Source organism: Rhinatrema bivittatum, chromosome 6 (genome assembly GCF_901001135.1).
Source record: "Rhinatrema bivittatum chromosome 6, aRhiBiv1.1, whole genome shotgun sequence".
NCBI classification, from domain to species: domain Eukaryota; kingdom Metazoa; phylum Chordata; class Amphibia; order Gymnophiona; family Rhinatrematidae; genus Rhinatrema; species Rhinatrema bivittatum.
The window spans coordinates 297,366,646-297,438,734 of NC_042620.1; the positions used below are offsets into that span (position 1 = coordinate 297,366,646).

At 45.9% G+C, this 72,089-nt stretch overlaps 1 long non-coding RNA gene across 1 annotated transcript; it reads right to left on the reverse strand.

Moving 5' to 3' along the window:
- Positions 1–21,836: 21,836 nt before the first annotated feature.
- LOC115093302 lies at positions 21,837–55,729 on the reverse strand. Its single transcript, XR_003857273.1, has 3 exons — positions 55,633–55,729; positions 54,704–54,961; positions 21,837–22,393 (listed from the first exon to the last, which is right to left on the reverse strand). It is a non-coding gene; the product is annotated as an uncharacterized LOC115093302 (long non-coding RNA).
- Between the last annotated feature and the right edge of the window lie 16,360 nt (positions 55,730–72,089).

The following is a 72,089-nucleotide window of genomic DNA, read 5'->3' on the forward strand; positions in this document are numbered from 1 at the left end:
CTCTCCTTCTCTCACACATCCAGACTTTTGGTCTGGGGCACCGGGGTTGCAGTGGTGAGGAGGAGGAGGATCACAGCCTTCGGGGCCCACGGTGCCAGTGGTATTCTCACTCGACCTCTCACTCTTGATGACCCACACTGTACTCACTAGGGCAGCTCTCTCGTCGCTAGATACTCAATCAACAAAAAAAACTCAGGCAATAGACAAGGGGAGTGGGGTTCAAAATAGACGGATGTACTGTAATTTAAAGAAAAGCATCCGTGCGAGGACTGCAAAATTCCTCAACACGAAAAGCATAATAATCAGTCCCAAGATCACCGTCTCGTTGTCTATCCTTAGCCTAAACCAGTGTCTTCTCCCAATATTGAGCAAAGGGAAACAGCTCCTCAAAATGGACAAAAACCCCACATCAAACTCTCTTCCTGAGAACTGCTAGCCCCTTGAAGGTTAGATAGGTAGGCGGTCTCAACAGCTGCTCCTACACTGCAGGGGGGGCTTCCCTTTAAGGCTGGATAAAACTCACAGAATCAGGCCCAAGAGTCCAGTAGTCTCCTCTCGTCAACTCTGCATGCAGGGGGAAAGAAACCCTTCTGAGGGAGGGTACAAAAGTAGGATTTCTTCCTGCCGTCCCTTTGTGGTAGGCTGAGGGCCCACCCGAGATCTCCAAACTCCAGGCAAGCAACTCTGAACAACAGCAACTCAAGAACTGACCTGAGCATTCTCAACCCCGGCACATAAAGGGGAAGTACTGACCAATTCCAAAAGCAGGGGGAATGGCCATCGTCTGGGGGAAATAAAAAAAAAACCGCAAAAACCTCCCAGCAGATGAAAAAAAAAGAACTCTGCTTGGAGAGAGCTCCAAGCCACCATCACACTTTTATTTATTTTTTTACAGCTTGTGCTGTTTGCGCTTGTTTTGTTTACTGGGCTAATGCACAGAAGAATCCCAGCACGGAGAAACCCTTAAGGCCTTGAAAGAGAAACTTCTTTCTCCTCTGTGTAGGAACCCCGGGCTTCTCCATGAGCCCAGGACTGGGATTGGGACAGGATCTGAGAAAGTGCAGCTCTCTCTTCCGCTGACGAAACAGTAAAATCCTCCTGAACAATTACAGATGAGCTTCTGCTGACTCTCCGGAAGCAGATTTACAGACCTGATAGTCCTTCCTTTTGACGACAGCCTGAAACTTCCTTTCTTAGAACAGACAACGGAGTATGGGATAAACCCCCCTGTTCTACTAATCACCTCTGGTCTTCTCACTCTCAGGATCCTCTTGGACTCCAAAGACCAACTTCCAAAATCCTGCCCTTGGGGTCCAGCCACCATCGTAGGAAAGGAGGTGGAAAAGAAGAACGAGGAGTTAAAATGGGCTTATCAGTTTCATAGAAACATCTCTATTCGGAAGACTCCTCACACGGGGCAGGGTCTGATGGCCATTTTGCCTTCCTTACTATTTCATACTCATGCACTTAGTAAGGGCACTTTTGGGACACCCTTACACTTGGATTCTTCCACTAGTGATAAGAGCTGGTGCCTGATAAGGAAGACCACAATACAGTAATGATGATGATGAGACATTACTAATGGTGGTGGTGCTGCTGCTAGTATTATTCACATGATGGCATTGTTGCTGACAAGGAAAAGGCATCATATTGTCCTTTTATATAGGGCCCCACTGGGATCCCTAATAAGGAGTGACACCTGGTAGCTAGGTCATGCAGTGTTAGCATAGTACAGGACCAGTGCAGGCATAACTAGTGCCCTAGTCAAACCTTTGGCCATTCACTATCCCCCCAACTTTACTATTTGGCAGCAGCTCCAGCACAGCACTTCCTTCTACTACATAAGAACACAAGAAATGCCACACTGGGTCAGACCCAGGGTCCATCAAGCCCGGCATCTTGTATCCTGGCAGTGGATTCAGCACAGTGCTCCCTTCCATGGTGGCAATGGCTCTGGTTCAACATCACACTGGAAGGATTTTGCACCCCAAAAATCTTGGCGCTCTAGGCGATCACCTAGTTTGCCTAACAGAAGCACTGGCCATGATATATAGGAATGTACCACCTCTGCCCCAGCACCCGCACTGGAGGCTGCTGCAATGGTTTATTCCAGCTTTCATATCAGCGAGTGCCTAGCGTACAGGGGAAGTTTTAGTTTGGATTTGAGTAGGAGCTGCTCCTTTCAGTTCCCTTACATTTTTAGAATACACGCCCACAGCCTTAGCTGAGAAGTCTTAGTAAAGAGAGATTTATTTCAACTCACGTTCAGTGGTTGATAATTTGCCTTTGTCCTGTTGTTTGAGTAGTTTACTTATTGTGTTATCTTTTTTTTTTTTTTTTTTTGATTGGCTGGAAATTTTACCCACCCTTCCTAGACAGGAACGAAGAGTAGTTTTTTTTTCTTAATTGTGCTGGTGTCCCTCAGCCCAAGGACTTCCTGTGCCAATCCACAATGGGTTGCAAAAAAAGAGTGGATACCAATCTGGTGCCATACCTGAGAGAAGAAGAAAAAAGGAGCCGCCGTCCAGGTGTTCCCAGAAGGTACATGAGAGAGGAAAGGGTAGAACTGAAGAATTTAAGATTAAGGAGGGGGTCCCAAGTATTTTAGAGGACTCTTTCCTGTTTTGCCCAGGTCATCTTCACATTCCATTCAAGGAGGAAGGAGGGACACTGAGGATGAGATTAAGGGACCACAGATTCAATACCTGTCTGAGAGACTTGTCCTAAATGCCAATTTATTTACATTGAACCATATCTTCAGCAAAGTTTTATGCTGGAACACCACTGACATGCCCAGCTTCTCCCATTAGCACACAGAAGAAGTTAACACAAGTAGCACCCAGGGCCCTGGAGAATTATCCCTCTCCCCCAACGGAGGACCCTGCATTCAGGGCTGATAAGAGTGAGGCCAGGACTTTGCCTCTCCTCCCTAAGGAGATCCTAGATCAGGCTTGCACTTAATTCACTTTGCTTACTGTCCTGCACGCTTACTTCCTGCCTTGCAACGTCGATGCTGACTGCGGCCTCTCCTTCTGACGCCATTTCTTTTTCAATTAAACTTTTATCGAGGATAAATTGGATGCACTCTACGGGGGGGGGGGGGGGGGGGGGGAAGCTAACTGTGAGGAAATGTCAGTGACCAGAAATCCCAGTCCCAACTCATAAGCCAATGTGCTCGTCATCAGTTTTTGACCGCTCCAAAGGGGTAGCCAGAGGAAATCATTCTTCCCCTCTTCTCATTTATAGCCGTGGAGAAAAGAATAAGTTATCTATGCTGTTAAGTCCTGAAGGCTTTTTGCTTGCCTATTAAAGGGGCTGAACTCATAAAACATTTGCCAAATACATGCTCTTCACCAGTTCATTCCAGAATCAATCCAGAAACTTCAATTTATGATCCTATCAAAGAACCAGATCAAAAAAAATATCAAACGGATCACAAACCGCTTAGCTCAGGGTTCACAAATTCTGAAGTTTTGATTTGTCTATCTCGAGCATCGGCTTTAAATCAGCAGACAGAGACCCTGCCCACAGGCTGTAGGCTTTTGCATGGCCCTTCAGATGGTTTGATAAGGAATGGGAACCAGTGTGTTTAGAATGGGCAACTTGTCCTTTCCCTGACCTGAGTGAGACTCTTTCTTTACTAATGCTCGAGGGTCTCTTCATGCTCACTTAAGCCACACTTGAACCTTCTTTCAACACTGTTTAACTTAACAGTAGGCCCACGTAAGTGGGTTGCGCACGCTACACAACCCGAGCTATCAGGAAGCAAACACTCTTGGAGTAGTGGAGGACAATGAACAGGCAATGCTATAGGAAAGCTTGTGCTGTCACAAGAGTTGTAACTGACAATGGCAGCGAGCTGCTGTAAGGAAGCTTACATTGTGGGAGCTGTGACTTGGAAGTTACAGGACACCACTGGAAAGCATCTCATTCGTATAGCAGGAGCCCTGGCAGTATGAGACACCGCTTGCGATGGAGCTCATATCGTAGGGGGCTCTGGCTAGCAGCGATAGGACACGGCCCTATGGAAGCTCACCTTCTTGGTCATGTGGCTATCAGTGCCAAAGGGCCCTGTGGTAAGGAAGCTCATCGTGCTGGATTTGTGGCTGGCAGTGACAGGGCCCTGCTGTGTGGAAGTTCTCCATCTTGGGCCCATAGCTGGTGGGATCAGGGGGCACTGCTGCTTACCTTCCGGGATTCAAGGCTGGCAGTGGCAGGGCATTACGTGCTGCAACGCATCTTGTTGAAACCATGCTGTCAGTGACATAGCTTTAAGGAAACTCTCTGCTACAGAAACACGTATTTCTTCGTAACACAACCCCCCCCCCCCCCCCTCGCTCCAGGAGTGTCTGGCTGCTGCTAGTCACATGCAGAATCATTCAGTATTAGAAGAGGTCGGCCAGGGAAGGGGAATAAGGTTAGGCCTACGTGCAATGTCTAGAATTACCCAGTGGCAGAAACCAGCTCTGTTTATAGAACAGTATCTACCCAGCACTCAACGTGTGCACAGAATCAATGTTTTACACAGACTGACGATAACAGCTGGGTATTCTAAATATTAAGTGAACTGAATAAATAATTTGCCTTTTTATTTGGATTTACCTCATCCCAAGCTGTTGGAGATCAGCTCTCTCTCCGTTTTCCTCCCTTCTCCCCCTTTATCCTTCATGGCAGGTGTGTCATCTCTGAGCTTATTTCTTTCACGGTTCAGGAGCAGGCTCCTCCAGGTGGATGTGCATTCTCCATGCTTGTCATTGGCCAAGCAAGAGGTTACACTGAATGTGTGCCTTTTCCCCTTCCATGACCTTCTGCATTTTATATCTATATATATATATATTTTTTTTTAGGTGATTGCTAAATCATAACAGCATCACAGCATGTAAAGTGCTTTGGATTACTGTTTGTGTTAGGGTTGTCAGTCGGGTGGTAGTTGGCCATCCTGGCCAGGTTTAGTAGAGGGAAGCCAGCAGCTGACAGGGGCATAACACCAGGAATGTTAAGTGCCAGCAATCTGTCTGTTACGGGACTCTCCAAGGGCGACATTTAACCCCATCATCATCTTGCTCCCGCCCTCTTCTTGCCACATTTCCCCCTGTGGAGGGATCACCAATTGTGCTCTCATTCACGAGAGTGGTTGCAAGGAGTTTGGGTGGGGCAGACCCTGGGGGGGGTTGTGAGTTTGAAATGCTGGAAAAATAATCGCATATTGGACTGTAGTACCATTAAGTTGCCACGGAATGATTTTCAGTGTCGTATTGCGCAACTGATGTTTGTGGATTATTGAGATCTCTCCTTCCCTGGCAGGTACTAAGGGGTTAGTGAGGATTCCCCCTGCAGTGAGATGGGAAGTGATGATTGGTTGGGCGTGGCCTAGGAGGGTATAAATCCTTGGTCAATTTGACAGGACTGGCCCTTTCTGAGTACAGCGTGGAGGAAGAGAGGGACCCGCGGGATGTAGGGAGCCTGGAGTAGCCAGCCTGCGGGCTGGTGGGCCCGGAATCCCTTCCAATAGGGAGCGAGGTCCTGTAAGGGCTTTTTCCCCTCAAAGGATGTTGGAGAACAAATAATTCCTCCTCCTTTTTCCCTAGGAAATGGCCAGGGACTAGGAGGAAAGGGTTTTTCCAAAAGGAGGCGTGCCCCGGGTGGCCCAGAATGTGAAGGAGACCTGGGAGGCCTGCACACTGCTGGAAGGGTGGATTCGGGATGACAGAAGAGGGGGAATGGCGTGAGTTGCCCACAGGAGTTAGGGATATGAGCCGCATGTCTTACATTGGATTTTATTTAAAAGGAAGAGGAAACTGGAGACTGTGATTCACAAGTCTTTTGGTGAAGAGGGTACCCGTAGGATGGGGGAAATCCTTGATAACTGAGTATTAAGGGATGTAAGCTCTATATTCCATGTAACGATGTTTTGAGATAGTTATGGAAGAATAATGAAGGGAACCATGAACACTGATGAGGGAAGGGGACATTTCAAGCCCTGGGATGCAAAGTAATTACCTTTGTTACTGAAGGTTTAACTTGGCTGAGTATCCCACAAATTCTGAATAACTCACCATGTTCTGAATACCCTCCATAAGTTCTCTACCTACTTGCTGGCCGGACTTGCCAGAAAATAAAGTGTTTGGTTGGACCCGGAGTGGAGTGAAATTTGTGGGACCTCGAGGGTAGCAGGCACCTAATGAGCTACAGAGGGGGACAGAGTTCATGGGGGGAGGGGGGCAGGGAATGGATATAACCTCCCAAATCACTGCCTCTAGCTGGGTCCACTTCACCATCTGTACGTCCCCATTTGCTGAACTCACCACATAAATCAGAGAGACTGACTCTTGGTGCAAATCCGTCAAATCCTTTTGCTATTTTGTGTGCCCCGTTAGGGGGCTAAATGCATCTTTAATTGCCTTGCGCCCTCCCCTTCTTTGGTCTTACTCCCCCATCTTCCCCATCCCACCATTATGCCTCTTACCCCCATTGCCATCAGTTCTCAATCTCCCTCTTTTCATCTCTTCTCTACTTGCCAACTTTCCAACCATTATGCTTACCTCCACTCTAGCCCTTCCAAGCCCTACTGTTTTTCGCTCCTTCAATGGCCCCTTCTCGCCCTTCATCCCTCCCCAGCTCTAACCCTCTTGTGTCTAAGCCCATCAATTCCAGGGACAGTCCATTGGCTGAGTGGCGCCAGTGCACTTTTGAGTATGTATTGCGCCTAGTAGATATTGCTGTTACTTGATGGCTGGCTCTCCTTCCCCCCCACTCCCAAAGCTGTGGCTTCTGCCTCCATAGTCCCTCCATGCGACATCAGGGATAAAGAACTGACAAAGGTCTGCCCTGTACCCTGTGCGAAGGAGGTCAGAGGCCACCCTTTGCTGTACTGGAAGCCAGCATCTTCATGCTTCACTTTCTACTCTTGGACTGGAAATGACAGGGGTAGACCAGTGCAGAACTGGGGCCTAAAGGTTCCTAGAGGGGCAGAGGAGAAGAAAAGGTCTTGCTGACCTAAATATCTAAGCCCAACCCTGCAAGCTTGACAACACACAGCACTGCCACTGACTCATGGTGCTGGCTCTATTCTGAATTTAGTTATCATAATATGATGTGGGATTTTGTGAGATTCCTTGGATCGTGTTCAGCAATCAGTGATTTCAATCCATAAAACACAGCTGCATAATGGGTGGGAAATGAAATCATGATCCAGCATATTAATATGGCTGTCCAGTTCTAGACTCTTACTCTAAATACATTCAGTCCTAAGCCTTTTATCGATACTGCAAACTTAAGTGGCAGATAACATGAACATTTCATTGACATGAATACTTTTCCTGGCTACTGAATTCAGAGAACGTAATCTACTCCACCAAATGATCACAATACATTCCTGAAGTCAGTTTCTCAAGCCAGTCCTGGAGAACCCCTTAGGAAGTCTGATTGTCAGGATATCCAGAATGCATGCAATGGAAGCAGAGCATGCAAATCTATCTCATGCATTGTGTGGCTATTCTGAAACCCTGACTATTGTGGCTATCTTGAAAACCAGACTGGCTAGGGGGTTCCCCGGGATTAGCTCGAGAAACAGTGCCTAAGATCACCGTTATGGTGAATTGCACACGCTAAAATGAAGCTGCCAGAGTTCCTGAACCAGGAAATGGTTCAGTGTGCTATAGAGGGGATGCAGGAATGAGAAAGAAAAGTTTTGAAGTGAGATGAGGAAAGTGTTGTATGTAGCAGGATCACTTACCTGTCACTTTTTCAGACAAGAAATGAGGGTGAGGTTCGTTCATGGCCAACAAACTGAAGAAACAGGCATGCTGGTGGGGAACTGAGGCAGCTCTATTTCCCGACAAAGGAAACTATAAACGTTGTCTACAGTCCAGGCCCCTTCCCTTTCCAATCTGGAAGTAATTTTTCAAAACAATTTCAGCCTGACAGATTTTTTTTTGTATTATTATTGAAACCATGGGTGTTTTCAACAATGTTGCAGGTGTTCAGCTGAAATTTTCCATTTGAAGGCGTCACCCACAAGATGAGGGTGAGCTGACAGGTGTAGGGTTAGCCTGGGTAGTTCTGTAAAACATGCCAGCTAATGAGTTATCCCTCCATGCGACATCAGGGATAAAGAACTGACAAAGGTCTGCCCTGTACCCTGTGCGAAGGAGGTCAGAGGCCACCCTTTGCCGTACTGGAAGCCAGCATCTTCATGCTTCGCTTTCTACTCTTGGACTGGAAATGACAGGGGTAGACCAGTGCAGAACTGGGGCCTAAAGGTTCCTAGAGGGGCAGAGGAGAAGAAAAGTTTGCCAGCAGCTGAATGCAAGGCAAGGAAACTGAGGCCTGGGCAATAAGACATCCTTGGGGGCAATTTTCAAAGACATTCTCTGTAGGTATTTTAACATTTGCACGAGGCCCTCTGCAGGGAAATGTACTTGTGCTTCCATCAGAAGAGAGGCGGTGAAGGGGAGCTGGTCCAAACAGCAAGCACAGGGATTTCATTTTGAAATCGCCCTGCCTGCCTTGCATACTTCGCAGGTACCCGGCAAGCACCGCGCGGGGAGCCTGAAAATTGCCCTTCCCAAGTCTGCAGGTGATTGACAGCTGTCATCGCTTGCTTTCTCATTGTTTTTACCGTTCGGAAATCCTTAACTTTAGGCACTAAAATGCATTCCTGCATTTGGGACGTTGAAAACCGCTACACTGTCTTCCTGAAATCTAGGCAGCAGTATGGAGGAACGCATACGGTAGCACCGATGATGTCCCTTGGTCGCACAATAATCCCTTATTCCGCTTTTCAGTTTTGAAAGATGCTTGGCAAGTTAGAGCATCAGGAAGTTTTAAATCCCAAAGGGGATCCTAAAATCGGACAGCATGGCTGCAGGGCAGACTCTCCGCTGGGGACAAAGTGCTGAAGATCCCTTAGGGCCGTATGAAAAGCCAGCGCTAGTGCGCCCACGTGCACGCATTCAGGCACGTGACCATGCATGCGGCCAGGGAGGGTGCAGCCGTCCACTTCGCCAGAAGCGGCCGTACCGCAATACCCATGGGATGCACTTGTTATAAGGAGCACAGGGAGACGGGCCGTACTGTTTAAAAATAAACTCCAGCGAGCTTGAGATTAGTTTTCTAATCCCCTAACGGGATGCCGAAATGCTTTGAAGCAAAGAAAGGTTCTTAAAGGAGAATGTAGATGTCATTTAAGGAAAGGGCAATTGTTGTCCTGCATATATAATGTCAGGGAAGGGAGAAGGATGGCAGGAGACAGCGGGTTTCGGTCTGAATATGCTTTTTACTCATCAGAAGTATCTGAAAACAGCTAAAAGTAGACTTCCTGCTGCAAGGAATGTCCCATTCTGATAGTGAGTGATTGGATAAAATTAGGGTGCAGGGGGCTGTAAAGCAACAGAATGTTTTCATGGCATTTACTAATATATATATAAAAAAAAAAAGGCAGGTCGTGAGGAAGAATCAGACAGGGCACAGGCGGGGGGGTTATTTTACAATTTTGAGACAGATCGCAGGAACCTCTTTTGCCCAATGTAACTAATAATTAAATTTAAAGTTTAAATTCCACTTTAGCTGTTCCTCCTGAGGCCTCTCTCTTCATTACTTTCCTTCCCCCTCTGTGACCTGGTCAAGGCATTGCTGGTTCTGGACCGGTGCTTCTAACCCCTCCTCCTGCTGTCGGTTCTTCTCCTTCCCCTGTACAAGTGCCAAACATTTTTAAGGGTGAAAATTTGGCCCTCATGGTGATGCCTATGGAGGTATAGTAGCAGCTCACTTTTGTTTTATATTTATATTCTGCTTTTCGGCTCATCAAAGCGGCACTTCTTTGGCCCCTTACTACTACTGCCACTACTAAGCATTTCTATAGCACTACACGACATATGCAGCGCTGTACAAACACACAAAAAAAAATCTGTCCCTGCTCAATAGAGCTTACAATGTATAAGACAAGCATACAGGACAAGAGATTTGTGGCATTTCATAAAGCAAGACAATGGTTAAAAAAGGAAAGAAAATTAATTAATGAGGATAAAAGCAGTCAATCATCCTAAGATTTAAAAGCAGTTTCTAAGGTAAGTCTTTAGATGGGATTTAAATACGGCGAGAGAGGGAGCATGACGCACCAGTTCAGGAAGACTATGGCAAGCACCCTATGCAGCCAGCTGGAAAGCACAAGGTCAGGAATTGACAGTAGAGGAGAAGGGCACAGATAGAAGTGATTTGTCCAATGAGCAGAGTGCACAAGGAGGGGTGTAGAGAGAGATAAGAGAGGAGAGGTAGTGAGGTGCTGCAGAGTGACAGCATTTATAGGTGAGAGAGAGAAACTTGAACTGTATGCGGGTGTGGATAGGGAGCCAATGCAATGACTTTAGAAGAGGGATTACGGGAGTCTATCAACTTTAGCAAAAGATAAGTCGCGCAGCTGAATTTGGGACAGATTGCAATGGAGAGATGGCTTGCTTGGAGACCTTTGAGGAACAGGTTGCAATAGTCTAAGCGGGGAGGAGATGAGAGAGTGGATAAGGGTTCTGCTAGTGTGTTCAGAAAGGAAGGGATGGATTTTGGCAATATAACAGAGAAAGAAATGGCACATTTTAGCAGAGTTTTCAATATACCTAGCGAAGGAGAGCGAGAGGAGTCGAAGATAACTCCTAGGTTACGGGCTGAGGGGACCAGGAAAATGACTGTGTTATCCACTGTAATAGAGAAAGGAGGAAGAGGGGAGATGGAAGATAAGGAGCTCCGCCCTGACCACATTAAGTTTAAGGTGGCGGCGAGACATCCAGGCGGCAATATCAGACAAGCAGGCTGAGATCCGGGACTGGATGTCTGGTGAAATTTCTAGTGTAGAAAAGTAGATCTGGGAGTCAGCAGCATAAAAATGGTAATGAAAGCCATGGGGAGGAAATCAGAGCACCAAGGGAATTAGTATCTAGTGAGAAGGAGGGCACAGAACAGAGCCCCGAGGCTCACCAATTGATAGTGGAATGGCAGTAGAGGAGGAACCACCAGAGGAATCATTAAAAGTGCGATGGAAGAGGTAAGAAAAGAACCAAGACAGGTCAGAGTCTCAAAATCCAAGTGAGGACAGAGTATCGAGGAGCAGGTGGTGATCAACAATGTCGAAAATAGCAGGCAGGTCAAGAAGGATAAGGAGAGAGTAAAGAATTTTGGCTTTAGCCATAAACAGGTCACTGGAAACTTTGGCAAGGGCTGTTTCAGTTGAATGTGGAGGGCGAAAACCAGACTTGCATGGATCAAGAATGGCTTGAGATGTAAGGAAGTCAAGACAGCGGTGGTGAACAGTCCGTTAAAGTAGGAGTAGGCGAAAGGGAGAAGGAGAATGTCCCAAACCCCTTAGCCCACCCTGGAAAAGAGGCCACGGAGGCTCTTCTTTGGCCCTGCAGTGGATCAGCAGACAGCTTTCAGTTCTTCAGCCCCCATGAGCAGCAGTAAGAGAGCATCTTCCTCCGCCCAAGGGCTGCATCAGAGAGATTTGGGGGAAATAGACCTTCTTTTCTTGTTAATGCACAGCATTCAGTTTGTAAGGCCCAGGAGAGATGGCATATCTCTGCATGAACACCTTAGGCGGGATCTAAAAATCAATAAAGCAATAGCCGCAGATTCCTTTAAATGCATCCGCATTCCAACAGAGTAAAAGTGATTAAATACTTGAGGCGCCCCAAGCTTGAAGAATTTGAACTGTTGAGCCAAGCCAGTTTTGAGAATCACTTTGATTTGACTAAGAAATGGTAAAAGTATCACATGCATGTCAGAACCAAAATTTCAAATATCTTTTTTCTAAAAGCTGGATTGGATGGTCTCTCCATCCAATTGTAGTGATGCTTCTTCCCCTTTTTTAATTTTTTTCTCTCAATTTGGGTTGACAAGGTACAGGCTTCTTCGTGCTCCTCGGTGGCCCGCAGGGTCAGAAGGAAAGAGAGCAATTGAAACAGTTGTGGAGCCTCTAGGTCCCTATCCAAGTTGTCCCTAGCTTAAGCCCTAAGTTAGGAATTAGGTTGGGAGGAAGGCGTTGGCAGAGCATCCTTCGTAGGCCACCTCCTGTGAGGAGGCCTTGGACCGGGCAGCCGTTCTCCCTAAAAGCAGGCAGAGCAGGAGGAGCGTTTGTTTTGTGGAAGCAGGAGAGTTGAGGAAGGATTCCCCCTTCTGGGCCCACTCCTAGCACAGTATCCCATGATCTGGCGGGAGGTGTCTCGGAGATTCGAGAAGTTTGCCTTTTGGTTTAGAGCCCTGGTCCTCTCCTCAGGAGGAACTTCCCCCCCTGGCTGGATGGAGGTCAGGTGAAAAGAACTGTGATTCCCTGCCTGCACCACAAAGGAGGGACAGCGGTGTCTTTCCCATTGCAGAAGAGAGCGACTTTCGTTGAGAAGAGAATTTTGTTCCAGTTGGTTTGAGAGGAACTTTGGCCACAAGTTCCTGCCTGTGAGAGGGAGAAAAGATTTTTGGATTTGGCAATTTGTGGGACTCTTAACCCAGAGGTCCCAGTAACATCAGAAGAAGATAAAGGAGATCCCAGCGCCACACTAGGAGTCCACCTTCCACCGTCTCGGGTGTCTGGGTCATTTTCATAGTGCCTTGCCACCAAAAAGGACCCTGGCTCAACAGTGCAGGTCTGAAGCCATCAGAACGTTTTGAGGTTTTGTTTTGGGAACATTCATTTACGATTCGGTTGCTGATTGGCCTTAAAGTAGTTTTTGATTGCAGTCAATTTATTTTGGAATACCCCATCAGTGTCCATTCAGAGTCAAAGGTGCCCTGAAGCCAGGATATCCCATGTGTGAGTACTATGGAGAAAGAGAACCTAAAGAAATTGGAGGAGGATTTAACCTCTCGGGTCCCAGGCCCTGTGAGCCTGGGACCCGAGAGGTTAAATCCTCCTCCAACTGCAAAGAAGCCCAGTGCCCCGGGGCCTATAGTGGGCTGAGCGGATCAAGAGTGGAGAAGGACAACGGTGGGCCCCTGCATTCTGGGAGGTCCCTGAAGAGGGGGTTACGTAAGGACAGTGGGAACTATTGAGTTGTGGTCATCCTAGAATTGCTATTAATTAACAGGGGAGAAGGGGCAAGGAATAATGCATATCAACGTTTTCTGTTCCACCCTCTCCCCCTGCTAATTCTCTCTCTCTCTGTGCCACCCCCACCACCCCTTTTCCCTCCTCCAGGTTTGACCCTAGCATTTTCCCCCTTCTTCCTTCCCTGACTCCAGCACTCTCTTGGCTCCCATTCCCCTATAATTTACAGTTCCCTGACTCAGCCGAGTCCCAAGTCCTGGAATCACAGCTGCAGTCTCTTTCCACTTCCTCCCCACTTACTGCCTGTAGTGCGTGTGCTCCAGAGTCATCCTACTCTCCCGTTCCTTGCAGGCTTACTGAAGGACATTGACTAAAGCACTAAACAGAGCCATTTAGTATTTAGAATTGATGCAAGTTCCCCGAGTCTCTGCATGAAATCCGGAAAGTCCCCAGGTATATATACTGCTTCAAAACATGAAGCCTGAATTTGGAACAACTTTTGCAGGAAACAAGGTACGGAGCACATTTGTGATGAATGGTGCCACTAATTATTTATTTACAAACATTCTGCTTTTTTTTTGTAAAAAGCACCTGATTATGGGCTCGTGTACTTGGGAAAGGACACACTTGAATTTTAGGTAAGGCCAGCACTTGGCTTCAGGTTATAGCAAACAGTAAAGACAGTCCTACTACAGGCCTTTGTATGTTGGCGTTTGTGGTCTCACTTTCCATAAGAAAAGTACAGCCACAATAGGATACGAATTAAAAATAAAGATCGGGACAAGCTCTTTTCGTGACGCCATCTACTAACCTTACTTCAGAGGATGAGAGGGAAACAATACAGCTATTTAAAAATATGACGGTTTTGATTAGGGATGCCAGCTGACCCAAATGTACATAGTTTAACACACATATGTTAACGCTATTATCTTATTTATTTATTTATTTATTTAAGAATTTTTTATATACCGGGGCACGTCAAAAACATCACCTCGGTTCACATTGTAACGTAACGTAGCAACAGGCTTTACAATAATTTAGAGTAGATAAGTATAGATAAACATTATTTAGCTTTACAATAAATTAGAGTATATAAACATTATGACAACTAATTCAGTTTAGGATAGGTGGATTATGAGGAGGATACATGATAAATTGTTGAGGAGAGTAGGAGAGATAAGGTTATTTAACTATTCACAAGTTGATAGGTATCAAGGGCGGGTAAGGAGAGGTAGTTCTTAAGGAGGGTTGAAGAGAGAATAGGTTCTTTATTTATAATGTGGTAGGTGAGTAGGCGGAGATAGAGGGGTAGGAGGAGGATGGGGTTGTTGGGTTGGGAGGAGGAGGAGTAGGGAAAGGGGAGGGGGAGTGGGAGGTGGTGGGGTAGAGGTGATGGAAGTAAGGGGAGAGGGTGGGGTAGGGGGGTCCTGTATGTAAGGTTCATTAGGGGTGTATGTGTCGGGGAGGGGCGTGAAGGGGGGGGTATGTAAAATTTGGGCGTGGTTGGTTAATCGGGGTATGCTAGTTTGAAGAGCCAGGTTTTGAGATTCTGTTTGAATTTTCTATGGCAAGGTTCCTGGCGTAGGTGGGTTGGCATTTTGTTCCAGTGGGACGTGCCTGCTATAATGAATGATCTTTCTCTGATCGTGGTATGTTTGATGATTTTGGGGGAGGGTGTCAGGAGTTTGGCTTGGTGCTGTTTTCTAGTTGGTCTGGCTGAGCTGTGGATGTGGAGATGTTCAGGGAACCAGTGCATGTTTTGGTTGTGAACGGCTTTGTGTATGAGTGTGAGGGATTTATAGATTATCCTGGAGGTGACTGGGAGCCAGTGTAGGGATTGAAGAACTGGGGTGATGTGGTCGTGACGGTGAGTGTTAGTGAGGATTCGGGCGGCAGCATTCTGTAGGAGCTGTAATGGTTGGAGGGTGCTTTTTGGTAGGCCTAGTAGAATAGCATTGCAGTAGTCCAATTTGGATAGGATCATAGCCTGCAGTACTGTTCGGAAGTCAGAAGTGTGTAAGAGTGGTTTGATTCTCTTCAAAGTATGGAGTTTGAAGAAACCGCTCTTTATGGTGTTAGAAATGAATTTTTTGAGGTTAAAGTGGTTGTCTATCCATATGCCTAGGCTGCGGACGAATTGGGTAGGTGGGCAGCCTGGGGCAGAAAGGCTGAGTGTGGGAATGCTGGGGGGAGAGAGGATGAGAAGTTCAGTTTTGTTAGTGTTGAGTGCCAGAAAGTTATCAGTCAGAAGTTTGTTTATGTCAGATAAAGCAGAATTCCAAGTCTTCATGGCATTAGTGATAGAGTCTGTTACAGGTATGAGTATCTGTACGTCGTCTGCATATATGAAGTGCTGGAAACCCAGTTTGGAGAGCAGTATGCAGAGGGGTATGAGGTAGATATTGAAAAGGGTTGATGATAGGGATGAGCCTTGTGGAACTCCTTGAGATAGCTTGACCTGTTTGGATTCATTGCGGCCGATTTTTACCTTATAGCTCCTGTCATGTAGGTAAGACTGTAACCAGAGAAGGGCGTTGTCTGTGATGCCAATTTCCTTGAGGCGTTTAATGAGTATGTTGTGATTGACTGTGTCGAATGCCGCAGATATGTCTAGAAGTGCGAGTATGTGGGGCTGTCCTTTGTCCAGGGCTTTGAGTATGGTTTCCGAGAGGGAGATAAGTAGGGTTTCTGTGCTATGGTGTTTACGGAAACCAAACTGGGAAGATGAGAGAATATTGTGGTCTTCTATGTATTCTGTATTTTGTCTATTAATTATTTTTTCGAGTATTTTGGAGAGGAACGGGAGGTTTGACACTGGGCGATAGTTGGCTGGATCAGAGGTGTCTAAGTCCGGTTTTTTGAGGATGGGTTTTATAATGGCTTGTTTCAGTTGTGTTGGGACCTGGCCCAGTGAGATAGATTTATTGAGGATGTTTGCGATGTGTTTGGCAATAGATGTGGGGTTTGAGATTAGTGTTGAGGTGGGCAGGTTGTCTGAGGGATGATAGGCGGGTTTGAGTTTTTTGATAATATTTTCAGTTTCTAGTGTAGATGTGTTTTCAAAACTTGAGAGGGTGGTGTTTAAGGTATGTATGGGTGTTATGGGATTGTAGTGGTCATTGGGAGTGTTGCTGCTAGTTGTTAAGTTCTGAAGGTTGGGTTGAGGTAAGAATCGGGCCATGATGGTCTGTACCTTGGTGTTGAAGTATGAAGCTAATTTTTCACATTTTGTTTCATCGTCGTGGTTAAGGTTCTGTCTGTCTGGTGCTGTGATAAGGTTGGTTACGTATTGGAAGAGGGCTTGTGGGTTGAATTGGAACTGATGGATTCTTGCGGCATAGAAGTCTTTCTTAGCTTTTTCAGTGGCTTTTCTGTAGGTGTGTTGAAGGGTGCGAAACTGTGCTAGTATGGTGGGTGTTTGGTTCCTCCGCCAGGATTTTTCAACTTTGCGAAGGTCGAGTTTCATGGTTTTAAGTTCATTTGTATACCATGGGTTCTTAACACTTTATCAGTACTTTCTGACTGACTTATCTAATATTTTTCTGTTAACTATATATGTTACCTATTGTTCTACTAAACGTTATACTACGATATATAATCACCGTTTCTTGTAAACCGATACGATGTGCAAATGGTTGTCAGTATATAAAAGCTCTTAAATAAAATGAATAAATAAATACATTTTTCATCAGTTTGGGGGAAGGGTTGGCAGGAAATTGTATATGTTGTGATCCTTCCTCTACTAAAAAATGAAGGGGGTAGATGAGCCAGAATCAGTAAGTCCAGGATCCCTAAAATCCCCATTTTGCAGCCCATGCTTAGTTATCCATAAAAGCAGTGCTAGAACAGTGCACTGGATGCTAAACAGCAACTTGATCTACCATCTAGTGGTGAAGGAGGAGAGAAGCAGAGGTGTGGGAGATTGTCTGTTCCTCTCACTAGAAAACCAAAAGCTTTCAGGCTGCATTAGTACCCTGTAATGTGCAGGATAAGGGCCATTTTCATGGTCATTGGTGCTAATTCCATTTCTTTGTACATGGGCTATTACATTTACCACCACATGCCCCTGTGCAATAGTATCACTTCAACATAGAAAGTTTTGTAATGCAATAATTTGTGGTGGCCAAGTTTAGTCCACTTGAATATGTCACACTAAAGGTCAACAAACAAGTTGTAGGTGATTCCTTTTTATTAGACTAACTTACAGGCCGATACAGTACAGTGCGCTCCGACGGAGCGCACTATTAGCCTGCTCTTGGACGCGCGTTTCCCTTACCCCTTATTCAGTAAGGGGAGGAAAACGCGCGTCCAACCCGCGGCACCTAATAGCACCCTCAATATGTAAATGCATGTTGACGGCCCTATTAGGTATGCCCGCGCGATACAGAAAGTAAAATGTGCAGCCAAGCCGCACATTTTACTCTAAGAAATTGCCGGCACCGGGAGAGTGCACAGAAAAGCAGTAAAAACTGCTTTTCTGTGCACCCTCCGACTTAATATCATGGCGATATTAAGTCGGAGGTCCCGAAGGTTGTAAAAAGTAAAAAAAAAAAAGAAAAAAATGTTTTAATTGGGCCGGCAGCTGTCGGGCCGAAAACTGGACGCTCAATTTTGCCGGCGTCTGGTTTACGAGCCCGTGGCTGTCAGCGGGCTCGAGAACAGACGCCGGCAAAATTGAGCGTCGGCTGTCATACCCGCTGACAGCCACCGCTCCGGGCTAAAAGGAGGCGCTATGGACGCGCTAGTGTCCCTAGCGCCTCCTTTTCCCCGTTTCTACCGCACCACCTAATTTGAATACTGCATTGCGCGCGCACTGGCGAGGGGCCGGTGCGCGCACCGGGAGAGCGGGCGTTCGTCCACTCTCCCGCGGACTTTACTGAATCGGCCTGTTAATGTTTGAGACTAGCTTTGAGAACTGAGCTCCCTTCACCAGATCAGTGAAGAAACAGCACAGTTTGCTGTCATTTTTTCACACTGATCTGATGAAAGGAGCATGGCACCAGAAACCTGGTCACAGAGGCATTGTTAGACCAATTATAAAGGGATCATTTATAATTTGACCCTTTTTTCCATATAATGCAGTAAGGAATCTGAAGCTAAGATTCAGCCTCTCTCGCTCTTGGGATGAACAGAAGGCAGACATTAGAGCCAGGCCTCAAACTCCCAGCCTTCAAGAGCGGTAGGATGCCCACAGCTGCTGGCATGTTAGAAGTGGGATTACATGCCCTGTCATCATTGCATATCCCGACTGAGAGTTTTAGTACACATTTATTTATTTTTAATTCCACTTTTTTCGGCACCTCAAGGTGGATTACGTTCAGGTGCTGCGGCTATTTCCCTATCCCCAGAGGGTTTATAATCTGTTTGGTACCCGAGGCAATAGAAAGTAAAGAAGCAGCAGTGGGATTTGAATCCTAGGCTACTCCTCCACTCCCTAGACCCTTTCTCCTTCCTCTTCCTCCTTCAGTGTTTGTCTGTGTGATGTCTATATGTGAAGATGCTTTCGAGCCTTAAAATGCAGACTGTGTCTGTGGGCTGGTATTAAAACAGTTTTCCCCGAAGTTTGATGTGGAAAATTCTGCACAGATGTGAGGCCCGTTAAAGCAACACAATTTTGCTAGTGCCGTGCGCTCCTCCCCCTGAGTTCATTACCTCTATTGATTGACACAGTAAAAAAAAAAAAAAAAAAAAAGGGATAAATATTTTGAAAATGTCCTTGAAAGCAGAAACAGAGTTTGCTGGCTCAGAGTTTATCACTGCTGAGCATGTCAAACGCAGGTTCAAAGGCCACACTATTATAAACAATTTTACACTCTGTGAAGCTTCCTGCCCTTGTCCCCAAGCTGCTCGCAAAGCAGTAAATATAAAACAGAGTGAATTCTGCCCTCAGCAGCCCTTCTCATTTTCTGCCTGCTCGCAGACAACTGTAATTGGCGATCACGGATGTGTGAGCTTCTCCAGAGCAGGGAGAAAAAGAGGGCATTTAACATCTGCTGAAACCCGCAGGGAAAGGGGCACCCGACGGACGGGCCGGATTTAAGTTTTAAATAAAGGCAGGGATGCCCCAACTCCCTCCCACCCTCCTCCTCCACTTTTCCTTCTGCACAAGTCAGTGAGCTTGCAGATAATATGGGCAGTCAGGACTGACGCTTCTGCCCAAGCCCGCCCCTTTACAACCAAATAATACACACACACAAATTTGGGAGCCAACAGGCCGCAGCTTTATTAAAACACCCCGGAGCCTGAGCCATGCAAATGTAACCTTGAATTTCCCATTTCCACCCATCAGCCACAAGAGAGCAAGATAGGCAACCCAGGCTATCCCAGCCTGCAAATCGTGTGAACCCAGGCTATCCCAGCCTGCCAGATGGACGCCTCCCAGGCTATCCCAGCCTGTATGCAGCGCCCACCTTTATCACGTCCCCACGACTCCCGTCACCATCAAGCAAGGAGCCGAATAGTTCGACCCCCGCCACCATCCAGAACGGCACCGGCGAGGCTTGCATGCGCGAGCCTGGTGCCATATTATCTTGGCCGGGCAGGCATGAAGCCTACCCGACCTCTCAGTTTTGAAACAGCGCATCTTTCGCCCAAAGCAAATTTCCCGGGGGGGGGGGGGAATTGTATTGAAAAAATTATGGCAGCCTAAACCTCTGAAAATATGGCGGTGGGATTTTTGCTTAATTTTTTTTTTTTTAATTCAGCATTTTTTTTTATTTAATTTATTAAATTCAGCATTTTTGGAGAAAAGTCCTGCACTGCTTTTTTGCAAAAAGATTTCACTTGCACTGTTTGGGGCTTCCCCCCCCCCCCCCCCTTCAGATATTTCTCCGGCGGGAAAAGATGTCACTCAGGCAGGGGAGGGGAGAGCTGGAGGCGTTATAAAGTGGGAGGGAAATGATCTGAATTGTATTTGATAACATGGCTGATACAATATCCACATTTGCACAGCATGCCTACCCCTTAAAACCACATGACGCACACAAGCCTGTCCCTTATCAGCCGTAATCTCACTTCTGTAACAAATTGGAAAAAAGCCCAGGTTCTTTGCAGTAGCGGTTTAATCCTTTGATCAAGCGTATTCTTACCACACTGCCTACGGAGGGCCCGTTAGACTTCAGTTATAGTTTAAAAAAATTCCATGTATCTATCCGAATTTGAAAATATTTTTAATTTTGGAGGTCACTTGAAAGTCATTCCCTACCACACAGAGGCTGTGGGTAGAATGACCACCATGGATTTCACCAAAAAACTGGGCCTTTTACTGCCCTCCAGCTGTTTGGGTTTTGTTTTTTTTTTAATGCTATTTCTTTAGAGTTGGAAGTAGAATAGACAGAATAGATACTCTGGGCTGAATGGATTAAGCATTTTTTTTTTTTTTTTTTTACATTATGCCATAGTTATGGAGCCGTCCCGATTTAATGATCTTTCGAATGTTTTTGAGATGCATTTCATTTCAATTCCAATGCTTTCGAAACACAAAATGGAAAATATTTCAAAATTGCAAACTGACTGTAATGTGGAACGTACTTGAATAAAATATTTCAAATCACGGCTTGAAGTATTTAGCAATGCACTGAGAGCAAAGAATAGTGATTGCCTTGTTAGTCCACTTGGATATGTAGAATAAGGGTCAGCAAACAAACTTGTAGGTGATGACCTCTTGTTGGATCGAGTCCTCTGTGCCTTGGCTTTCAAGTTTATCCTCTCTTCATTAGCTCCAGCGAAGAAGTAGTGCACTTACACTGGGTTTAAACAGTACACGGTCATCCAGGGCAGTGTTTCTCAGCCGCTGCTCCGTGCACCGGCAGCAGTCCCTGGCAGTTTGGTCCCCCAGACCGGCAGTCATTGCAGCCGCACAGGTAGCAGCTCCCGCCTGCAGCCATGAGCAGAGCATTGTCCACTGCCCTAAATCACCGGGCCAAATCAGTGCTGCGCTGCTGCTGCTGCAGCTTCCGGGTGTCGGGGCCAGACTGCTGGCTCGCTTCGGTTCTCCGGTACTGCCCGCACCGAACGGCTGATCGGGCCGGAAGTTCCAACATGAACGTCGGGTTCTGCCCAGCCCCACCGCGGGTCCTGTAAATAAATAAACAAACAAGAAAAATAAATCCCAGCAGGTACTAACCATGCAGCTAAGGGGCGCCAGGCCTCTTAAAGGGGCAGCATCTTTCCCCACTGCCAGCACTGGACTGAAGAGACCTGATGTTTGTAATCAAAGCATTAGAGGGTGGGCTGGGTTGAGACTGCAGGAGAGACTCCTGAAGAGGGGGTGTTTTCACTTCAGGAGTCTTCCCCAATTCTACTGGTCACTTGGGTCCGTCTCGGTTTAGGAGGTCAGCCAACCGGGTCCCTGGCGTCAAAAAGTAGAGAAACACCGATCCGGGTCTTAGGCTGCTTGCGTGCCCCATTACAGCTCAGTAAAAGAGCAGTAGAAAGGGGGCTTGTGAGGACAGAACCAGAGGAGATGAGACGGTAAAACTTGACAACTGAAAAGGTCTGCATTTGATAATGGGTGAGAAAGTCAATGTCCTTATTAAGTCCTTTTGTGTTTGCTTCAAAAAGTTTGCTCATTAAAATCTGAAATGTTTTCCTGTCTTGTGTACACCTACAGTTCCCTTGATGTGCTCTGATTGTGGGGTTGTTAATGGAATAATCTTCTTGTGAAAAGGGTTCACCTACTGAGCTGTCATTCTGTTTTTCTCTATAATATTTTCTCTTATGTCTATGTTCCTTTTTATTTTTTGGGCTTGTTTCATCAATGTAGCATCCTTCTATATATATACATTTTTTTTTTTTTTTGCATTGGATCATATGCTGAACATTCATGACAGCTCAGTAGGTGAACACTACTGTCTCATCACCTCTGGCAACCATCCCCACCTCCCAATCCCTTTCCTTTTACTGATCTGTAATTACATATGCAGGCAGCCTAAGCCCCCGTTGACTTTGTACTATTTAAACCCAGTGTAATATGCTGCTTCTTCACTGACCTGATGAACAGAGGATCTTGAAAGCTAGTCACAGATGTATTAAGCTGGCCCAATAAAATGGTCTCACCTTCGACTTGTTTATTGAGCCTTAATTCTACATTCAGACAACAAGCGGGGATGACAACTAAATTCAATAAGCGTCCTCCAGAAGTCACGACAGGTTATTCTCACTTTATCCATACCCAGTCAAGTTGGGTTCATCCTTTAGGACTCTCCTTATCACAGCAGATCTCTGCCCCGTGCCACAGCTAAGATCTGAATCGAGGTAATGCATCCGTGTTATAGATATTCATTTAAGATTACAACATTTCATGCTTTCGCTTTCTTTTTTCGTTTCTTTTGCAAATGATTATTCCACTGTCCAGAAAAGCTTGCTCTTGGAGAGTAATAAATTAAAAACATAACATTTAATTACACATTAAACATAAAACCATACAGACTATACCATGCACTAAATCACAAAACCATATAAACTACCCCACACTCTAGGTCATAAAACCATAATAGTAATAAGACAACTCAAAAACACAAAACATAACTAACTACTCCAATCACTGATAGGGTTTATTTATATTCTCTTAGCAAAACAGCACCACTTTACTAGCATTTTGCTTCCTTTATCCCATTTTTTGACTGAGTGGGACATGAGTCGGGGTCAGGCTTGATGATGACAATGTGTAATATCCAGCATGAGACTCGAGCTTCACTTTGAAAAGGCTCTTTCTCATCCTCATTCCATCTCAAGGGATGGAAACTCTGGAGGAAGGATCACTTCCAGCACAGAGGAATGGGACCCATGAGCGAGTCGTTTGAGTGTGACAGAGTGAGCATAGTTTGGAACAAGCTCTGTCGTGAAGCCTGAGAAAGGTGGATTGGCAGAAGGGTGGTTTGGAATGGGAAGATTTTCTTGAGGATGAGAGAAAACATATCAGAATAGAATCCCCATGCTTGCTGAATGTCCGGATTTTTAAAGATTTATGCTGCGGGATATTTTATGTCGTTAATTGTCTATAGTATGCTTCTACCTGAAATTTATTTCGGAAGTCGAAGTGAACAGCTATAGGACTAGAATGAGTGGATTATATGTTTTTATTAAATAATAAAAATAATAAATCAGTGTGAAATCCACAGAGGGATAATTCATCTTTTCCTAGCATAAGCACCCTCTTTTATGTTTACTTCAGTTTCAGTGCTGATTAAGTTTTTAAACTAAATTTCATCATAAACACTCATCTAAAAGCATTTTTTTTAAAATATAAACCAAACTTGTTGATCATACCTCAGCTTCACTCTAAACCAAACCTTTAACACTTAGCCATTCCCATTGTAAACCATCTCTCCTAAACAGTAAGAAGACTTGTTTAGGAGAGATGGTTTATATTGGGAATGTTCAGAAGAAAAACCTTCTGAACATACCCTAGTGTGAAAAGAAACCATTTTGTTCAATTATTCTGCAGTCGCAATGAGAATGGAACTTGCAAAATGTGCCCAATCCAAAGAGAAACCATTCTTTCCTGTACATTAAAATCTCAATCTTAAGAAAAGGCAGAATGATTCCCAGGGCCAGAGAGAGCATTAGACAGACTAGAAGGTCATCTAGGGCGCTAGAAGTGGGTGGGGTGGGGTAGTCGGAGGTCAGGCCAACTGTTGAGAGAGATGACATCACGTGATGACAGACCCTTCCACTGGCACTGATGATCCTTCTATACACGTTGGCTACTAATCTTTTCCTATACAAAAATCATCTAATTTTGATTTTAAGTTATTTCATGTATACCTACTATGATCATATTTGTTAGCAAAATATTCCATAGATTCACCAATAATTGACTGAAGAATCCCTTATGAACCTACAACCGTATGAAAGCAATAAGCATACATTTCAAAGCTCAAGTTAATCCATTCTAGACTCAGACTACCCACAAACCCAGGTCTACACCAGTGTTTTCCAGCCCTCTCCTGGGGGCACACTTGACCCCTCTGGATTTTAGGATATCTGTAATGAATAAGCATGAGATAGATTTGCATACACTGGAGACCCAGTTCTTTGTGGCAGTTCTGAAAGCCTGTCGGGATTAGGTGCGCCTCCAAGAGAGGGTTGGGAAACGCTGATCGACACCGTTTCTTCCCAACTTCTGACTTCAGCACAATGCACACTGGTAGCAGTCTTAAATTAAGTGCTTTTTCTCAGCAAGACACAGTTCTATTTAAAACAGACATCCTCGAACTGGCATGATTCCCAGCTGAGCCATTCACAAACCCAAACTGTGATCTGCACATGCTCTCCCAGAAGTCAGCACATCTGCAAACTACTTGACAGCCTTCTAAATAGAATCCCTCACGTTCCATGAAAAACAATTCGCTGCTGTTCTGCCTGAAATTAGATTCACTTGTACACAGTTTTCTTTACATGTTCTGTTGCATGGAAAGTATCATCATGGCTTTGAACTTACAGCTTCATGCAAGTGAAACATCAGATCTGTCAGGGCCTCACTCCTTTCTCAGCACAACACACCCTGATCTTTACCAACCTCCCTGAACTACAAGTTCCAAGATGCATTTGGAAGGAAAATAAAAATGACAAGGCTGTTTTAATGTTTCACTCCTGAAAATGAGTAAGAGAGTGCTACAGTGTATAGGCAGAAGCTTGGGGGTGGGGGGGCTCAAGGCAATCTGCTGCCTGAGGCGAAGGATGAAATGGTGCCCCCCTCCTCCATGCTGTGGGGTTGTTTCATCCTTCGCCTCAGGCACGAAGAGGACCAGGGCAAGGAGACAGGAGAGGCAGATATACTTTCACCGATACTCTTTCTAGGAAGCTGGCAACCCTGCCACACTCCCGGGAACTCTTTATTTATTTATTTGATTTATATTCCACCTTTAGCTCGGATTACATTCAGGTACTTCCTTGTCCCCAGAGGGCTTGCGATGTAAGGCCTAGATTCATCAAAAAACTATAAATATAATGTTTTTAGAGGGAGAAAGAGAGATATGTAACCTTGTGTTGTATCCGTCGGTCGCAGACAACTGTGACCGCTCTGCCTCACCTCTTTTTTTGCCCTTCTCCTCCTCCATGGGTAAGATGGTTGCCTCCGGTGCCGAGTGCCAAAACCCTCGGTGTCTCCAACTCAGCATGGGTGTCCCCGTCCACCATGCTCCTTCCCGTGGCCTCCTAGGGCACGCACGGGCACGCTGCCTACACTTATCTACACGTCATGGCGGGAACCTCGGGGGCATCCCCACCACATGACGTTCATACCTCCGGGTATTTAAGCCTCCGCTCTACTCAGAACGAACGAGTTAGCAAGGACTTCGGTTTAGCTACTCTGACCACTTCTAAGCTGCACACTTAGACTCCTCGCTACACTCTGGGGTATTTCGCTCCTGAAGAAGCTCTGGGCACCCACTCCTCGGGGGCCTCTTGCTTCCAACTACCCTTCGGGGTTTCTACCACTAACTAGACAACCGCTCCTCGGGGGTCTTTCTTCCCTTTTCAGGATTCTGCGCTTCCAGGTACTTGCTCCTCGAGGGCCTATCCAGCTCAGAGTATCCTGCACCACGGACCTCGGGTCCCACCTTCACCTTCCACCAGGAGGATTCCTGCACTACTCTTCAGGGAGTACCTCTATGATCCAGCTCTCCAATTCCACCCACCAGGTTCGGCTTATCCTGCTCTGCAGAACACTACCAACCTTGTTCATCCGGGTGAGACTCAGTCATCTGAGGCTGTCTGAATGTATTGGCACCTTGCTGGACTTCTGTGCCATATCCTCCTACACTATTACCATCTTTCTACAGCAGTACAATAAAGCTTTCCATCTCCAGTGTCTGCTCTCTGAGTCTAGCCTATAGCTGTGGTTCCCCATGGGGCCCCTCCCCATGGGAGGAGTCATCACCACTGCGACTAAGAGTCCTCACTATGCCTCAAACCCAACATCTTGCTATTTATACCACTGTAAGAGGGGAGACTTTTAATTTGGGGTAGGTTTTGTTTTTTTTTTGGGGGGGGCAGTTTTAGTCAGAGGTACGAACAGCTAAAGTTGACACCAGTGAAGATTTTCTGTCATTTGGAGCAATGAAAGGTAAAAGAGGAGTTGATTTGTATAAGGTACTCTCTACCTAGCTTGATTGAAGCTAGGTAGAGAGTACACATAAAATTAAGGTCCTAATGATAAATGACCCTGTAAGTTTGTACCTGAGGCAATGAAGAGTGAAGTGATTTGCCCAAGGTCACAAGGAGCAGCAGCAATGGGATTTGAACCCTGGCTTCCCTTGTTTGCTGCCTGCTGCTGTAGCCACTTGGTTACTCCTCCATTCCCTAGTGCCTGCCTCCCAGCCTTCCCCAGGATCTGCCCCATGGGGATGTGAGGTCGGTGAATGGTGGCACACTCTCTTAGGGCCCATGCAAGGGTATCAGATGCCCTACATGAACCTTACAGCCTTTCGTTCCCCCTTCCCTCCCCACAGCATTAAAAATTATGCATTCTTTTCCATTTTCAAATTTATTAACCACTTCCCCAACCTAAAAAAGGGAGATTGTATATGAAGAAGGGACATTCAAAATACAATATTCTGAAGTAAAAATATCACTTACAACAACATATATATTATACAGGCATACACTGCAAAAAAGACAAAGACACTTTCAATAATAGTTTAATAGACTTAATGAACCAGTAGTTGTGGTGTATTTCGATTTTCAGAAGGCATTTTACAAGTCCCTCATGAGAGGCTTAAATCATCAATCATCCAATGTACATGAAGATTGGAAGGTGGTCAATTTAACCCCAATATTTAAAAAAGGATCCAGGGGTGATACGGGAAACTATAGACCGGTGAACCTGACTTCAGTGCCAGAAAAAATTGTGGAAAATGTTATAAAGAATAAAATCACAGAACATTTAGATAGATATGGTATGATGGGAGACAGCCAACATGGATTTACCCAAGGTGAGTCTTGCCTCACAAATCTCCTACATGTTTTTGAAGGGGTGAGTAAACATGTGGACAAAAGGTGAACTGGTAGATGTGGTATATTTGGATTTTCAGAAGGCATTCAAGAAAGTCCCGCATGAGAGGCTTCTAAAAAAAACTAGAATGTCATAGGATAGGAGGTGATGACCTTTTGTGGATTGTAAATTGGTTAAAAGAAAGGAAACAGAGAGTAAGATTAAATGGTCAGTTTTCACAGTGGAAAAGGGTAAACAGTGGAGTGCCTCAGGGATCTGTACTTGGACCGGTGCTTTTTAATATATTTATAAATGATCTGGAAAGGGTAACGACAAGGGAGGTAATCAAATTTGCAGATGACATATTATTATTCAGAGTAGTTAAATCACAAGCAGATTGTGATAAATTGCAGGAGGACCTTGTGACACTGGAAGATCGGGTGTCCATATGACAGATAAAATATAATGTGGACAAGAATAAGGTGATGCATTTAGGGAAAAATAACCCTTGCTGTAGTTACACAATGTTAGGTTCCATATTAGGAGTTACCATCCAGAAAAAAGATCTGGGCATCATAGTTGATATTACATTGAAATCGTCATCTCAGTGTGCTATGGTGGTGAAAAAAGCATGTTAGGAATTATTAGGAAGGGAATGAAGCGATGGATGTAATAATGCCTCTGTATCACTCCATGGTGAGACCACACCTTGAATATTGTGTACAATTCTGGTTGCCGCATCTCAAAAAAAGGTATAGTTGCGATGGAGAAGGTACAGAGAAGTGCAACCAAAATGATAAAGGGGATGGAACAGCTCCCCTATGAGGAAAGGCTGAAGAGGTAGGGCTGTTCAACTTGGAGAAGAGACGGCTGAGGGGGGATATGATAGAGGTCTCTAAAATCAATGAGAGGTCTAGAGCAGGTAAATGTGAATCTGCTATTTATTCTTTTGGTTAATACAAAGACTAGGGGACACTCCATGAAGATAGCAAAAGTACATTTAAAACTAATCAGAGAAAATTCTTTTCACTCAACACACAATGAAGCTCTGGAATTTGATGTGGTTAAGGCAGATAGTATAGCTGGGTTTAAAAAAAGATTTGGAGGAGAGGTCCATAAACTGCTACTTATCGATAGGGAATAGCCACTGCTTGTTGCCAGTTATTAGTAGCATGAGATATATTTAATGTTTGGATACTTGCCAGGTACTTGTGGCTTGGATTGGCCACTGTTGGAGACAGAATACTGGACTTGATGGACCTTTGTTCTGACCTAGTATGGCATATTTTATGTTCTTATGTACCTTATGGTATTAGGCCTCTGGTAAAGTGCACTAGGTATGGACTTGGACCACAGAAAGCCAGGAATAAACTGAACTACAATTCCAGTATAGTAAGCTTTCCGTATCATAATTGCCAGCACTCAAACAGGACCAACCCTATCTATGAAAAAGCAACATTGCAAATATTACACCTGTCCTAAACAATACACCTCCTATTAGGAAAACATAATAAAGCCAGGTTGTTGTAAATCCCTACACAGAAACTACATGCTAGCAGAATAACTAAAGCTTATGGGGCAGATTTTCAAAGACCTATGGGGCGGATTTTAAGAGCCCTGCTCGCCTAAATCCGTCCAAAACCGGGCGGATTTAGGCGAGCAGGGCCCTGCTCGCCGATAAGCCTATTTTACATAGGCCTACCGGCGCGCGCAGAGCCCCGGGACTCGCGTAAGTCCCGGGGTTTTCGGAGGGGGCGTGTCGGGGGCGGGCCCGAACCGCGCGGCGTTTTCGGGGCGTGTCGGGAGCGTTCCGGGGGCGTGGCTACGGCCCGGGGCGGCCCGGGGGCGTGGCCGCGCCCTCCGGACCCGCCCCCAGATCGCGTCCCGGCGCGCTAGCGGCCCGCTGGCGCGCGGGGATTTACTTCTCCCTCCGGGAGGCGTAAATCCCCCAACAAAGGTAAGGGGGGGGTTTAGACAGGGCCGGGCGGGTGGGTTAGGTAGGGGAAGGGAGGGGAAGGTGAGGGGAGGGCAAAAGAAAGTTCCCTCCGAGGCCGCTCCGATTTCGGAGCTGCCTCGGAGGGAATGGGGGTAGGCTGGCCTGGAGCGCCAACAAAAGTACGCCTATTCGCGGTTTTTGAAAATCTACCCCTATGTGTATACATCCAGGAGGATTTACGCGTGTAGGGGGGTTACGCGTGCCGGGCCTATTTTGGCCTGGCGGCGCACGTAAAGCCCCGGGAAGCGGGTAAGTCCTGGGGCTTGAGAAAAGGGGTGGGGTGGGGGCAGAGCATTTGCCGCTGTGTCAGAGCTCGTGTGCTGGCAATCAGCCAGTGCGCTCAACTTGCGCCTGCGCTGGAGGCAGGCGCAAAATGTAAAATAAAGATCAGATTATAACATGCCTGCGCGCTCTTGTTATAAAATCCGGCTTATATGTGTGCGCGCCGGGTGGTGCACACACATATAAGCCGCGCGCGCTCCATTTAAAATCTACCCCTCAGTCACACAAACAGAACACAGACTCTCACCAATTACAGAATAAGGAGACCATAAAATATAAATTGAAATGTGCAGACAAAAACTGAACTGGAAATCACAAGAAGCCAAACTCTGCTTGTAATGCAAATACAATCAAGAAATATAAAACATTAAACATACAATAAAAAAATGTGTCAAATCAACTCATAAAAAAACAGCAGTCAATAATTAAAAATACAAATTCAAATGTTTAAAATATTACCAAACACTAATAAAATAATTAAAATATTTCAAAACAGCAGACACATCACATCCAATAATTAAAACTAACAAGGATAAAAACCATCTCCCACGCTCCATACCTGGGAACTTTAGTCCTCCTGAGATTGTCATAGACTTCAACTCTCTCTCACACACATTCACACACTCACACGACACACCTACTCATGCACACACACACACACACCCTCTCATGCACACACACATCCTCACACCACACACCTTCTCATGCACACACACATCCACACACCCTCTCATACACACACATACCTTCTCATGCGCACACATACACATACACACACCCTCTCATAGACACACACATTCTCACACCATATACCATCTCATACACACACACACACCTTCTCAAGCACACACATCCACCCTCTCATAGACACACACACACACCTTCTCATACACACACACACATCCTTTCATACACACTCACACCACCCACCCTCTCAAATCCACACACACACACACACGCTCTCATACATACATACCTCCACCCATCCTATCATACGTACCACACACACCCTCTCACCCTCTTATACACACATACACACCAGCACACCCTCCCTCTCATATGCACACCCTCACCCATCCATACACACACACACACACTTTCATATATATACATATACACACACACACACACACCTTCTCATATACACACACCTTCTCACACATACCCCCATCTATCCTCTCACACATACCCCCATCTATCCTCTCATATACACACCCATCCAGCTTCTGATATATATATATACACACACACACACACCCATCCCCCTCTCATGTACACACACACTCCCTCGTATACACATATATATGTGTATACGAGGGAGTGTATATGCTGTGGTTCATCTAGGGCATCTGATACCCTTGCATGGGCCCTAAGGGAGTGTGCCACACTCAGACTCCCACCATTCATCGACCTCACATCCCCATGGGGCAGATCCTGGGGAAGGCTGGGAGGAGTGTATACATATACACACACCCTCTCATACATACACATACAACCCTCATACATGTATACACAGTCACCCTCTCATACATATATACACACACACACACACTCATCCTCCCTCACATACACATAAACTCATACACACACCAGAACCATACATATACATACCCTAACCCACCCACCCTTTCATACATACACACACACATCCACCCTCTCTCTCATGCTCACACACATCCTTTCATACACACACACCACACACTTTCTCATGCATTCACACACCCTCTTATACACACACACACTCACACCTTCTCATGCGCACACACACACACCCTCTCATATACACACATACCTTCTCATGCGTGCACACACACATACACACACCCTCTCATAGACACACACTCACATTCTTTCATATCCACACACACCCTCTCATATCCACACACCTCCACTCACTTTCCCACTCACTCTCTTATATACACATACACACCAGCACACCCACCATCTTATATACACACACATATACCCACCCTTCCTCTCATATGCACACCCACACCCATCCATACACCCACACACACATTTTCATATATATATATATATATATATATATATATATATATATACACACACACACACACACACACACACACACCTTCTCATACATGTACACACATACCCCACCTATCCTCTCATATACACACCCATCCACCTGAGATATATATATACATACACACACCCTCCTATACACATACATACACACACATACATACACACACCCTGTCATACATACACACACAACCCTTATACACGTATACACACAGCCAATCTCTCATACATATATACACACACTCATCCACCCTCTCATACACATAAATTCATACACACACCATAACCATACATATACACTCTAACCCACCCACCCTCTCATACACACACATCCACCCTCTCTCTCACACACCCACCCACCCTCACACTCATATATATACATACCCATCTACTCATACATGCACACACCCAGGCTCTCATATACATACATCCCACCCCCCACCCACACTATACCTTATCATAATACCACACAGACCCCCTCACTCTCCCTCTTATATACACACATACCCACCCACACACCCGCTCATACACACATACACACACCCTCCCTCTCATACGCATACCTACCCTCTCTTACACATACATACACACACACCTACCCACTCATACATACACACCCACCCACTCTCTCGTATATACGCACACTCACCCACCCTTTCATACACCTACACACACACACACACCCCCCGTTTCAAGCACAAAGTCTCTCTCACACACAAGCACTAACTTTCACAGGGCCAGTCTCTTTCACACACACACTTTGGACCTTTTATCTGGCAGCACTGCAGGCCCTTTTCTGCTGCCAGCTGTGGGGAAAAACGCTGGCGGCACCACATGCCATTTTCTTTTGCTGGCTGCGGGGGAAATGCAGATGGCACCGCAGGGCTGCTTCTTCAGCTGCTGGATCGGCCTTTTGCTGGTTGGGAGTGGGAGCCCCACCAGCACGTGACAGTTCTGCGATGGCGCGGGGCCTTTCTTTTGCTAGCGGGCAGTGGAATCCCCACCGGTCCATCACTGCTCCATGCTGCCAGTACTGCGGGTTTTTCTGCTGGCGCTGGTGTTGGCTTGAATGAAGGGTGAGGCAGCTGTGGGCAGGAAGCTTCCAGTGGGCAATTTTGCTGCCTCACAAACTTGCCACCTGAGGCGGTCGCCTCACCCTGCCTCATTATAGAACCGGTCCCTGCAGAAAGTGCTGAGAGAGGCTTTTCTCTTGTGAAAGAGAGAGAGATCTTGTCTGGCTGTAGATGGATTCGAAACAAACTTTCACAAGTTTAATTAGGTAATGTCCTGTGATAAGCCCTCATCATGGAATATCTCCAGTCATGGCACATTCTTTTCATTTATTCTGCTGTGGGAGTTGGTGGCTCAGCCTTAGTTAGTGTTTGATGATGTGCTTAAAGTAGGTCTCAGAAGAGCAATAACCAGATGACTAAAACATACTCCATGCTGTATATAGGATAGTTTGAGAGCTTAATCTATTCTGGTTAAGCCCGAGACAATTCATTTTAATGTCGTCAGGGAAAGGTGAAACTGAGAGGGAAAACTGGCTGGATAGCTAATGTTAGACACCTTGTCCTGAAAATTAAGTAGAGGTAGCGAGAAGAGTAATGTCTTTATTCAGTTCCATCTGCAGGCTCTGCACATTTTCAGTACAGTAATTATCCCTGTCAGATTCCATAAAATGCTTTTAATAGAGCCGAAATGCTTAACACAGATCCATGCAGAGGAATGGCCATAGTAACAAAGTAAATGATGGTCCATCCAACCTGTCCAGTTCTGATTCTTACAATTTGGGTAGATAAGCATATAAAGCCCCATTCTCAGCTCAACACCAGCTCATATCTTTTATCTGAACTTTCATCCCCTGTTCTAGTACTACCCTCAATATCAGTGCCAGGTACACCCAGAATGTGTTAGAGTACTGGCCTCTATCACCTCCACTGGGAGGCCATTTTAGATGTTGTCACTTTCTTCTTTGATTCTTGCAAGACAGATATTAAATCCAACACCCAAATCCCCTTCAATGTCTTGTAATCAAGTTTTGTAATAATCCACACAGCTACCAAACCTAGAGAAGCAATTGGCCAAAACATCCATCTTTCCCATGCTCACTGAGGTTTGGGTTGTAACTATGGTCACACCATACAGGTTACCCTATTCAGGGGTGGAACTATAATGAGGCAGGGTGAGGCGGCCACTTCAGGCGGCAGAATTTTGAGGCAGCAAAAAAATTGCCCCTCTCAGAACGCCACTGTGGCGTCCGCCTCATCCTGCCTGCCCCTACCGTGGCTGCCGACCCAGGCCGGCGGCGGCAGAAAAGAGGAGGGTCGCTGCCGCAGGCCGCCGCAGTGGAAGAGGGCCGCTGCCGCCGGAGGCCAGGCTGGTGGCATGAAGGAGGGAGGAAGGATGGGCGAGGCGAGCGGGGTGGGGTGAGCAGGGGTCAGAGCGAGAGGGGGTGGAGCAAGGGGGGGCTCCATCTCGTCCCTCCCCTCAGGCAGCAGATTGCCTTGAGCCGCCCCTGACCTTCTTGGAAACCTGGTGCATTCTTGCTACTGCTGTTTGATTTGTAACATGTGAAGATGACATAATATGGATCCAAAGTTACACAACCCAGTAACATGCTTTACAGTACTAGCATGATCATATAATTGTCCAAACATTAGACTTCATCATAGAATGGAAGGCAACTCAGGTTCTTCCTGGTTGCCAGATATAATATGAGCCTCTGGTGAACCGGTAACTTGACCCCCACTCCCCCTTTCAATTCGTTCTTTTAATTGACCGTTTCAAAATTTAATTTAAAAAAAACCCTCTTGGCTCCTCGTGCGTTGCCAGGACGATGGATCAATATCGATCCTGGTTGGCCTCCCTTTCAAATTTGGCTCCTCCCCTGTCTTCTCTATATTTTGGTTGTCCCCCCCATTCAGCCCTTCCCAGCCCGGTGAACGTTTCCATCTCCCACCCTCCACTCTCTTGGTTTTTCAGTTGTTGATGATATACTGTTATTGGTTGCTATTGTTGTTTCTTTCAGCCTTCATGCTATTTTGTCACAGCAGGCGGGGTACCCGAGCAGGAATGTAAACTCTGTATGATTTGGAATTTCTTTGGTTTGTATTGTGCTGTAGGGTCTGGGATCAGCCCTGTGGGATTGGCTCCTTGCTGACTGTGTCGGGGGCCTGTGGACAAGGGGCCTACAGGTCAGGTGACCTGGGGGTAGTATTAAATTGCTGGGCTGTGACGGTTGACCTATGTTGGAGTGTTTTTTCTGAATATTTATATATAATGCTTTTTTTGTTTGGCCCGGGTACTTGATTGTATTAAAGCCGTGGCCTTTGACCTCCCAAACTTGGTTTATATAGAATTATTTATGTTTGTGAGGGAAGGGGTGGGAGGGTGCGAGGCGAGTCCCGAGTGTCTTCCTAATATAGTTCGGCCATATGATTGTAGCTCTCTGGCACTTTCTCAGATTAGATGCTTTCCAATCAGTTAATAAGATGTGTTTTGGGATAAATCTTTTTGGTCCTCATGCCAGTCATACATAACGACATTCTTATGGTAAGAGACACCGCCAACCACACACACATCAGCTCAGAAGATGGGAAGGGTGCAGACCAGCACACACATTTCGTTTAGAGTAGTAATAGCATGCGCCAAGGTGCTTACTTTGATAAAATCTCATTTTATTAAAACGTAATATCAATTTCAGACAAAATAACACGAGTCTCCACAGTCAGATTTAGGATTACCAAATGGTGAAGGCAGCTCCGGTTTTGAACTTCCTTCCAATTGCATGCGGGGACTTGAGATCATGGGTTTTTGGGGGTTTTTTTTAAGGTAATGAGGAGTATAAGTCCATGGCTCTAATAATGAAATAGAAACAAGAAACCCAGGACTGGTTTGATTTATCTTTGCTTAAATCTTGGAGCAACTGTATTTTTTTTTATTGTGAAAAGTGTTTCTCTTCTTGAAGCCCAAGCTGCTCCTAGTCTATGCTTGGGAGGCTGCGGGCCCTGCGTCTCTCAGCCGTTCTCCATTAGAGAGAATAAAATGTGCTCCTGCAGCAGTCATGCAGTGCAGTAACCTTCACAGTCCCCTCTGTTCCTTACTAACAGGCCGATTCAGTAAAGTCCACGGGAGAGCGGGCGAATGCCTGCTCTCCCGGTGCACGCACAGGCCACTCGCCTGTGCACGCGATTCAGTATTTAAATTAGGTCCGACGGTAGAAACGGGCAAAAGGAGGCGCTAGGGACTCTAGCGCGTCCCTAGCGCCTCCTTTTGGCCCGGAGCGGCAGCTGTCAGCAGGTTTGACAGCCAATGCTCAATTTTGCCAGCATGGGTTCTCGAGCCCGCTGACAGCCACAGGCTCGGAAACCGGACGCCGGCAAAATTGAGCATCCAATTTTCGACCCGACAGCTGCGGGCTGACTTCAAAATTTATTTATTTATTTATTTATTTTTACACTTTTTACACCCTTCGGGACCTCCGACTTAATATCGCCATGATATTAAGTCAGAGGGTGCACAGAAAAGCAGTTTTTACTGCTTTTCTGTGCACTTTCCCGGTGCCCGAAGAAATTAGCGCCTACCTTTAGGTAGGCACTAATTTCTGAAAGTAAAATGAGCGGCTTGGCTGCACATTTTACTTACTGAATCGCGCGCGAATACCTAATAGGGCCATCAACATGCATTTGCATGTTGAGGACGCTATTAGGTTCGGCAGGTTGGACGCATGTTTTCCGCCCCTTACTGAATAAGGGGTAAGGGAAAACGCACGTCCAATGGCAGGTAAACAGTGCGCTCCATCGGAGCGCACTGTACTGTATTGGCCCGTGAGAGAGTACTGGGCAGATCACTGACTCTCTATGCAGCTGGTAATACCAGTAGGTAATAATATGGTGTATGGATGATGTAATTACACCACTGATGCACTGTCCTTCAATTGAGTCTAGCAAAGTTCTCCATTCCATCAAAGAGCACTGGTAACATCAGTCACTCAAGCTTTGCTATGAAGTCACCCCAATGATCATCAGTAATCTATGATAGTTTATTTCCTACATTTTATGCAATAATGTAGAATATGCGAAGGCAATAATTTTTCTACCCCAAAATACTTAAAGGAAGGTAAACCGAGAGTGATTAGACATATAAGGGATGAAAATGGAAAATTTTGCAAAGGCAATTTAAGAGACATAAGCAAGGTGAAAAGAGTGGTGTGACCAGCAGGTAGACTCTGCTGGTGTTTTGTTACCTCAGTGCACTGTGGAAAATTATAACCCGCTAACTAACCTCATGACTTCACCCAAAGCGGCAGCCAGAACTCATTTCCAGTGCATTATCTCATAAGTTATGTCTTTGAGAACTCACAGAGCAGGACGTGTTCTTCAGAACAATTCAGTTGTTTGCCGCATTTCAAATATTGATGTGAAATTCTGCTTAGAAACCTTCTTCCATTTCATCAAAGCAGTATTACTTTTACTAAACATAGTTTAGATTATTCAGTTCTGATTTATATTTGTTCAATGGCGGTCAATTTCATACCAAGAGGTGCTCGCCAGGCCCAGGCAGTATAGGCAATTGCAAATTTTGAAGGTGCTAAATAACCAAACCATATGTCTGAAGGAGGTGCCTGCTCCTGCCGGCCACTTCAAAGAGAATTTGGGGGGGGGGGTGGGGGTAAAGGAACTTCCCTCACTTTCTGCTCTCCAGATTCTCCTACTCCCCACTCTCCATCAATGCCGTCTATGGATGCAAAACTCTTGAATCTGGCCCTAGCGCTCACCAGCTCTCTGCCTCCCTTTGCAAGACATTCATTGGTTTCTTAAAATTATTTAATGGGATTTGCAGGAGCCCTCTACAACATAATCACTGTTTATTTTTTTTCTTTCTGAGAAGAAATTAACATTTAAGGTTTGTGAAATCTCCTGCTCAGCCACTCTTCATCGTTCTGAATCTAAGTTCATTGGGGCTTTGCTGTCCGAACCTTATCGGACACCCCATGCGGGCATCACTCTGACACATGACAAAGCATGAATTAGTGCATTAAACAGTATATCTGGGGTCATCTCCACTGTTCTGTACTAGAATGGGAATATTTAGAGGTTACTATTCCTACTCTATTATTTCTAAAGCATAATTTTACAAATACATAGAGCTTGCAATCTAGCCTGTGCGTATAAGAGGCAGTCCCTGCTCCACAGAGCTTGCAATCTAGCCTGTGCTATAAGAAGCATTCCCTGCTCCATAGAGCTTGCAATCTAGCCTGTGTGTATAAGAGGCAGTCCCTGCACCACAGAGCTTGCAATCTAGCCTGTGTGTATAAGAGGCAGTCCCTGCACCACAGAGCTTGCAATCTAGCCTGTGCTATAAGAGGCAGTCCCTGCTCCACGGAGTTTGCAATCTAGCCTGTGCTATAAGAGGCAGTCCCTGCACCACATAGCTTGCAATCTGGCCTGTTATGAAGCAGCCCCCGCTCCACAGAGCTTGCAATCTAGCCTGTGCTATAAGAGGCAGAGGCAGTCCCTGCTCCACAGAGCTTGCAATCTAGCCTGTGCTATAAGAGGCAGTCCCTGCTCCACAGAGCTTGCAATCTAGCCTGTGTGTGTATAAGAGGCAGTCCCTGCTCCAGAGCTTGCAATCTATGTGCTATGAGGCAGTCCCTGCTCCATAGAGCTTGCAATCTAGCCTGTGCTTTAAGAGGCAGTCCCTGCTCCAGAGCTTGCAATCTAGCCTGTGTGTATAAGAGGCAGTCCCTGCTCCACAGAGCTTGCAATCTAGCCTGTGCATATAGCTTCTTTTTAGTTAAACTACTGCACCGTGCTTTAAAGAAAGAAAGAGTATGAGAATACTTTTTTTTTTTTTTTTTTGCTGTTCTGCCTCTTATCCAGTTTTGGCTTTATGTTCTGTGCCCTGATTTTGTTTCTACATTGTGGTGTGGAAATTCATGTTTGCCAGGGAACAAATGAAATTTAATTTATGAAAAGAACGTGACTTGTTATGTATTTGTTTTTCTGTAAAAATTTAGGTTGACTAAGCAAATGGGCAGGGAGCAGAAAAGAAGCAGAATTACTTAAAAAAAAAAAATGACAGCAGCAGCAGTGCGTGAAGCAGTGGGAGCAGTCCTCCTGCCACCTAGCTGTCCCCGAGCATTGGCATGGATTTTGCACGCGTAAACCTGAAGTTATCAGCGTGCAACTGATATCTGGTTTATGGGGACTGAAGTTTAGCGGCTCTTTTACTCCAGACCGCAGGAGAGGGGGAGGGGGCAGCATCAGCCGTGTGCTGTGCCATCTTGGCATGGGAAATTAAGCTAAGAGGTGGCTCGGGTGGGACCTGAGCAGATTGGCAGACGGTGGGTTAAAAGCCCAGAGCTCACTATACAGGTGCCCGGACGCTGATAACATGAACACGACCGAGATTTTCCAGAGACTTTTCTTCTTTCCTGTCTTGGCTGCTTGCCTGCTGGCGGAGGGTTCATCTCCAAGGCTAAACAGGTGGGAGCTGAGGAGGGAGCGGAAGGTTAGCGCGCTCTTTATCAATGGAGGTTTTTCCTCCTCCTTTATTTAAAGCGCGCGGTCCAAGGTGCTGACTTCAGCTGCGAGCGGCTTCCTGGCTGAGTCAGCCGGCACATTCCTGATCTCCCAGAGGAAAGGACTGGAGGTCTGATTGCCTGGAAGCTCCCTGCTATTAACCAGAGAAAGGGAAAAACCGGTGCTTAATAAAACTGGACAATGCTCCAAGTAGGAAGCCACCTGCTGAAACTTTTCCGAGCTCTTTATTTTATCCTTTTCACACAGCAGTAGAAAAAAAATAAGGAAGGCACTTCTGCCTAGCTAACGCAAAAAGATGTGCAGGATTCTCAGGTGCAGCTGTGTGTCTGACCCTGCCATCCCCAGGGAAGGCAGGGAAAGGAAATGGTGTAGTCTGGCTGTTGGTCAGTATTGGGTTAGACGCGCCAAAGTGCCCTGTTCACTTACTCCTGAGTTTGTGGCTGGAACACATTTTTACTGAGGACCATTTGAATGTTCTAAACCAGTTCTCCGCACGCAGTCCGTGGGTCCCACCTGACTAGTCTGATTGGCAAGAGAGCCATAAGGAATATGCATGAGATGTATTTGCATACATTAGTAGCAGTGCATGTAATATAGCCACAATAAGCATGCTACTTTATGCAACTGTGCTACAGACGTTTGTAACACTTGGCGCAGAATCAATCCAGGGGACCTTTGTTCTAGCCACAGTCTCCCCGTGGCAGCTCAAGGGTAGATTTGGCAGCCAGAGTTAGAACATTCTGTGGCAAAGTTTCTGAAATTCCATGACAAGTCTACAGCACATTTGCATACATTTGAATTATTTTGCATAATAAATATGGTAGATTAATTTTGCATAATATCAATTGGTTTTCCCACCTATTTTGTGCATAAATAATTTATTTTGTTCTTTTGACAGTTTTATGGGTGGGGAATATCATGTGAGAGGGAAGGGTGAAAGAGGAGATTCCAGGGATTGTGAGAGAAGAAGAGGGATTAGGATGAGGATAAGAGGAGGTTCTGGGATCTTGGGAGGGTTCAGGAGAGAAGACATAGAAGTGTGTGTCCTTCTCCTGTCCACTTACATCCCCCCCTTAAGTCCTCACCATCCTCTCTCCCCACCACACACACACACACTCACTCTCCCCATCCCCTCTATAGCTCCCCCAATCTCCCTTCCCCCTTATTATTCAAGCCAGCAGGAGGAGCAGAAAAGTAGAAGCAGCACCTTGGCCACACTGTACTGCTGCATGCTCAAAGCAGCATTTAGGCCGCAGGTGGCAGAGGAGAAGGACATGGCCCAAGGTGGTACCTCTTTCTGTTGCTCAATTATCTTGGGTGTGAGGGGAAACTGGGCAGGATAAGAGGGAGGGAGTTACAGATTGCCCCCGCCTCCTCAATGTGGTTCAGCTCCTGGTATCCTATGGCAATTCCACAGGGACAAGCTATTTCTGCAGCATGCAGGGCCATAGCATCCACAGTGCACTGTGGAGCACAGGCACCACCAACTTCAAAGTGAGGTGTGCCGTACACTACCAACTTTGGGTGCTATCGCCTTCTCTCCAGCTCTCCCCCGCAGTCTGGAACAATTGGTTCTCATGGCCCGTCAGTCACATGCCTATCCCATGCCAGTGCTGGGACTCTCACTCACCGACCCTGGCACGGTGCTGTCTCCATAATTCTTACCTCACACTACAGTCTCCTACCTGTCTTTTCTTCTTCCAAAAGGTCTCCATCTTAACTTCCTCTTGTCTTTCCTTTCATCTCTGCTCCAGTTTCCTCTCTTCCCATTCCAATCATCTATCTCTCCCATCTAACATGTTTCTCCTTTCCTAATCTTCTTCTCTGCAACCTTTCTTCTTTCCTTCTCCCTACTATTGTCTGTGTCCCCCCCCCCCCCCCCCCCCCCCAACAACCCTGTCTCTTTCCTCGGGAAACAATGAATTGGAATAGTTCTCAATTTGTTTGTACAGCAGTTTAACTTATGATACAAAAACTCAATAGGGAACTCCTTAGCTAGGGCGGCTATGCCAGTCTCCAGCTGCTCCAATACAAGAGTTGGAAGGGAGGGATTTCACTATGTGATTGATTCCCTGCCTTCATGAGTAGAGGCTGTCTTTTTTCTATAAAAAGGTATTTCATTTTGCTCCCGGCATTCTGACTTATATTGCAGATGACGCCGCACTCTATATCTGGTTGGGCGGGGGGAGTTGGCATTCACACATCTAGGAGTTGGCTGAGAAAGATCCTCCAGGGTGAAGATTCCACAGGGGAGAACTGCATGAACCTCCCAAGGAGCTCAAAGCCACCTAGATAGGGAGTGAGCTCATTTTCACCTGCTCCATGCTGGCTCCGTGCTCCTACATGCTTTACCTTCCTTCTCTCGCTCCCTGTCGCTGTGTGACAAGAAACGTCCACTCACTCACCATACCTGGGGACTTCTGATGCTGATCTCCCTGAGCCTGCGAGCTGCCCACAAACGTCCTCCTCTCTCCTATGCACGCACGCTCACTCCTTTCCCCTGTCTAATACTTCCATGCTCTAGCATGTTCACTGTCACTCACACACGCTCTCTGCATTTCATTAACTCGTTCACTCACTTTCTCCCCTCCATAGTGTAACAGTCTCCTCCGTCAGGCCTGCCTGACCAATGGGGCTCCTTCTCCTCTCTTTTTCGGGCTGCTCCTTCTTGAGCCCAGAAGAAGGGGACGTTTTTCTTGCCCACGTGACACGACTTCCTCTTCCGGGGCTGCTTCAGCTGCAGCTGGCAGAGTTTTCAGGTGTTTTTTTGACTCCAGGAGAAACTCTGGGTTCTACCACAAGGGGTCTGCATGCAGGGGAGCGGTGGGACATACCACTTTAAACCAGGAGTTACATAAACGCTGCAGGAAATCTGCCGCTTACATCAGTTTGTTAACTGCAGTGTTTCTTTAGCTCTGTTAGTGACAGCTTTTGTAAAATGTATATTTTTTTTAGCAATAAAGTTTAGTGACCCCCAGGGGTACGAATAGCTCTTTATAAATAATTACACTATTATGTTTAATCTATGGATCCCTGTGCACTGCAGAGTTTTTTCTGATGTGACAAGTGCAATAAACATACTGATACAATGCGTAGGGACATAGAACATGAGGGCAGACAAGTATTGTAAGGTTCATCCATTCTGCCCAATTCCATTTCTGGAGCGATGCCATAGACCCCAGCTGATCTCTGGCCTTACCTAAATTCTTTGTAACCAGGCTTTTTATCTCCACCACTTCCACTGGGAGCCATGCCAATGCATCCACCACCCTTTCCATTTGGCTTCCTTTCTCTCTGGCTGATCCACAATAGAATTCAATCTAAGAGCAGTCTTGAGAAGCAGTGGATGCAGTGGCACTTCTCTCCCCAGCTCAAAATGAATTGAAAAAGAGAATGCTTGAAGTAGTGCATGATGGCACATTTCATTCGGGCTGAGGAAGTAAGAGTGGCAGGGGCGAGCAGCGTGGATGCAGGCTGCTTCGCCCACTCCACTCAAAACCGCTGCAGGGAGCGGGGGCGACAGAAGCTCCCACTTCACCTCTGTCCCTCTTCCAGGTGCTTGACCGTATGCATGGCCACACGTTGTTTATTTATTTACTTAAGTGCATACGGACGGATGGACGGACAAACCGTCAACGCTAAGCGCTGTTGCTTGTTGTGGAATGTGCCTAAAATGACATACAGCAGAGCTGCTTCCACTCTCTGCCTTTGTGAGTTTTGCCCAGAGTATTTATTTCGGCTATAATTTTTACTGCGGCTGTGGCAGACCCTCTCAGTCTGGCCACTGGATGCCACTACCCCGGTCACCCATACACTTCAGTCCCTCCCACCTAGAGCTCCTGATTGGATGACTCAGTGCGGTTTAGCTCAGCCATGTTATTGATCAGGGGGTTCGGTCAGAGGAAGCAGTCAGCTGGAAAGGATGTATTTTTTTCCACACTCTGGTAGGGCCTCCTGGCTTTGCCCTAAGGAGTTTTCTTTCAGAGGGGATAGCTCATCGTGCACTCCCTGCCAGAGGGTCCTTCTTATTTTGAGTCACAGAATGACAGAGGGTTGAGCCTGATAACCCTTTAGGGGCAAAAGGGCTCTCACCAGGGGGCAAGACCTGTGAGCCTGCTCTAAACCCTGGGTGTACCAGCACCAGTGATGGATCCTGCTGCGAGAGACGGTGAAGGCTAGAGGAGTTTCTCTGTTTGGAAGGAACCGAGGTTCCCTCTGTTTCTTTGGGGAAAGTCATCCTCGCTGGCCGTACTCAAGGGACAGGGGCTGAAGCCCAGCGAGCCCATTCTCAACCTGAATTTGGCAAGCACCTGTGACAGCATGGAGGACACCAGTCTAAGAAGATGTATCTGGTTAAGCATTAAGGGGCAGATTTTCCATAGGATTTACACGCGTGGGGGGGGGGGGGGGATTGTTTACGCACGCTAGGCCTATTTTATAAAGGCCCGGAGACGCGCGTAAATCCCCCGGGACGTGTCTAATCCCAGGGCTTCAAAAAAGGGGCGGGGCAAGAGGCCTCCGGCACAGCAACCATTTGCCGCTGTGTCGGAGGATTGCGTGCCGGCAGGCAGGTAAAATAAAGGTCGGGGGGTTAGAATAGGGCTAGCGGGTGGGAAGGTTAGGGGAAGGGGTAGGAAGGATAGAGTAGGGGGAAGGGAAGTTCCCTCACAGGCCGTTCCTAAATTGGAGCAGCCTGTGAGGGAGTGGGTGAAGGCTGCGAGCGTTGGCGCGCACAAGATGCACTAGTGTGCACCCCCTTGTGCGTGCTGACCCCCGATTTTATAACATGCGCGCACCTGCGCGTTCATGTTATAAAATCAGGCGTCCATGTGCGCGCCAGGTAGCTCGCACGCACATGGACGCTGGCGCGTAGCTTTTAAAATTTACCCCTAAGTATTTTTTGTATTTTGAGATAAGTGGGGAGGTTTTTGGATTCCCCTTTCCCTACTGGGATTGCAGTGCTGAGGAATAGCCTGATCCCCCCTAATTTTTCCACAAGAGAAATCCCAGAAGTAAGTGCTAAGGATAAAGGAGAAGTTGAACTGAAGTAAGAAAGAGCAAGAGAAGGAGACCCCATCCGGATCTCTGCACATCAAGGACTCAGGACAGGCTGGGTGTCCGGGGACCCTCTCAGTAGGATTCCACGGGATAGTCACTGAAAAAGTAAGCGCATTTAAATTCACCATGGGCTCTACCCAGAGGTCTGTAATAAGGACACTTATCTGCACAGAAAGAAAGCCTGTAACTATAGTCAGATGTACGCGCATCATTTTGGACAAATGGACTTTATTTAACTTTATGAATCAGTAAACTATTATTTTACACCCAGTCCTGCTCCTGTCTAATTCTTACAGCCTCTCACCTGATGAGGAGCACCTATAGTCCAACACACACACACACACACCCACACACACACACACCCACACACACACATAGGTGATCTTCTTTCATTGTCTGGGCCATAAGCGAGAGTCCCCGCCCCCCACCCCCCCAGGGATTAAGAGTCAGCATGGGAGTGAATGGTTAGCTGGAGCAGCCCCAGAATATATAAATTAGATTGTGTGCCCTTGGGACTTAACACACCTCAAGTAAGGGTTAAGCAACCTGCCTGCTTTTGTTGCCATAGATTGGTTTCAAACTCATTCCTGGCTTTCTCAGAAACCTTTTCCTTATTTGATTTATAGCACACAGTGCTACAAAGTTAGGTTTTGCTTTTCTGACCCTTACCGTGGTCCTAAGCAGAGCGCATCGAGTTGGGCGACAGGAAGCTAGCAACAGACAGAAGTCGCATGATGACAGAAGATTTATTTGTAATGATCTTTCACAGTTGTGCAAACAATTAGCACACATTGCACATAACATGACAGAAAGACAACATAATGACTTGCATAGTGGTTAAAACATGAATACGAGATTCAAGCAATATCAGCTTCAGTTCTGAAAAGAATCCTAAGTTTTCTTCATGGACAGGTTTGTGCATATTTCATGGAATGCACCAGGTAGTCTGGTTTAAGAATTTGATAAATGGGCATGCTGGGTAATATGACTGGTCCTGGCTCACTGTTGGATTTGAGATGATTACAGCAGTACAGGGGGAAGGTGCCGTGAAGAAGAAAGAAGTAGTATAATCCACAGGGCCCTCTGGTGATGAAAACACACTCAGTGTTGATCCCACTTGATAGCAAAATAAACACAACAACATGCTAGATTATTGCTCCTATATGATTCTCTATTTACTTAGAGGTACAAAGTAGCTAAGTATTTACATCAGAGCATGATGTTCCTATGAAGGTTGTGGCAATAAAGATATTACTAGAGCAAGAAGTAGGGGTGTACAGTGGGGTTTTTTTTTGTGTGTGTGTCATTTTTGTATCGTTTTTTGCTCAATTTCATTTTTATAATGTTTTGTTTTTTTATTTGTTTTTACCTAATTTCGTGGTTAGTGCGCACTCAGTTCTGTTGGTACACACTAACACAAAAAAATAACAAAATTTCTGTGGTTTTTTTTTTCGTTTCATAGTTCCAATGAAATGAAACGAAATAGACAATGTAATTTTCTTGTATTTCGTTTTCAACAAGTGCACATCCCTACAAAAAAGGTCCTTCCTTTCCTCCAAAACTATCTTCACATACTTCCTGTCTAGTTACCAACTTTTTTCCCACACAGGGATTAATACATGATTTGTACATATCCTAAACTGGATAGATCAAGTTGTTTAAAACATAAAAACATAGAATATAACAGCAAACAAAACCATATGGCACATAGAGTCTGCCCATCCACACCTCTTGCTAAGCTTTACAGTCCCTTCTCTCTCTCAGAGATCCTCTAGGCTTATCTTAAGCTTTCTTGAATTCTGATACTCCCCTCATCTCCACCAGCTAGAGAACTGGATCAGGGAAAAGCAGTCAATGTAATTTACTTGGATTTTAGTAAAGCTTTTGATACGGTCCCACACAGAAGATTCATCAACAAAATGAGAAGCTTGGGAGTCAGCTCCAAGTTGTTGGCGTGGATTACAGACTGGTTGACGGATAGAAGACAATGGGTGATGGTAAATGGAGCCTACTCTGAAGACAGAATGGTGTTAAGTGGAGTGTCACAGGGATCGGTGTTGGGACTGGTTCTTTTCAACATCTTTGTGAGTGACATTGCGGAAGGGATAGAAGCTAAAGTTTGTCTATTTGCAGATGATACTAAGATCTGCAACAGAGTGGACATGCTGGAAGGAGTACAGAGGATGAGACGGGATTTAAGAAGGCTGGAAGAGTGGTCGAAGATATGGCAGCTGGGATTCAATGCCAAGAAATGCAGAGTCATGCATCTGTGGTGTGGTAATCCAAAAAAACTATATGCTTTGGGGGTGAAGGGCTGATGTGCACGGAGCAGGAGAGAGACCTTGGGGTGATAGTGTTTAACGACCTGAAGTTGACGAAACAGTGTGACACGGTGATAGCCAAAGCTAGAAGAATCCTGAGCTGCATAGAGAGAGGAATATCTAGTAAGAAAAGGGAAGTGATAATCCCCTTGTACAGGTCCTTGGTGAGGCCTCACCTTGAGTACTGTGCTCAGTTCTGGAGACCTTATTTCAAAGGAGACAGAGACAGGATGGAGGCAATCCAGAGAAGGGCGACCAAAATTGTGGGTGGTCTCCATCGAATGACTTATGAGGAGAGGTTGAAGAACCTGAAGGAGAGGAGGAGCAGAGGTGATATGATACAGACCTTCAGATACTTGAAAGGTTTTAATGATCCATGGTCGTCAACAAACCTTTTCCATTAGAACAATTTAGTAGAACTAGGGGTCACAATTTGAAACTCCAGGGAAGAAGACTTAGGAAATATTTCTTCACTGAGAGGATGGTGGATGCCTGGAATGCCCTTCCGGAGGAAGTGGAGAAGACTAAACACTGTGGGTCCCTAAAAGGCTAGAGGATGGGAATAAATAAAAAAGCTTAACTGGCACGGAGTGGCAGTTGCTACCCTTAAGAGAAGCATGGGGTAATCTACACGGAGCAGCAGTTACTACCCTAAAGAGAAACATGGGGTAACCTGCACGGAGTGGCAGTTACTACCTTGGGAAGATTGCTGGGCAGACTAGATGGACCATTTTATGCCGTCATTACTGTTACCTCCACAGAGAGGCCATTCCATACATCCTCTACTCTTTTTGTAAAGAAATACTTCTCTACCCTCTTTCCCTTTATCCCATGACCCCTTTATATTTATTTCTGTAACCCCTGGACTTGTAGGCCCAGAAAAAGGCTCCAGGAACTACACCCCAAACGCATTCTTAAGAACATAAGAACATAAGAAAATGCCATACTGGGTCAGACCAAGGGTCCATCAAGCCCAGCATCCTGTTTCCAACAGTGGCCAATCCAGGCCATAAGAACCTGGCAAGTACCCAAAAACTAAGTCTATTCCATGTAACCGTTGCTAATGGCAGTGGCTATTCTCTAAGTGAACTTAATAGGGATGTGAATCGTGTCCTCGATCGTCTTAACGATCGATTTCGGCTGGGAGGGGGAGGGAATCGTATTGTTGCCGTTTGGGGGGGTAAAATATCGTGAAAAATCTAAAAATCTAAAAATCGCAAAACCGGCACATTAAAACCCCCTAAAACCCACCCCCGACCCTTTAAATTAAATCCCCCACCCTCCCGAACCCCCCCCAAATGAGTTAAATAACCTGCGGGTCCAGCGGTGGTCCGGAACGGCAGCGGTCCGGAATGGGCTCCTGCTCCTGAATCTTGTTGTCTTCAGCCGGCGCCATTTTCCAAAATGGCGCCGAAAAATGGCGGCGGCCATAGACGAACACGATTGGACGGCAGGAGGTCCTTCCGGACCCCCGCTGGACTTTTGGCAAGTCTCGTGGGGGTCAGGAGGCCCCCCACAAGCTGGCCAAAAGTTCCTGGAGGTCCAGCGGGGGTCAGGGAGCGATTTCCCGCCGCGAATCGTTTTCATACGGAAAATGGCGCCGGCAGGAGATCGACTGCAGGAGGTCGTTCAGCGAGGGTTCCGGCGCCTCGCTGAACAACCTCCTGCAGTCGATCTCCTGCCGGCGCCATTTTCCGTACGAAAACGATTCGCGGCAGGAAATCGCTCCCTGACCCCCGCTGGACCTCCAGGAACTTTTGGCCAGCTTGTGGGGGGCCTCCTGACCCCCACGAGACTTGCCAAAAGTCCAGCGGGGGTCCGGAAGGACCTCCTGCCGTCCAATCGTGTTCGTCTATGGCCGCCGCCATTTTTCGGCGCCATTTTGGAAAATGGCGCCGGCTGAAGACAACAAGATTCAGGAGCAGGAGCCCGTTCCGGACCGCTGCCGTTCCGGACCGCCGCTGGACCCGCAGGTTATTTAACTCATTTGGGGGGGGGGTTCGGGAGGGTGGGGGATTTAATTTAAAGGGTCGGGGGTGGGTTTTAGGGGGTTTTAGTGTGCCGGCTCACGATTCTAACGATTTATAACGATAAATCGTTAGAATCTCTATTGTATTGTGTTCCATAACGGTTTAAGACGATATTAAAATTATCGGACGATAATTTTAATCATCCTAAAACGATTCACATCCCTAGAACTTAATAGCAGGTAATGGACTTCTCCTCCAAGAACTTATCCAATCCTTTTTTAAACACAGCTATACTAACTGCACTAACCACATTCTCTGGCAACAAATTCCAGAGTTTAATTATGCGTTGAGTAAAAAAGAACTTTCTCCAATTAGTTTTAAATGTGCCCCATGCTAACTTCATGGAGTGCCCCCTAGTCTTTCTACTATCCGAAAGAGTAAATAACCGATTCACATCTACCCGTTCTAGACCTCTCATGATTTTAAACACCTTTATCATATCCCCTCTCAGTCGTCTCTTCTCCAAGCTGAAAAGTTCTAACCTCTTTAGTCTTTCCTCATAGGGAAGTTGTTCCATTCCCCTTATCATTTTGGTAGCCCTTCTCTGTACCTTCTCCATCGCAATTATATCTTTTTTGAGATGCGGCGACCAGAATTGTACACAGTATTCAAGGTGCGGTCTCACCTTTTCAGTTAAAGCCTTCCTATTGAGCTTAATTCACCTGAGAATCCAAGATTCCCTGAATGGGCAGCGGGGGTGGGGCTGGAGAGGGTCTGGAGAATAAATCTAGGCCCTGTGCACTGAACTTAGCAAATCCCACTGTAACATTCTTGGAAACATGACTGATAATTACAGCAGTAATCACACCGGAAGCTTTCCAACATAACTTTTACTGATGAATATTCTTTACAGTTTGTTGTTTCAAATATGATGTTACAAATTTAATTTCTTTAGATTTCTGACCTTTCTTCTTTTATTTATTTATTTTCTGTTTTCATTTTACATATACTATCAAGTAAATTACTTGAATGAAACATATTTTGTAACTCAATATACAAGATCAAAATAATATAGACATCAAAAAATATCTATTAATTACATCCATGATTACCAAACTAGTTTCAAGGTCATTATCCTACGTTACAATGCATATACGCAGCCCACAGAATGATCCAAGATTATCACTATCTCAGGAAAACGAAACACAATTCATGGCCTGTGGAGTACAGCATTCTATTTTATGAAAGTCCTATCATAACAGTTTTAAGGAGTTACTAAACTAGAAACAGGTGAAGAAGTAACCACCCCCGTTTTATTTGATATAAAGGAGATCAGGGTTGGCATTCTGATAGTACATATGATTGGTTTTTGCTTTGTCTTTTGATACGTGGGGGTACATTGACTCCGTTGTTTTGCACTGTATTCCCTCTATATCCCATGTACTTGTGGTTGTTTTTCATGTTATACCATGGATTTATTATTGCGTTATATTCTGTACATGTACTATCTTTCATTCAATAAAAATTATAAATTGAAAAAAAAAAAAAGAAGATAGGAAACTCTTGGTGCTTTATCATGCATTTGCCCCAACTCCAGCGCTTGTGTTTTTTAGGGATGTGAATCGTTTTTCAACGATTAAAATTATCGTCCGATAATTTTAATATCATCTTAAATCATTATAGAACACAATACAATAGAAATTCTAATGATTTATCGTTAAAAATCGTTAAATCGTGTTAGTGCGCACTAACGGGAGTTAGTGCGCACTAACAGAAAATGATACAAATTGACACTTTCCAGGTCAGTAAAGGTCAGTTAGGAATGAATATGTATTCCTATTGGCTGGCTGCCCTCTTATCTATTGATGTTACCAAGGTTCCCAATGAGGTGATGGTTGGGGGGTTGGGAAATGGAAATGGAAACTCAGGAACACTAACAGAAAATGATACAAATTATTGACACTTTCCAGGTCAGTAAAGGTCAGTTTAGGAATGAATATGTATTCCTATTGGCTGGCTGCCCTCTTATCTATTGATGTTACCAAGGTTCCAACTGAGGTGATGGTTAGGGGGATGGGAAATGGAAACTGTTGGTAGTTGACAAAAAAAGTAATGTGATCAGTCAATATGACTAGAACTTGTGCCCTATCCCTGATACCAGGGGTGTTGTGATCTTCCTGCACACAGTGCCCTAACCCTGACACCAGGGGTGTTGTGATCTTCCTGCACACAGTGCCCTATCCCTATTAATACCAGGAGTGTTGTGATCTTCCTGCACACAGTGCCCTAACCCTGATACCAGGGGTGTTGTGATCTTCCTGCACACAGTGCCCTAACCCTGACACCAGGGGTGTTGTGATCTTCCTGCACACAGTGCCCTATCCCTATTAATACCAGGAGTGTTGTGATCTTCCTGCACACAGTGCCCTAACCCTGATACCAGGGGTGTTGTGATCTTCCTGCACACAGTGCCCTAACCCTGACACCAGGGGTGTTGTGATCTTCCTGCACACAGTACCCTATCCCTATTAATACCAGGAGTGTTGTGATCTTCCTGCACACAGTGCCCTAACCCTGATACCAGGGGTGTTGTGATCTTCCTGCACACAGTGCCCTATCCCTATCAATACCAGGAGTGTTGTGATCTTCCTGCACACAGTGCCCTATCCCTATTAATACCAGGAGTGTTGTGATCTTCCTGCACACAGTACCCTATCCCTATTAATACCAGGAGTGTTGTGATCTTCCTGCACACAGTGCCCTAACCCTATTAATACCAGGAGTGTTGTGATCTTCCTGCACACAGTGCCCTAACCCTGATACCAGGGGTGTTGTGATCTTCCTGCACACAGTACCCTATCCCTATTAATACCAGGAGTGTTGTGATCTTCCTGCACACAGTGCCCTAACCCTGATACCAGGGGTGTTGTGATCTTCCTGCATGCAGTGCCCTATCCCGCCTGCATTACTAGTGAGAGGCTGGCTTCACAGACAGGGGGGAGCTGCCTGACCCTCACTCCTGACTTCCCCCATGTCCCAGCCAGTGAATGGTGTGTGGGTGAGGGGGGGGGGGGGGGAGGATGGTGAAGTCTGAGACAGCTCCCTCCCTGCATTACTAGTGAGAGGCTGGCTTCACAGACAGGGGGGAGCTGCCTGACCCTCACTCTTCCCCTCCCCCATGTCCCAGCCAGTGAATGGTGTGTGGGTGAGGGGGGGGGGGGAGGATGGTGAAGGCTGAGACAGCTCCCTCCCTGCATTACTAGTGAGATGCTGGCTTCACAGACAGGGGGGAGCTGCCTGACCCTCACTCCTCCGGGGTGTTGTGATCTTCCTGCACACAGTGCCCTATCCCTGATACCAGGGGTGTGATCTTCCTGCATGCAGTGCCCTATCCCTATTAATACCAGGAGTGTTGTGATCTTCCTGCACACAGTGCCCTATCCCTAATACCAGGGGTGTTGTGATCTTCCTGCACACAGTGCCCTATTCCTGATACCAGGAGTGTTGTGATCTTCCTGCACGCAGTGCCCTATCCCTGATACCGGGATGTGTGCAAGAAGATCACAACACCCCCGGTAACCGGGATAGGGCACTGCATGCAGGAAGATCACAACACCCCCGGTATCAGGAATAGGGCACTGTGTGCAGGAAGATCACAACACCCCTGGTATTAGGGATAGGGCACTGTGTGCAGGAAGATCACAACACTCCTGGTATTAATAGGGATAGGGTACTGCATGCAGGAAGATCACAACACCCCTGGTATCAGGGATAGGGCACTGTGTGCAGGAAGATCACAACACCCCGGAGGAGTGAGGGTCAGGCAGCTCCCCCCCTGTCTGTGAAGCCAGCCTCTCACTAGTAATGCAGGGAGGGAGCTGTCTCAGCGTTCACCATCCTCCCCCTCCCCCTCACCCACACACCATTCACTGGCTGGGACATGGGGGAGGGGAGGAGTGAGGGTCAGGAAGCTCCCCCCTTTCTGTGAAGCCAGCCTCTCACTAGTATTGCAGGGAGGGAGCTGTTTCAGCCTCACCATCCTCCCCCCCCCCTCACCCACACACCATTCACTGGCTGGGACATGGGGAAGGGGAGGAGTGAGGGTCAGGAAGCTCCCCCCTGTCTGTGAAGCCAGCCTCTCACTAGTAATGCAGGCGGGATAGGGCACTGCATGCAGGAAGATCACAACACTCCTGGTGTCAGGGTTAGGGCACTGTGTGCAGGAAGATCACAATACTCCTGGTATTAATAGGGATAGGGCACTGCATGCAGGAAGATCACAACACCCCTGGTGTCAGGGTTAGGGCACTGTGTGCAGGAAGATCACAACACTCCTGGTATTAATAGGGATAGGGCATTGTGTGCAGGAAGATCACAACACCCCTGGTATCAGGGTTAGGGCACTGTGTGCAGGAGGATCACAACACTCCTGGTATTAACAGGGATAGGGCACTGTGTGCAGGAAGATCACAACACCCCTGGTGTCAGGGTTAGGGCACTGTGTGCAGGAAGATCACAACACCCCTGGTATCAGGGTTAGGGCACTGTGTGCAGGAAGATCACAACACTCCTGGTATTAATAGGGATAGGGCACTGTGTGCAGGAAGATCACAACACCCCTGGTGTCAGGGTTAGGGCACTGTGTGCAGGAAGATCACAACACTCCTGGTATTAATAGGGATAGGGCACTGTGTGCAGGAAGATCACAACACTCCTGGTATTGATAGGGATAGGGCACTGTGTGCAGGAAGATCACAACACCCCTGGTATCAGGGTTAGGGCACTGTGTGCAGGAAGATCACAACACTCCTGGTATTAATAGGTATAGGGCACTGTGTACAGGAAGATCACAACACCCCTGGTGTCAGGGTTAGGGCACTGTGTGCAGGAAGATCACAACACCCCTGGTATCAGGGTTAGGGCACAAGTTCTAGTCACATTGACTGATCACATTACTTTTTTTGTCAAGCTACCAACTGTTTCCATTTCCCATCCCCCATATATTGTCAGTGGGAACCTTGGTAACATGAATAAATAAGAGGGCAGCCAATAGGAATACATATTCATTCCTAAACTGACCTTAACTGACCTGAAAAGTGTCAAATTGTATCATTTTCGGAAAAAACGATTTTTTTACTAAAAAATCGTGCCAAACACGATTTTCTTCTCCTGCCAGACGATTTCAATCGTTAAGACGATAGGGCACACGATTCACATCCCTAGTGTTTTTAACATAATAAATTGTTGCCGTCTCCTCTGAGTTTGCCTCGCAAGATCGGGGAAAATTTGTACCTTATGGTTAAGGAAAGAGTGATAGGTATACTACCTCTTAAAAACCCATTCCCTATCTGCTTCCAGGAGAAAAGTTACTATCAAAGTTGATGGTATTGCTAGATTTTCATCTGTCTGTTGTAACACAGCTGATACATCCAAATTCACAGGTTCCTTCGGTGTCAATATCTGGAAATCTCTTTCTTCAATTTGACCTTTCTTATTTACCGGGATAAAACATGCCTTTGAAATAATGGGTAGCGTTTCTTCCATGATTTTTAATGTTTCCATCATGGGGAGGTAGATCTTCAAAAAATACGCAATCGCGTACTTTTGTTCGCGCACCAGGCGCAAACAAAAGTACGCTGGATTTTATAAGATACGCGCGTAGCCGCACGTATCTTATAAAATCCGGGGTCGGCGCGTGCAAGGGGGTGCACATTTGTGCAACCTGCGTGTGCCGAGCCCAGCGCGCGCTGCCTGTTCCCTCCGAGGCCGCTCCGATTTCGGAACGGCCTGGGAGGGAACTTTCCTTCGCCCTCCCCCCACCTTCCCCTTCCTTCCCCTACCTAACCCACCCCCCGGCCCTATCTAAACCCCCCCTTACCCTTGTTTCATGATTTACGCCTGCTAAAAGCAGACGTAAATCAGCGCGCGCCGGTCGGCTGCCCCGCTCCGTGTTCCGGTCCTGGGGGCTGGTCCGGAGGCCGCTGCCACGCCCCCGGAACGCCCCGGGCCGAAACCACGCCCACGTCGCCGCCCCCGAAACGCCGCGTCATTCCGACACGCCCCCTGACACGCCCCTTTAACGAAGCCCCGGGACTTACGCGCGTCCCGGGGCTCTGCGCACACCAGCGGCCTATGCAAAATAGGCGCGCCGGCGCGCAGAGGTTTTAAAATCCGCCCCATAGCGTCTCCATAAATCTTTGGGAGCAGTAAATGGTACCTTAAAGAAATTTATACATCTAAGGTTTTTTGCCCGAATCTGATTGTCCAAGTTTTCCACTTTTAAATGGAGAAATTGATTTTCTTTTATTAATTATGTTGAATATTTGTAGCACTGTCCATTTTCACTTGCAATGATTGTATTTTTTTGATTGTTTTCCAATATCCCTTTCTCTGCTGTGACCAGACATTTATCCATTCTCTCTACTTCTTTAGTAGTATTACACATTTGTATACATATATTTGTATTTATAACCTGGATTGCGTACCATAAAGCTTCAAGAGAAAAGATTTGAGGCCTTACCAGCTCATGATAGTGTCCATGATTACCAATATTTCCATCCGAGTGTTCCAATGTACTTCTCTCCTGTATCTGTTGTTCCTTTTCTACTGCAACTACTCCTACCACCCGCTCGGCATGGATAGGAGGTGAGACTACTTCTCCCAGCAGCCCGGGCTCCAGAAGAGGTTCTCGCGGGAGGCTCGTCTCCAGTACCCGCTCTCCTCCTCGTTGCTGACTGGTGTGTCTCTTGGCGGGATTCATAGGAGGGGATCTTTCCTCCTGCGAAAGTGATGTAAGTAGTTCAGGGCTTGACTCAGGCTCTTCCTCCCCCCAGTCCAATGCCAGCAAACTCACCGCCGGAACTTCAGCTTCTCCGCGGTGAATGTGAGCGTCCATAGGGCCCACAATTGACCGGGCCAAGGGAGGCTCTGAAGCTATGCACTCCCTCGCCCTTCTCTTGCGAGCCGAGTGTGGCATGTATTCAATCAGGAAATCAAAGAAACGTTCACACACATCTCACCGTGTCACCATCTTGGATCGAGCAAGACTGTGGATTTCACATTTCTTCTTTTAAGAAGATTTTATTTATTTTATATTCTGCTTTTTGGCAGTTCCAAGTGAATTATATTCAGATACTGTACAAATTTTCCTATCCCCAGAGGTCTTATTGTCTAAGTTTGTACCCAAGGCAATGGGGGTAAAGTGACTTGCCCAAGGTCACAAGGAGTGGCAATAGGATTTGAACCCTCGCTTCCTGGTTCATAGCCTAGTGCTGTAACTTCTAGGCTACTTCTCCACATTAATGGATCAATTGAACTCCAATTTGTAAGTCCAGTTTCTTCTAATTTCCAATCAGTTTGAGTAGTTTGTAAATTCCCTCCCAACTGATAAAAGATTGTCCCTTTAGATACATTTGTTAATATCATAAACACAGTCCAAATAACTCTTACCTTTCCTGAAGTCTTTTTCTTGCTCTCTCTTTTTTCTCTGATAATGCTTGATGGGTAGTAGGTTTATGCCTCTTCTCCTCTCATCTCCAATAGATAGTATAAACCTATGGATAGAACCAAGAAGTCTTCTTCTTTCACCTTTACTCCTTCCTCTTGGAATGGATGAAGACCCATTCCTATCTCAAGGAACAAAAACGGTTCCAAAATATGGTCTCTAACAGAGAAAAGGCTTGCTGACTCCTTTTTGAACCCAAGTCTCTCCTAGAGGCCTCAGAGGCCTTCCTCCTTAAAAATAAACAAAACCAGGGAACAACCCAAGGACATGTTGTCCTTAGAAGGTTCAACTAAAAATTCCACATCCTAATATGGTAGTAGGGGTTATATACTCTATACACATGGCGAAGCTAAGAATCCCACACTAACTTCTCTATTTTGTCCCCATAACAATGGAATATGCCTTTTAGCTTCTAGTAGAGATCTGATAGGATCTCTATATTTAAAATAATTATATCCAGGGCCTGCGCAACCCATTATGCAAACCGTGCACTTGCACAGGGCGGCAGCTCCAAGGGGGCAGCGGTCTGGGCCACCCGCAGCCAAATTGGAATGGAGGCTACAGGGTTGCCCAGCGCATTCCACCCCGTCAGCAGCCGAAGTAATGAAAAGGCTGGCAGATTGCCCGCAGCATAGGAACCACTAAAGGAGGCTTGCCAGCTCAAATTTAGTTATTGGATTGGGCAGAGGAAACCCAAACCCCTGCCCAATCTGATGCATCAACATATTGCTTTCCCATGCGAGTCGGCAGCAGGAGTTGCAACAGCAGCATTTGAATGAAATCATGTCCTCCTGCCACGGGGCCAGTCTTACAGGAAGAGCTGCAAGATTGCGAGACTAGCCCCGTGGCAGCAGGAGATGAAGTCATTCAAATGCTGCTGCTACTAAAATGGTCAACTGGCTTCATAATAAAGCATACAGGGACAGACGTAAAGATAAGAACATAAGAAATTGCCATACTGGGTCAGACCAAGGGTCCATCAAGCCCAGCATCCTGATTCCAACAATGGCCAAACCAGGCTACAAGAACTTGGCAAGTACCCAAACACTAAGAAGATCCCATGTTACTGATGCCAGTAATAGCAGAGGCTATTCCCCAAGTCAACTTAATTAATAGCAGTCAATGGACTTCTCCTCCAAGAACTTATCCAACCCCTTCTTAAACCCAGCTACACTAACTGCACTAATCACATCCCCTAACAACAAATTCCAGAGTTTAATTGTGCATTGAGTGAAAAAGAATTTGCTCTGATTAGTTTTAAATGTGCTACTTGCTAACTTCATGGAGTGCCCCCTAGTCCTTCTATTATCCGAAAGTGTAAATAACCGATTCACATCTACTCGTTCAAGACCTCTCATGATTTTAAAGACCTCTATCATATTCCCCCCTCAGCCATCTTTTCTCTAAGCTGATCAGCCCTAACCCCTTTAGTCTTTCCTCATAGGGGAGCTGTTCCATCCCCTTTATCATTTTGGTCACCCTTCTCTGTACCTTCTCCATTGCAACTATATCTTTTTTGAGATACGGCGAGCAGAATTGTACACAGTATTCAAGGTGCGGTCTCACCATGGAGCGATACAGAGGCATTATGACATTTTCCGTTTTATTCACCATTCCCTTTCTAATAATTCCTGTTTGCTTTTTTGACTGCTGCAGCACACTGAGCCGACGATTTCAATGTGTTATCCACTATGACATCTAGATCTCTTTCTTGGGTGGTAGCACCTAATATAGAGCCTAACATTGTGTAACTATAGCATGGATTACTTTTCCCTATATGCAACACCTTGCACTTATCCACATTAAATTTCATCTGCCATTTGGATACCCAATTTTCCAGTCTCACAAGGTTCTCCTGCAATTTATCACAACTACTCTGAATAATTTTTGTATCAGCTGCAAATTCGATAACCTCACCCATCATTTTCCTTTCCAGATCATTTAGAAATATATTGAAAAGCATGGGTCCCAATACAGATCCCTGAGGCACTCCACTGTTTACCCTTTTCCACTGAGAACACAGTTCATTTAATCCTACTCTCTGTTTTCTGTCTTTTAACCAGTTTGTAATCCATGAAAGGACATCACCTCCCATCTAAACATGTGCACCATGGAGAAAAGGGAAGACATAATAGAGACATTTAAATACATCCAAGGAATAAATGCGCAAGAGGAGAGCCTCTTTCAACAGAAAGGAGGCTCTGGAATGAAGGGTGGGGGTCATGGGATGAGGGTGAAAGAGGGTAGACTCAGGAGTAATCTAAGCAACTATTTCTTTACGGAGAGGGTGGTGGACACATGGAACAGCCTCCCTGAGGAGTAGGGTTGCCAACTTTCAACTATGAAAATTCCAAACACTTGGATGTGCAGTTTAAAATTTTCCCCTATGTCCTTCCACATGGCTATTTATTTTAAACTTTTATTACTTGTCTTATTACTAGAAAACCTTGCGCAAAGTGAGGTGTGATCCCAAATATAAACATACCAATAGCATGTCATTAGAACAATCAGGAAAACTATAATTACTTAATAACTGCCACCCCCACCATTAGGAAAACTTATTTTTTTTCACCCAATATTATCCCTTTACTCTCCTCTGCCATCCCATGGCCTGGTTAAAGGGTATTAGGTGTCCTAGGCAAAACTTACAGCCTTGTGCAACTCTCCCCCCCCCCCCCCCCCCCAGCCAAACCCTCACACACAATTAAAACTTATGCAGTTATTGTAATAGATTTCACATGGAAAAGGACATTCAAAGTACAACTTTATATTATACTATATTTACATGTACTCCTGCAAAAATGATACTTGGAACCCATTTGTTGAGTGTGGGTTTGGTCCTCAGATAGCCATGAGTAAACTGAATTACAATTACAATAGAGTATAGCTCCCAAACCAAAACAGAAGTAACTGCTAGTACTCAAACAGTAAAAACCCTACCTATGTGAAGGCAGCACTGCAAATATTACACCAGGCCCTAAAACACCCCATAACACCTTCTTTTAGGTGAACAGAACAAGCCAGGCTGCTATAGATCCCCACACAGAAACAACATGCTAGCACAATAACACAACTAAGTCACACCTGCAGAACACAGACAGAGCCTCAACAAAGACAGAATAAGGAGAACATAAAGTATAAATAAACATGCAAACAAAAAGTGAACTGCAAACTGCAACATGTCAGACTCTGTATATAGTGCAAAAATGGAAAAACACAAACATCATTCCACACAAGACATTGAACAATAAAACCAAGAAATATAAAAAAACATAATAATGAAACCATACTAATAAAAAGAATAAATATTTCAAAACAATTAAATAGAATAACATCCAATAATTAATAACTCATATTAAAACTTTTCAAATGTTATCAGACACCAATAAAATATTTCAAAACAGCAAATAACATTCAATAATTAAAATAAACAAGAGTAATAATATCCTCAGCTCTTCTTACCTGGGAACTTTTTATTTCCAGTCACCCAAGGTTGTTATGGCTTAATAGGGGAGAGGGAGGGTACACACTTTATCCCCTCTCTCTTATATATACAAACTCTAACACATGCACATATTCATTCTCTCTCACACACATGTTCAATCTCATGCACACTCCCTCTCTCTCACACACGGGCTTTCCCTCTCTTATTTATTTATTTATTTAACATTTTTATATACTGGGATTCATGCAAAATTTGCATATCGTCTCGGTTTACATTGTAACTGAAAAACAAGCATGAGAGAATGCTAATTACATAGAACAGGGCATAAAACTTGGGACAGAATACGTGGGGAAAAAACTTGGAACATAATAGAAGAAAAAACGAAAATTTATCTTATTATAATATGTGATATTATAAGCTTGGTTTGAAAGTCTTTATATAGCCTGTTGGGTAGTGTGGTGGTGTTGAGGTATATTATTATCATAATTGGAACGCTTGCTCGAATAGCCAGGTTTTTAGTCTCTTTTTGAAGTTGATTGGGCATTGTTCTGTCCGGAGTACTGTCAGTAGAGAGTTCCATAGTGTTGGACCTGCTGCAGACATGGTACGTTTGCTTAGAGAAGTTTTGAAGTGTGTTGTTAGGAGAGTGTTTTTGTAAGCTGTTCTCGTTGGTCTGGTTGGTAGATGAAATTGAAGTGGAATGTTGAGTTCCAGAGGAATGAACTTGTGGATGGTTTTGTGAACGATTGTTAGTGTTTTGTATAAGATTCTGTACTTTATTGGGAGCCAATGTAGGTTCCTTAAGATGGGGGTAATATGGTCTCTCTTGTTGGTCTTAGTCAGTATCCTGGCTGCGGCGTTTTGCAGCATTTGAAGGGGTTTAAGGGTGTTAGCTGGAATGCCGATTAGCAAAGAATTGCAATAATCAATTTTAGAGAAAATGATTGGTTGGAGTACTGATCGATTGGATTACTCTTCCTCACACATACTCACCTACATACACACACAGGCTTTCATACATTCACTGGCTCTCTCTTTCACTCACACACAGATGCTTGCACACAAATAGGCTTCTCACACTCCAGGCCTCTGCTTCAACAGCCTCGCTGGGCCTTCACTCGTTACTCCATGGGTGGGAGGGGATGTGCTGGTGGCCTTGCTAGGCCTCTTCCCCTTCCAACCCCAGGACTATCTCCCCCCTCCAAACCCAGCACCATCTCCCCCTCCCTTCCCTTCCCCTCCCCTGCAACCCCAAAACCAACATCATCTCCCCTTCCCCTCCCAGCCCAGCACTAGCACTATCACCTATTTTTTCCTACCATCTGTTCATCCCCCTCAGCAGTGCAGCAGCAGTACTCCCAGGCCTTCTTCCTCTGTCCGTGGGGGTGGCAAGCCTTGGCCTTCCTCCTTCATTGGCGACTGCTACAGTAGCCCGGGAAGCAGCAGCTCCCGCCTTGTGCGGCACGCGTTTCTGAGCCTGCTCCTTTTGTCACGTGCCGGCTCGGGGAGAGGAAGGGGCAGAGTGAGACTCCCGCGACCCAGGAGGAATCCTGCCGGCACAGAGAGGCTCTGGGTGCTACTACCAACATAGCTGCTGATCTGGACTGGAGGGTTAAAATCCGGACAATTTCTGGACATTTTAGCCCTCTATTTGGCTTCTGTGTGCTGCCTTTAAATTCAGTAGAGTCTGGAGAAAATCTGGACAGATGGCAGCTCTGCTGTGGTGTTGATGGAGATGAGGACAGCATCAGAATTTAAGAAATCATGGGTTAAGCACAGTGGATCTCAGAGGGAGAGGGAAGTAGTATAAAGCTGAGTGGGTGATGTGGATGGGCTACCATCATGCTCTATGCTTCTTAAGCAGGGGAGAGACGTGTTCCCTGAGACTTAGCCCTCCAAGGAACCTGGCAGCTGTATTCTGGGATTTCTGGTGGATCTAAGCTAAAAATAACCAAGGCCTGGACTTCTGGGACCAGATCTGGTGAAGGCAGTAGTTAATGAAGCCGGGAAAAACCTGGAACTATCTACTGAAGAAATCTGCATGCCCATTGATAACCTTGAATCAAAGCAAACCCCATTGACTTTCCTGCTGCAATAGAAAAATTGAACAATTTAATGAAATCTTCAAATCGGGATGAGGATCTGATTTTCCAAACACAAAAACCTCAGTTTTATTAGCAGTGAATTTCAGTCTATGCTCACTGCATAAGAGGCAATAGCTGCCAAATAGTTTATGTTGTTCAGGGCCGGTGTAGCTGTTTTGCTGCCCTGTACGAACCAATACTGTTCCCCTATCCCCCATCCCCCCTCCCCATTCATTTATCCTCTGTCCCGGGCCCACCAAAAAAAAGCCCAGCTCCCTTCAGTGATACAAACTTTAAAAACGGACACCACCATCCCCACCCCAAACCCATGGCTGGTGCAAGGGTATTAGGTGCCTTAGATAAATCTTAGAGCCTTGCACAACGCCCTCCGCTCCATTCCACACACACAGTTGAGTTATAGATTTATATTTTACATGAAAAATATTAAAGTACAGTATTCTGAGGTAAAAATATCACTTGCATTATATTCACATGCACTGCTGTGATGCCAACCAGAAATATGCAAAAAAGACACTGGGAACCCATATGGTATTAGGCCTATTGTGATGTGTGTTGGTTGTCGGTTTGACCCTCTGAAAGCCCGAATACACTAATACACTTCCTATTGGGGAAATGCCTCATCTCAATCACACATACAGAACATAAAGAGGCCCTCACCAAATACAGAATAGAGCAACCATAAAGTAGAAATACAAACATGCAGACAAAAACTGAACTGGAAACCACAAGAAGCCAGACAGTCTATGCAGTGCAACAAGGAAAAAACAGAACCATCATCATTCTTCAAACATCAAACAATAAAATCAAGAAATAAAATAAATACATAATCATAATACTAAAAACATACTAATAATATTATTTCAAAAAAAGCTAATGAATAAAAGATCAAATAATTAAAAACTCATATACATAATTGTCCCAAACACTAATAAAATATTTCAAAACAGCAGACACATCAAATAACACCTGAAAAATAAAACTAAAAGGGATTTTAAAAATTCATGCTCTCCATACCAGGGAACTTTTGATTTCCAGTCACCCTGAGATTGTTGTAGATTAGTGGGAGTGGGATGCACAAACTTTCTCCTCTCTTTCTTATATGCACACACACAAACTCCCTCTCAGACAAACCCGCAAGCATCTCCAGCTCTTCTTTGGCTGGGATCTGCCAGCAGCCCCAGGCCCTCATCTTCGTTTCAAATGCTGGCAGGTTGGAATCCTGCAGCCCCATTTTCTATCTCTCTCTCTCACACATTTACACCCACACACCCCAGACAGACTCCCATTCATATCCACCCAAATCCCAGGCAGGCTCATACACACACACACACACACACACCCTGCCCATCCCAGGAAGCTCTCAGGCATGCATGTTCACATAGACATACACACACACACACAGACACACATCCCAGCCAGACTCCCAGGCAGGCTCTCATTCTCACACACACACACACACACACACACACACACACACACACACACACACACACACACACACAAATACCCATTCAAAGCATTTACACACACACATAATCATACGCAACCCAGGCAAGCTCCCATTTATACACCTACCCATTCCAGGCAGGCTCCCATTCACACACTCATCCCAGGCAAGCTCCCATTCACACACACACACACACATACCCATTCAAAGCAGACTCCCATTTACACACACACATACACATACGCAACCCAGGCAAGTTCCCATTCATTCACACACACACACACACACACACACACACACACACACACATCCCAGGCAGCCTCCCAGGCAAGCTCTCATTCACACACACACATACATATACCCATTCAAAGCAGACTCCCATTTACACACACACATACACAGACGCAACCCAGGCAAGCTCCCATTCACTCACACACACACACATGCTGACCAGGCAGTCAGGGTGCATGGGTCATTCCTCCTCCGCTGTTGCTGCCAGCCGGTACCTTCTTTGTGGAGAGCAGCCATTCTGCAGTTCCTCTTTATGTGCTGGCCCCGCGGTAATTCAGCACTCTCAGTCACAGCACTTCCTGTATTCTTATCTTGTGCACTGCAAGACGGGAATACAGGATGTGCTAGAACTTCAAGTGCTGAATACCATGGGACCAGCACATGAGAAGGAGTTGCTGGACAGGCTTCCTCTTCTGCTGTGACCTCCTGCTTCTTCCGTCGCTGGTGGGATCAGGTCTACCGGCTGCAGCACGGATCTCTTGCTTCTTCCGCTGTTGGTGGGATTGGTATCCTGCTTCTTCTGTCGTCGGTGGACCCAGCCCCACCGAGTGTGCCACCCTGTGCAATTGCACAGTTTGCACATCCAATGGCGCTGGGCCCGATTTTGCTTATCCCCCTCTAATACCTCCTTATATAGTGGAAGATATGGACATATCTCATATAAATTGTAATGAAGACTCATAGCAGTAAAAACTTTGCACAATGGTTTGATACAAATATTAAATAAAAAAGGATCAACAAACAAGTTGGTGACACCGTTTTGTTGGACTAACTTAATACGTCTGTGATTAGCTTCCAAGAGAGATACTTTCTTCATCGGGCCTGTGTGAAATGAGCAAAAGATGCTGTAAGTGGAGGGGGAGTAACCATTTTTTGCTCCTACAAAGGTGTCCTTTACAAGCATGCGTCTGGAGGCCCTCAGTCGGACGAGCGTTTTCCCTTACTCCTTATTCAGTAAGGGGTCGAAAACGCGTGTCCAACCCGCCGAACCTAATAGCACCCTCAACATGCAAATGCATGTTGATGGCCCTATTAGGTATTCGCGCGTGATTCAGTAAGTAAAATGTGCAGCCAAGCCACACATTTTACTTTCAGAAATTTGCGCCTACCCAAAGGTAGGCGCTAATTTCTTCGGGCACTGGGAAAGTGCACAGAAAAGCAGTAAAAACTGCTTTTCTGTGCATCCTCCAACTTAATATCATGGCGATATTGTCGGAGGTCCCGAAGGGTAAAAAAAATAAAAATAAAAATTTGAAGTTGGCTGGCGGCTGTCGGGTCGAAAACCGGACGCTCAATTTTGCCGGCGTCTGGTTTCCGAGCCCATGGCTAGTGTCCCTAGTGCATCCTTTGCCCGTTTCTACCGCCGGACCTAATTTAAATACTGAATCGCGCGCAGAGGCGCTCTCCCTTTACTGAATCGGCCCGAGTTTGACAGAGGTTTCATTAGATTTTGTCCTTTGTGTGATGTCATTGTGTCAAGGGGCGGGGCATTGTGAGGGTATAAAAGCCCCTGCACCTAGTGGTACAAGTGGGAGAGAATAAAGGAACGGGAGTCCTGCTGGTGCTTGAAGCCATTCCTTCACAGAGTGGCACCCTAAGGCCTCTCTCTGCAAAGAGAGTTCTAGGAAGAAGATTCCCTGGAAGCTGGGGACGAATGTCCTGGGAGGTGCCAAAGGAGAGGCATCCTGCCCGGGAAGGCCTGCCAGAGTTACAGCTTCATTCAAAGCTGTGAGGAGGAACAGATTTCTTCAGAAGGTTCTGGGAGGTGCCGGAGTGGCAGCTACAATCAGTCAGACTCCCAAGAGAGAAAGGAAGAGCAAAAGAAATCTTTGAGGAAAAGATTTCAGCTAGCAACCAGGTACCGGGAAGGCCCAGGGTGGAAGGGATACCCATCCCAAAGAGCTGACCTGTGTTGAGGAAAGAGACTGAACTGTGCTGGAGGGTTTGAAGTTTGCACGTTCTTTGCTGCATTATACCACCCTAAGTGCACTGTGCTGGGCTTTGTTTCCTGTCATTGGTTTTCTATTTTTTTTTTCCTTTGGTAAAGACTGTTTTGAATAATCTCCAATGGAGTGAAGTGTGGTTTGTGGTGTGTGTGGTGTGCAGAAGAGCCCCGGAGAGGGAAAAAACCCTAAACTCGGTCCCCGCCCCCGTGCAGAAACCCCGGGAGGTCATGGGTCCTTGTGTGGTCCTCGGCCCTCCATGCCCAGAACGGGACAGAGGACACATAGGAATATACAAGTAAATTTTAGGTTCTATCACCTGCAACTCATTTAACTTAATCTCTAAATCAAATCAAGTAAGCAAACGGGCTTGTGAACCTTTTGTAATTTTTTTTTTTTTTTTCGGCCAGAACCTAAATCTGGTTCTAAGGCCCTAATTTTGCAGTCCTGTTCATCCAGTACAGATGGCTGAGCACACAGTTATCAGTGGTAAAATGAGACTTAGCTATAATTAACCATAAGGGTTGTGTTATGCCCTCAGACTCACATAGCGGAGGATACAGAAGGAATCACCCTGAGTGAAAAAAAACAAAACAGGAAAGCCTCTAATACATGTGGGAGAAACAGATAGAAAGACAAACATGGGGAAGAAACAGAAGAAAACGAGATGAGAGAGACCTGGATCTTATATTCCACCTTTCGAGACACTTCTAAGTGGATTCCATTCAGGTACTGTAACCTCAGAGGACTTACAGTCTAAAGCCTGATGTACTGAGCATTTCTCCCTTACATACAGAATCGGGAAAAGTCTTAGTAAGTAAGTTTGTACCCGAGAAAAGAGATAGAAAGCGGGGAGGCTATATGAGGGAGGGACAGAGGCAAAGACGCATACTTGTGGGAGAGGCAGACACACACTGGGATGAGACAGAAGGAGAGACCTTAGGTATATTGGAGGGGGGGAGGAAACGAGATACCCAGGAACATGGGGAAGAGACAGGAGACATGCTAATACCTAGGGGAGAGGCATGGATCCACTGAGCGGGACAGAAAGGGAAACATGGATAACTTGGGGAAACAGAATGTGAGACTCGGATAAATGGGGGAACGGCAGAATGAGAAATAGATGGGTAGACCCAGATATCTCCTAGGAGCTGCAGAAGAAAAGGGGAACTTGGAGCACTGTAATGTATCATGATGAAGATACAAATGCCCGAGTGAAAGGATAAAAAACGATGAGCCGAGTACACAGAAACCAGACACGGCAGGGAGAGGGGGCAAGTTAAAATAGATGAGAAGACTGCGAAAAACAGGACAGGGAAGAAAAATACAAACGTGGCGGGGGGGGGCGGGGGTTAGCAGACAGATATGCAGATGGTGAGAAAGACGCGTGGTGGGGAAGAATGACAGAAACAAAGTGGTCGCATTGAGATTTTGAAATGTGCTTTCTACTTTGGAATGCAGGACCAGCCAAATGGCACAATATTGTACATTATAATGATCATCAGGCCATCGGGGACTGGGAGCCAATCACAGCCAGCACACAGGGGCCCTCGGGCGGGAGGGAGCCCCGGCTAGTATCCAGGTTCAGGCTGCAAGCATAGCGGCATCCAAAGAGAATCCCAGCCTTCCCTGTGGGGAGAAGGGCATAAACATCCCCGGGAATAAAAACACTGGGTGTGCAGGGTCATGCCAGGGTTGTTCCACCGACTTCATCTGAACCATCTTGTACGTTTCCGCACAGTTTTAGATGATGCCATGAGAGATTACCAGAAAGAACCTCAACATGACCCAGAAGCTTGGAACACTTTGCTCGCTCGCCGGCACTGATCATCGCTTACTTTACTAGCCCTGCTGGGCGAACCAATCTGCTTACTCCAGGGCTGATTACATAAAACATAGAAACATAGAAATGACGGCAGAAGAAGACCAAATGGCCCATCCAGTCTGCCCAGCAAGCTATGCACTTTTTTTTTTCCTCTTACTTGTTATGCTTGGCTCTTAGTACCTTTTAGTTCTATTTCCCTTCCACCCCACCATTAATGTAGAGAGCAGTGTTGGAACTGCATCTAATTGAATATGTAGCTTAGTTAGGGGTAGTAACCGCCTCAATAAGCAAGCTACACCCATGCTTTTGTTTACTCGACTATGTAATTCAGTCCTTGTTGGTTGTTGTCTATATATAGATCCTCTTTTCTACATTGCCCCTGCCGTTGAAGCAGAGAGCTATGCTGGCTATGCGTTGAAAGTGAAGTTCTCTCAGTGGCACCCGGGAAACTGCAGAACCAGCCCAGGTCTCTCCCACAGCCACCATCTTTCTGTGGCTCTGAAAATCTGCCACCATTCCAGGGGGCAGGAAGGGGGAATGAACGCAGCTTTCTTAACAGACTCTTTCTTTTCCCTTGCCAGTTTGCTCGCAGGCTTTAGACCCGCCATGGGTATTGCCTTTTGAGGAAGGAGAACTGCTGGCTTTTATGGCAGCGGGCATAAGGTCTGTCTGTGGAAGACGAGCTTCTCCTTTCTTCCTGGTGGGAAGTGTTTCCATCACCAGACACCTTGTCCCATCCCTGGAAGTGACTCTCTTTCTTGTTTCTTTCTTCCACTGCTGGAACAGACTCTTTACTGTCACAGGCAGTGAAACATAAAGTGTCTTTATTGGTTTGCTTGGTTTTGGAATATTAAGAGGAAACGGAGAGGTTCACATAGTGCTCGACTGGTATCCTTTCACAGGAGTTTGTGATTAATGACCCAAGTCAAGCAAGTATCATCCCGATGAATGGAGAGGAGAAAAGTTACGCACCACGAGGGGGGTCAGTGCTGCCCGAGTCCTCTCTGAGGACGGGGACCTTCTGTTGTTGGAATTTACAAGATTCATTTAAAGTAACATTTCAACAAGAAGAGCTTTGAATCAGCTGCCTTGAAGCCCCAGACTTTGGGGAGGCTGACACCGAGAGCTGACTGGATGCTCTACAATGCCAGCAGTTGGGTCTGGGCGTGTTTTCAAAACTGGGTGGGCGAGCCTTGCTGCTCATACAGTGCACGGTCAGCACAAGTGGGCTGCAAGCTTTGAAAATGCGCTAGTTTCTGCCAGCATGGAGCAGTCAAATGATATGCATTGTTTCTTGTTATGGTTTTATGTTTGTACTTTTTGTTACCCACCTAGGACTGTGGGCACTGTGGCATATAAATCTTTTAGATAAATAAACAAATAAAATAGATAAATCATGTAGGGGAATGGAATGGTGGCTGAAAATGAGGGAATGACTGAGTCAGCAGTGGTGCTGTGGCAGCAAATCAGTGACTCCTCAGGGTGGCTCTCCTGCCCGGGCTATACTCCCCCTTTACCTGTACGGAGCAGGCCTTGACTTGGCTCCCCAGACTCCAGCTGCAGCCTCAAAGTGCACCAGTATCCGCCCCGGCTGAATAGCCCCAGGGATCTGGGAAACATTTCCTCTCTAGTCCTCATGCAACACAAGTCTGAAAGTGTGCAGCAGCCTCCAGGGCTCTCATTTCATCTCATCTCCTCTTCCCCAGATCTAGAGCTCTGCTGGTTGGAAGCACAGGGGACATGCTACAATTAATTGGAATTTAAACAATACCGGGTCCTGAATCCCTCCCTTCCCCTGCCCCCCCCCCCCCCCCCCCCCCCATAATTTCCACCCTTTGCCCCTGGCATACTCAAGGGCTCACCGACCAATGTCCATGTCAGACAGCTCACAGGTACAAAGTCCAGGGGATGAGAGTTCCTGCCACTAATGTTGATTATGCTTTGTCCCACCAGTTCCAATGGGATGAGCTCTGTCTGCCCCGTGTCTCCTCTGTGTTGGGGCTTTGCCCAGAGCCTTCTTATACCCGCTGGCCATGCTTGCAGTACACACACATCCTTTGGTGTTCAAACACTACTGTCTGCATCCTTGGAGGCACAAATCGTCTAGCAGCTGGTTGGCTACACTAAAATTCAACTTGCAGTTTTGCAGGATCACTACCTCCTGACTTGAAAGTGACATACTTGGTAACAGAGATAGAAGGGACTTACAGTCCCACTGGCTCTGTCCTACCCACCACTTGGCAGTAAATACTCACATTATAGATCAAGTCTATAAAATTGTGTTAAAATGTATGCTCAGTACAGTGAAAAGAATGAACTTCAGTCAGAAGCCAGGGTAGATAGGCCGAGTGTGACTTCAGTCTCTCAGATTTACCACTAATGATCTTAATACTTGCACTGTGCCAAACAGAGCTTCTTCTGGATAGGTAAGGTGCAATAGATAGGTAACATTTCAAGTTGTGGTTGGAGGTTCTTTTCAATGAGCCACAAGGTACTGAAGACAACTGGGACTATTTCTGTATCTTTCGGCCATAGTTTCCCTGTCTGCAATTGCATCTCTCTGTGCTTGATGATCTTCTGCCTCTCCCTATGTAGTCACTCAGTACTGATACCTCAGTTAGCAGCAGTGCCATGCTCATGCTTTCCTCTCTTATTGCTCTGCTTGTTTTTCTAGCACCAGGCACGTATCAGTTAAGAACATAAGAACATAAGAAAATGCCATACTGGGTCAGACCAAGGGTCCATCAAGCATCTTGTTTCCAACAGTGGCCAATCCAGGCCATAAGAACCTGGCAAGTACCCAAAAACTAAGTCTATTCCATGAAACCATTGCTAATGGCAGTGGCTATTCTCTAAGTGAACTTAATAGCAGGTAATGGACTTCTCCTCCAAGAACTTATCCAATCCTTTTTTAAACACAGCTACACTAACTGCACTAACCACATCCTCTGGAATAGGATTGCCCCATGGGAGCACAGCTTCTCCATTCTCTGCAGCACCGTCAGGGCCGTGATCCCAGTGTTTCTCTGCTACCGTGGCGTTATAAGATTTAAACAGTTTCCACTGAATAAGCCGCACTTACCTTACTGTGCTACAAGTCACCGGACATCAATAGGCTGCACGCAGTTTCGAGGTGGGAAAGCTCTGTTTTACAGAGTCTGTACTTGTCTGGTTTTTTTTTTTTCAGTTTTGTTCTATGCTTGTTGTAAATCATCTTGTATGTAAACCACTCTCCTGTTCTGAAAATATCAATCCATGTTTTAGGTGTAAATACTGTAGTGAGGCAAAAAAAAATGTCCATGGAGGAAGCCGCCACGGAGTCCAAATTTCAGCCAGCCTATTCCGCTCAGGTATGCTTTCAAGCCCAGATCTGTCCAACCCAGGGGTTCATTCCAGGTTGCATAAACCTTCATTTTCTTTTCAGTTTGACTGGAAATTCTGGTTGATGGTGCCCACAGACTGATCCCCTCAGTGCAGCGCTGCCTCATATACCCAGGATTCTACCAGCTCTCAGCTTCAGGCCCGGTATACAGGGATCTCACCGTGCGCTGCCCCCCGTCAATTCACAGAACTCTGAGGAGTTACCCCGCCGCCTTATTTTCCTTGTTTTAGGTTGAATACATATTTATCCTGAGTTTGCATAGTATGACTCTTTGAAGAGTCTCCAGCTCTGGCACTGCCAAGCTCTGCTCAAGAATGTCTGCCTCCGAAAGAAATAACCACAATTGCTGGATGTCTCCTTGTCCAAAACCTCTTAAAGCATTCTTAAAACCCCACAATGATTACAGTGAAATATTGAACCAACAGGCAAAGATCATCTCTTTCTAATTAAGAGCCATTAGCATTAGAAGGAATCAGTCCTAAAACCTCTCTCCTTAGGGAAGCTCAAGGTGCAGAAATCTAAGTTTTTGCTTAGGCTCAGCTTCATTTCCACTTTCTAGAGCGGAGTCTTTCATCCTCTTTTCCAAAGATCTCCGTGTGGTGGTGGGGGGGGGGGGGGGGGGGTGGGGGGGGGGGGAGGAGAGTAAAATACATTATTTCCAATACCTTGCATATGCATAGCTAGCAGCACTGTGACATCAAAGATATCCTCAGTGGTAGTGCGACACCAAAGAGACCCATACATCACTGCACGCTGATAAAAAACAAAAACAAAAACCAGATACACTCCCTGTGATTGTGTCACATCACCAGCTGCAGCCCACACAATACATATGCACCATGTGAATATGGAGCCATACAACTAATAGCAAAGTGACATAGAGAAGATGCCCAACACAGTACTGTGATATTAGGCAGTTATATTGTACAAACGTGTTTGCAATGTATCAGGCTAACATTATACAAATGCACCCCATAGCAGGGAAATGTAATATGGCTATTAATCATGTGATGATTATATGGTACATTTATCTTCCATGGATGAGTTATATAATACAGCTATACTCCATGGGATGGTAACATTAGGTAGCTATGCTTCTTAGTAGTTACATCATTCAGCTATATCTCATGGCAGGGTTACTCCATGGAACTATATCCCATGGCAAAATGACACCATGCAGATTATGCTATATGGTAGGGTTATATCATACAGCCGCATCCTATGGTAGGGCTGCATCATGGAGCAATACTACATGGTAGATTTAAATCATGCAGTTACATCCATGTTAGGGTTATGTTCTGTAGCTATACGTGATGGCAAGAATGACCAACTCAGATCCCTAAGAGCCACAAAAAGACCTTGTTTTTTTAGGACATGCATAATGAATATGCATGAAATAGATATGCATGCACTACTTCCATTGCATACAAATATGTCTCATGCATATTCATTGTGGCTATTTCCTCGTATCTGATGATCTTAAGGTGGCCAACTAGATGGATCAAGCAATGGAAAAAGCCCAAAAGATCCTTGGCTGCATAGGGAGAGCAATGGTCAACAGAAAAAAAGGAGGTGATATTTGCCTGTATAGTTCCTAGCGAGACCTCATTTGGAATACTGTGTAAATTCTGGAGACCACATCTTCAAAAGAATACAATAGAGGGTGGCTACTAAAATGGTCACTGTTCTTTATTTTAAAGCATATGAGGATGTTAGGATTTGTGGGTTTGTGGGCCCTGGGCCGAGGTGAGAGATGGTACCGCCCATGGGGAGGAGCCCCATGAGCCTCACCATCAGGAGGCAAGGTCTCAGCTGCTGGGTGTGCAGGACAGAAGGTACTGGAGAGAGAGCAGAGAGAGAGGCACTGCCAATGGAGCAGGGAGTGTAGCAAGAAAGTCACACAGACACAGAGGTGCCACAGTGTCTGTGGAGTGGGGTATACCCAAGAGAGAGGATTCCTTTGT